Raw genomic sequence first — 60948 nt, 5'->3', positions numbered from 1 at the left:
TATTCAGCAAATGATTGAAAAATATGTGTGCAGGGAAATCAAAATAAATAAATGTGTTAATAATTTTGTCTATTGCAATATGCTGCGGTAAAATTACAAATAACAATATGGTTAACATGTTATATCATAGACATATAACGTTATATGTCTATGGTTATATCGAGGGTAGATAAACATGGCTGATGCACTAAAAAGCAATTATAATCTCAATTATAATAATTAAAATATTTGTTTATTCAGAATGCATAGTTAGAAAGGATTAATTGTATAATTAGTTTTTAAACTCAATAAATTATTCAAATTATCCTTCTGGGTGCTCTTAATTGATACACATGGACCATACATGTATGTGCACAGCAACGAACTGAATCGACACCGCTTCCTGTAAAAACATTGTCGACTCGAATTTACTCGGGAGTTTTTGACAACAACAATTGCAGCGATCATCAGTATTCTAGCTACAATCCACATGAAAAGTGTAAGTATTTTAACATCGATATTTTCTTAATTTAATTTGTCTATTTCTTATGAAGCTTATAGCTAGTAGGTTATTTTTTATAATGTAACAGGGGGTATATTTGTTGAATGTTGAAATAATCAAACAACGCCTGTTCGGGTTCTGGGCATCTCCAATATTTATTAAGATAGATGGTAAACAAACGAATAGCCCTACAATGAATAACAACAATATAAATATACGGCATAAAAATATTACAAGCGGAGCAAGTTGCGCTAAAGGGGTACAATTCTTTACATTAATCCATTACACATCTATGAATTACGTTATGTATTAATTCATGTATCTAAAAATAGGTTTACAATGATATTCACCTGTAATGTCTATAAACAGATAAAGACATCACTATATTATTCTAAATCATAAAACACAGTTAAACATACCATTCTATGGGAATGGGCTCTTGTACAGTATTACAACTCTATGGTATGTACAGTGTACTATCTGGTATGGCAACTACAAATTATTGTAAAGTTTACATTAATAAACTTGTACTTATGTTCACAATATAAAGGGATAAAAACAGTGAACATATTCATGTTATTCTTATCTATTAAAAAGTTGATATCTCACAAAATCATTCACTCTTACTGTGCATGAGCTATTGTTTTAATTTGGCAAAATTATAGAATTCACTGTTAATGAAATGTATAACTATTAATCAAATTATTAGAATTAGTAATGTTAACTTACCAAGAGGTAGAGTTTGTTATGTTTCAAAAGTCAGCTTTCAGATTACGAAAACACCTCCACTCTCTTTGATGTGACAAAGAAATATGACAAACCAGCTCCAAGAATTTGGAGGGAAATGTCAACAACCAATAAAATCAAAGAAGACAAAACTAAAAACCAATTGAATACCTAGATACATTATATATTTGGCCAGAACCTTAATTACAACCCTAAGGCAATTTATACCATGGTCAAGATAGCTGCCTGTTCTATTCAATTGACCATGACCAGAATTTTAAGTTTATTAAAGATTTTATTATATACTTTAGTATTAAGTTTTAAGTTTATTTGTAAAATAATTAAAACATAATTATATTAATTTAATTATCAATAAATTAATTACTTTTATTTATAGATTTATTAATTTCATAATTAATAAATCTGTAACTCCTACAATAAGCTTACTGATCAAGTCAGTCAGTGTCGATAAATAAAACAAAACATATGCTAATTCTTAATCATTATATTATCCATAACCCAGAAATAAAAATAACAACAATGATGTGTATTCAATTGATATAGATAATATTTGCGAGGAAAGATGAATAAATTAAATGCCAGTAGGTCATGGTTGATTATATAGCTTATGAAAATTAATTACAGGAGTAACAGGATATGTATGAACATGCATTTTTCCTGACATTACAGTTATTACAATTATATCTACAAAGTATTTGAGTAATAAAACATTAAATTGCTGCAGAAATAATACATTGAATCATTTACATATCAATTGTTTATGCATGATACAAGTGAAATTTAACTCTCTCTCACTCTCATCAATAAAATACTCTCTCTCTCTCTCTCTCTCTCTCTCTCTCTCTCTCTCTCTCTCTCTCATATATCAGTACAGATTAAAAAATGAAACAAAACATTAGTTTCTCAAAGTCAACATACAATGAAAAAAACCCAGAACTGTACACTCAGGTAAATGTACAACTTAAACTGGACATACTTGTCACACATCTATTCCTCTGGTCCACTATCATCACTTTCACTGGAGCTGTCAGAGTCATCCACCAATGTGGCATCATCAACAAACTCCCCCCAGTCTCGCACTCCCAGTTTCTCATCTCTTTGATGGCGAGCATGTCCCAGATACCAAAGGATGGCAGCAACATGGGAACACATACCCACAACACGAGCACCAGCCCTGCACTTGCAGTACCAAGCCTTGACTTCACCCTCACCATACTGTATCCACAATAGGTAGGATCTTGATGACACGTGACGACTCTGCAGTTTTACACGAAGAAGGCCTGGCTCCTCTCTGTGGACTTTGATGCTGCATTCTCCCTCTACATGTTCTTGGGCGTAGGATGGTGATAGACTCAATTGGTATACACCGCATGTGATGGCTCCAAGTTGTTCCTCATCCATGGTTGGAAAGTCCAGTAAGTCATCAATCTCCTTCCAGCATACTGATCGTCTGTCCAGATGGTTTTCTTCTACATGTATATGATACTGAAGGGTATTTACTTGCTTGGAGAGAAAAACCATTTTTGCACCAAGGACCTGGTCTTCTTCAGTGTCTCCACTAGCAAGGGGTTTTAGGTATCTGAATTAAAGTAAAATGGAAGTAAGTAATGAGTATATAAGTGTGTATTTTTTAACTAAACTGTATTTAAAAAAATACAAGGCTTAAAAGTTGTAAGAAGAAAAATCCCTGATCTATTTGATATAACTGTATTACATATTCATAGCAAAATAATAGAAATACTTGTATAATTGATATTCAATTTTTAAAAAAATATTTATTAAAAATTTATTAAAGTCTAGCAAGTTTTAGTTTTGATAAATTCATAAATAAAAGACCCTGTAGATTTTTATATATATTATCTTTATATATTTATATTATTTGGTAATAACTTGCTTATTGCAAATGACACATACAATACTGACAAAGTCACCAATGTAGGGAATTTGACTGGAAGGTAGGATGTGTCTTAGGTAACGCCATTGCTTGATCCTAGCGTTAGCAGACTCAACAACCCAACGTATCTGTGAAACATAATATGGAACATATAGTCATAATTATTAATAGGTTTTTCTTGTATTACTTAAACATGAATGGTACTTATATTTAGATTAGTAGGTTATTTACATGCATTAATTTATTTTACAAATATATCTTATATTAAAAGATATATTGATACTAATTATATTCCAAACCTTTGTCACTAATCGACTGGTGTTTGCATTTTCTGTCGACATCTGCTTATCTCCTTTGTTCAGGAATGAAGGCATTTTGGCATTAATCCCCATCTGCTCCAGACAGTCCAAGGAATCCCTAAATCCACTATCAACCACAAATATGTCCTCCTCCTGTACCCAGCTCCGAATGTCCTCAAGGTTGCTGTGCATTATGTGGTTAAGGATTGTAGCATCATTGTTTCTAGCAATGTAAGGACCCAGTACTGACACAAAGTAACCTGTTGTGGATACAATAATCATTGGCTTCACCAGTGGCCGTCCTTTGTGAAGACTGAATGACTGTCGTTGAAACTTGAAATTGCCACTTTTGTGTATATATATATAAGTACCATCAAGGACAAGTATTGCTGGCTGGGAAACTGTATCACCAAGAATCATCTGGGCCAGAGGTCTTGTGTGCTCCTGAATTATCTGTTCCCTGGTAACATGTCCAAATCCCAGATTTTCGGCTACAAATCCACCATTCATCAGTGCTGTCTGTATTGATTTCACACCTCTATGTACACTGGATTTGGATGTGTTGAATAGAGTGGACAGAATTCGATTTGACTCCCCTCCTCTTAATTTCATTAGAAATATGGCTAAGGTTGTCCGCACTGTTCTTACCGGAGTGACCTTCACTTTCCCCTCAACATACTTCAGTAAGTCCTCAAAGGCTGTTTTTGGATTTCCAAGCAGACATTGGTAATCTGTTGAAGCAAGATTCCCACGGCTATCAAAGTCTAATCTCATCCTCCCCTTCTTTAAAACCTCATTCCGCAAAAACTTAACTAGTTCTGTGATTCCTGTCTTATTAAACAAAGTAGAATCAGATAAAGGATTGAGATCGTCTATGTTCTGTTGTAGGTGGTTTGGACAGCAGCGAGCTCCAGCAGGGATGATGACCTCTTTAGTAATGAAGATGTGATGTCTTACACCTACTGGAACTACAACAAGCTTTGGACCTTGGCACTTGCACATGCAGCATGAAGCATGTCCTCTAGATGTGCTGGGAAATGGGAGAGGAATGAATGGATGACTGAATGGAGGAGCTTCAGTGGATTGACAAAATTATAATTTTCCCCTTGTTTCAATTTGTCAGGTATTTGTACCGGTAATAGAGAGGTTTAGCAAACCAACGTGTACGTGTACGTGTAGAACGGAAAATATGTGCATTACGTCATCAGTTTGTGTAATGACAAATTTCTACACGCATGTACCCGAATGAACATACGTGTAAATTGCAAAGTACCCGTAAGGTCGAACTTGTAGCCTCTGTTTCCCTGTTGTCTATTAATTTTAAAAAATATGTTAACTTTTCTTAAGCCTGAATATTCAATGCGAATACTGATATCTACCAACATAAATTTTCATTAGCGTTTAATATGTTATTGGAGTTTTATTTCACGCATCTCTTCCTCCAAAACATGCAATGGCTCCGTTATCTTATTAATTTGCGATGAATAAAAATGTGCATATATATAATAAATGATGTTTAATAAAATTAACACATGCAGAATTCGTACTTTTCGTTTATAGCCAACATTCTCAGCTTAGTAGGAGAGGATATCCATAATTACATTAAAACATTTAAACGTACAAGTACACGTTACAACTGCTAAACAAGAAAAGTAATTGAGCTGGTACGGGTAGTTCTAACTTGTAACCTACACGTACAAGTACATGTACACGTTGGTCTGCTAAACCTCTCTATTATCTTTAAAATTCATAAAAAATGGCTGGAAACTGTAACATGAGACAGACTATAAAATGTATACAAGAATATGCTGCAAATCATTTATTAATTTGCAAATTTTATGTAGCTTAACAATAACACCCAAAAAAAATGGGGGGGGGGATCACAATATGCTGATGTTTGGATATGCTGTTCATTTCCTTTTTTTAATTGATAAACATTTCCCTGTTGTCAAGTTCATTTTCACAATATTGAATAATAAAGGTAATTGTACATTGTAGTATAAAGAAATTCATTTTCATTGGTTTTTTAAAATAGTTAAAATTTTGGATCCGCACCTGTAACAGATTCTAGTTATTGCCCTTTATTGAAAAAAAAAATAAACAACAAAGGTATATATCACATAGAAAACAAGCTATGATTAAAATTAATAAACAACATTTATCTCTATGTGTTTTTTAACTGAAGAAGTCATTTGAATTTTTTTTTCTCGTCCTTCTGTATGAGTTTTATTGTCATTTACATGAACAAAAAGTGAAAGAATCTTGAATTAACGTTGCCCCCCCCCCCCACTTTTCTGTGACCCTGTAAAAATTGAATTGAAAATAAGGAAATAAACAGTGAAATTGAAGTGAAAAGTATATACCCCCCCCCCCCCCCCACAACGGATTAGGATCCCCCCTTTTTAAGCTCACCTGAACCGAAGGTTCAAGTGAGCTTTTCTGATCACCCGTTGTCCGTCGTCCGTCCGTCCGTCCGTCCGTCTGTCTGTCTGTCCGTCCATCTGTAAACTTTTCACATTTTCAACTTCTTCTCAAAAAACCACTGGGCCAAATTTAACCAAATTTGGTACAAAGCATCCTTATGGAAAGGGGGTTATAAATTGTAAAAATAAAGGGCACAGCCCTTTTCAAAAGGGAGATAATTGCGAAACAGTAAGTATAGGGTGCATGTCTTTAAAAATCTTCTTCTCAAGAACCACTGCACCAGAAATGCCAATATTTACACAAAAGCTTGTATATATAGTGAAGATTCTAAATTGTAAAAATCGTGACCCTCGGACCAAAACTGGGGCCCCAGGCGGGGTTCAAAGTTTAACATAGAAATACATAGGAAAATGTTTTAAAAATCTTCTTCTCAAGAACCACTGCACCAGAAATGCCAATATTTACACAAAAGCTTGTATATATAGTGAAGATTCTAAATTGTAAAAATCGTGACCCTCGGACCAAAACTGGGGCCCCAGGCGGGGTTCAAAGTTTAACATAGAAATACATAGGAAAATGTTTTAAAAATCTTCTTCTCAAGGACCACTGCACCAGAAATGCCAATATTTACACAAACGGTTGTATATATAGTGAAGATTCTAAATTGTAAAAATCGTGACCCTCGGACCAAAACTGGGGCCCCAGGCAGGGTTCAAAGTTTAACATAGAAATACATAGGAAAATTTTAAAAAAATCTTCTTCTCAAGAACCACTGCACCAGAAATGCCAATATTTACACATAAGCTTATATACATAGTGAAGATTCTAAATTGTAAAAATCGTGACCCTCGGACCAAAACTGGGGCCCCAGGCGGGGTTCAAATTTAACATAGATATACCTTAGGAAAATGTTTAAAAAATCTTCTTCTCAAGAACCACTGCACCAGAAATGCCAATATTTACACAAAAGCTTGTATATATAGTGAAGATTCTAAATTATAACAATCGTGACCCTCGGACCAAAACTGGGGCCCCAGGCGGGGTTCAAAGTTTAACATAGATATACCTTAGGAAAATGTTTAAAAAATCTTCTTCTTAAGAACCACTGCACCAGAAATGCCAATATTTACACAAAAGCTTGTATGTATAATGAAGATTCTAAATTGTAGAAATCGTGACCCTCAAATCAAAACTGCAGCCCCAGGCGGGGTTCAAAGTTTAACATAGAACTACATATGAAAAATGTTTAAAAATTTTCTTCTCAAAAACCACTTCACCAAAAATGCCAATACATACACAAACGGTTGTATATATAGTGAAGATTGTAAAAATCGTGACCTCTGAACAAAAAGTGGGGCCCCAGTAGGGGTTTAGATTTTAACATATATAGAAAAATGTTTTAAAATCTTCTTCTCAAGAACTAGAGTGCAACTGTTGGGAATATTACTATGCATACATGTACATCCTTAAATAATGTAGATTCAAAAAATTGTAACTCCCGGACAATTGATGGGCACCAAGAGGGGTTCAAAATTTAAACATTTTAAAAAACATAAAGGAAAAGTATAAAAATTTTCTTCTCAAGAACTACAATGTTTTAGTTTGTGGAATTTCTATGCCTTCGCTCATGTAGATTCCTAATTGGTAAAATCGTGACCCCCGGACCAATACTGGGGCCCCAAGATGGGGTCAAAGTTTATTATAGAAATATAAAGGTAACGTTAAAATATCTTCTTCTCGAGAACTACAATGCCTCAGTTTGTGAGATTACTATCATGCATACAACCTTGGATAATGAAGGTTCGACAGTTTTAAAATAGTGACCCCTGGACTAATACTAGGGACCCAAGATGGGTTTAAAGTTAAATGTAGAAGTACCGGTATATATGGAAAATGTTTAAAAATCTTCTTTTCGAGAACTACAATGCATCAATTTGTCAGATAACTACGTAAGCACCCTCAAATAGTGTAGATTCGAAATTATAAAAGCTGTGACCTCAATTTAATACTGGGGCCCCAAGAGGTGTTCAAAGTTTAGCATAGAAATATATAGGGAAAATGCTGAAAAATCTTTTTCTAGGGAACTATAATGCTTCATCTTGTGAGATAGCTATGCAAGCATCCTTAAATAATGTAGATTCCAAATAATTAAAACTTTAGCCTTGGACTAATACTGTGGCCCCAAGAGGGGTTCAAAGTTTAACATAGAAAGATATATTGAAAATGTTTTTAAAAAGTTTTTTCTCGAGAACTATAATGCTACAGTTTGTGAGATTATTATGCAAGGATCCTCAAATTGTGTAAACTCTAATGTAGTGGAACCAAGAGTTATCTTTCTTGATGTTCTGTACAGTCTGAGAGTTATTTCTCTTGAAGTGGAACTCTGCTACGTTCAGTTTTTCAGGTTGTGTACGTGCGGTCCTACCGCAGTGCTACACATTTTCATTCCTATGTTACTGTTTATGTTGTTCAAGCCAACCATAAACCTCGGACCATAACTGGGTCCCCAGAAAGGGGTTCAATGTTTAAAATAGAAAAAGCATATGCTACGAAATGTAATGTTACAAGGAACTGCTGTTCAGGTGAGCGATGTGGCCCATGGGCCTCTTGTTTTGCTTTTTTTTTGGATGAGTCTGCTCCCCCCCCCCCCCCCCCCCACACACACACTTTCAAAAACGATGCTACTTGCCTGCAATCAAATTAAAATTAGATCCTTCACGCTACCGTATTTGACGAGAGCGTGGAGGATCTAATTTTAATTTGATTGTGAATGCTCACTCGTAAGTTATTTCGTCAGTTAGTCTTTATATATATATTAGATCGTTAATCTTTCATGTGCTGATCAATCAACATCCTGACATGCTATAGGCAGACATTAAATGCGGTTAAAACCTCTCGGGGCACAATATTTATAAAAATGTGATTGAATTCTTTTACTTTTTACTTAATAAATCGTATAATGATATATTCTTTTTGTAGTTTATACTATATATTTTATAGTGGAGCATAAATTCTGCAATTCATGACTACCATCCCCAGGGGCCATAATGTTTTGGGGTAAAAATTTTACAATTCATATTTTTTTAACAAACTCTTCTTTGTCAACTGTTGGACAATCAGTGGATAAACAAACACATGCTGATGATAAATGAGGAGGCTTCTACCAAGTTATGGCTACAGGGTCGGTGATTCTGATGTTGGAGGCGAGCAGAGCTCCATTATAAGATAGTAATCGGTCAATAAATATTCAATATTATTCATATTCTCTATGTACCATTTGTTTTAGCAGACAAACGAAGCACAGGGTTATAATTTTTTTTTTTCGAGAGGTGGACAAGCATAGCCTACATTCTGTCTACTTAATTCCAAAAAGAGCAGGCACGTAGCATCTTTTTCTCGCACTGATTAATTTTCTTAAATTTACATAGTAAAAATTGAATAAGCATGGGGTTGCCCCCCCCCCCCCCACTTTTCTGGGAGTATGTATAAAAATTGGAATAGAAATGAGAGAAATCGAAGTAATAAGTAATAAGGAATCCTGATGCTACGTGCCTGAGCTGTACATACCTATAGAATATATAACTGGTGTACATACATGTATATATATATAAGTCCCCCCCCCCACTTTTTCTCGCAGCAACAAATTTTTTAAAATTTACGTATAAAAAAATGAATTATAATGGAGTTGCCCCCCCCCCCCACTTTTTTGGAAGTAAGTAAATAATTGAAATGAAAAAAAGGAAATGAGGAGTCAAATTGAAGTTATATACCTCCCCCCCACCCCCACGGATTAGGAATTTGATGATTTGGAGGGAAAATAATTTTGGTAGGGAAGAATTGTTTTTGTTTTTGTTTTTGTTTTTTGCTTGTCAAGATTTTTTGGATGGGTCTGCCCCCCCCCCCCCCCCCACTTTCATAAACGATGCTACGTGCCTGCAGCTTTACAATGCCCCTCTTGATGAGGCACTAAAAATCTACGGAGATAGAATTCTAAAACTAAGCTGATTAAATCATGATAAGGAAACCAGGGCCGGGATTTTCTTACACTTACATGTAAGTACTGTTTAAGTATCTTTATGAATCCCAACCCTGGGTTCTTATTAAGACGATCTTCAATGTATTTTAATGCACTCCGAAATGGTGGTTATATTTTATACGTTTCAATGAATTATTGCTTATCAAAGAGATATAACTCCTTTATTTGGATGAAAACTGTGTAAGTCAGAGTGTACGGTATTTTACATGTTATTTGTAACGATTAGGCCACTCTCGTTTTAAAATTCACATCCATCGCATTCAATCGAAAACAAATCTACAGCCAACAAGTATGACTGCTATTATTGATTTTTTCAGTATTCAATTCAATTAAATATTTATTTCATTACAATACAAAGATGTAGGGTACATTTAGCTTTATTCAAACCTTGAGCGACATCAACTGATAGAAGAATGTAACATATTTTGGTAAACAAGATTTTCTGTAACCTCACCGTTACTGAGATTGGTTCCTTGATATATTCAAAACTTTTTGGGTATCAGTCTTACAAACCATAGTTACATCTGACATGCAATTATGCGGATTTATGTTTAAAACAATATCCAGTCAAAATTCCATTTATTTTTTTACTTCAGTCCATTTAGTGTGTTATATCCCACACAGAATATAAGTATAAACAATCTGGGCAGATTGATTTAAAGGTAATGATTATTGAAACAATAAAATGCTTTCTTTTGGTGATTCATGAGGGATATGAACGTAGCGATATTACAGAAATAATAAGTAACCCGCGTTAGCGGGTCATTCAATTTTTTCTGCAATCATCGTTACCTTCATAGCCCGCATGAATCGTCAAAGAAAGCATTTTATTGTTTATATTTACCGAAAGCAACATTACCTTATTCAAGAATATCGCTAGATGTCCTTCAAAACAAATGGGTGATACATATCAATGCATATGTTAAAAAAAAATATGATAAGTCAATCATACACTAACATGTAAAAAAAACAACTTAACATGCCTTTGTCTGTGATAACATTACAAATCAATTAAAATAACATTATTCTTGGTATTCATAACATGCTATCAACAAAGTAAACTTTTAAAAATGTATTTTTTTGGGGTGCTTCAAAATTGTCAATTGAGTAATTTAAAAATCAGTTTTTTGTTAATTCATGACAAGGCTTTCATTGACCATTGTTTTTTTTTATTTATTTTTTGTCAGTGAGCAGCTAAACAAAGCAAGTCCTCTTGTACAGATGATGGCAGAGATAACAGTCTGACTTTGTCGTGTAAATTCTTCTGTAAAACTTTGCGAATAGTTAGAGCTGAAACTTTAAACAGCGAATGAGGGTTAGATGCTAGCGAACATAGCTGCCCTAGAGCTAGGGTATTTTGTTTGAGCGTCGCCGGAGTATCAATAGTGCCCATTGGATCAACTAGATAAGGGTACTTCGATAGGTTATAGCCATAATCATATAACAGTTCCACAACGTCAAAGACACCCAAGTGGATGGCCAGCTCACAGGGATCAAAGTAGAACTCCTCTCTCCGCCTGACGATACGGCCTGGAAGATTGATAGGACTGTTGTATTCAAGCAAAAGTCTGATTGTCTGGGTGTCGTGGTTACAAACGGCTGGCAAAATGGGAGTTATTCCACAGGCAACTAAAATTGACCAAAAATTGCTAGAACTTTATGCCTTAAATTTATCGTTAATCAGTTTCATTTCAATGGAAACAACAAGAATTGTTCTCATAAATATCCATTATCATATTGCCTCATGACGATATTATGTATATAAGTCTACGTGACATATTGGTTAGATACATTTAAAGGGTTCATATTTAATATGTTGAACTTTTCAAAATAAAATATATTAACTTAATTAAACTTATATATTAGAATTGTAAGCTATAAGGGTCATCTTTTAAAAAAAATTAACATGTAGCGGCTATTATAAGGATTCAAATAAAATCCAGTGACATTAAAGTCACTTTATTTTTGACGACGGTTTAAAAATTGTTTAATCATGAAAAAATGCATGTCCAACTTACATCGAATACCGGGATTCGCGCCATAATCCAAGAAAAACTTGACCAAAGTGGGGCATCTCAAAATCGAGGCCACCATGAGCGGACAGCATTCCTCACAGGTTGTCATGTTGACGTCACTTCCGGCGTGGAGTAGCATCAGGACAATGGTCAGACAGTCGTCGGTACGGATGGTCCCGTCAGCTCTCACACACTGGCGGATCACGTTAGTCATGGGGGTCCTCCCGGCCCCGTCCAGAGTATTGGGGTCACCGCCCGCCTCTAGCAGAATCTGGACCGCTTCAACTTTCAGCTTAAGAGCGGCATACTGAAAAATATGTGTTGTGTGAATCTTGGGGGCTGGATTGGGTGTTCATGACCGTTTAAATACTGTATAAATTTTCTTGGGCAGAGACCTCCAAGAAAATATTTAAAATTCTAAATATTAAATTTGAAAGTTAAATATTTTGGATTTATATCTATAGTAATTGTTTATGCCGGCCAAAATGTCATATTTGAAATCTGAAAGAAAATTGCCATTTTATTGACCATCCGGCTTCCTTAACGTTCTGTAAACCCCTTAAATAATTATATTACAACAGAAAATTGTGAAGTACGTTACATTTATAAAAATGAATGACGAATTAGCGTATGCCTTAAGTATATATATATACTTGTAAAGCACTGCGTTTGGCCGCCAAGTCCCTCAAGTTAACTAAGGCTCCGTGGTTTATCAGTAGACGCATCATCTCTGAGTCATTCTGTACATCAGATTTAGAACACAACAACATGAGAGGGGTAATTCCTTTCATTGTCCCAATGTTTACATCCGCGCCGTTACAAATCAACAAATTCACCATTGCCACACAGTCTGATTCAATGGCATAATGTAATGGAGCTTTACCAAATTTATCACACATATTGACAACATCCGGGCATCTTGTTACTAGGAATTCAACCACTTCCGTAAACTGGGGCATGATGGCGTGGATCAGTGGTGACATCCGCCATTTGTCACGTGACATAATGTCGGCCCCTCTGTCCACGAGGACCCGAATCGACTCGAGATGCCCTTTTCCACGACAGACATGGAGGATGGAGCTTGAACTGATGTTCTCCATGTCGTCATAATATTCATTCGGATTGGCCCCGCTGTCCAGAAGTTCTAGGATTTTGTCCCCATTATTTTCACACACAGCGTGGTAAAGCTCTGCTGCTTTGTCAACCATTGTATATGTGAGGAGTACTTGACCGAACCACCGTCTGTAAGCAGTCGGAGCTCCAAATAATGGTTGTGTTTATCGTCATCCTCAACATATTTCTATAAATAGCTCTCTGTATACAGGCTCTGCGTTATCATGGATCCAGGCATCTTCCCAAGGCAAGGGTTTCTGATCCGCTCCTCTCTACATAAAGCGGAGCGGATCAGAAACCCTTGATTTGGGAAGATGAGATTCAGGGGGCGTTTCCAAAGACAAAAAAACAACAACAACCCCCCCCCCCCAAAAAAAAAAAAAACAAAACAAAACAAAAAACAAACAACAACTTCTTTTCGAAGATAAATCGACAAAGCTTGTCTTGACTAACATTTTACTTAAAAAACCATAAGCTAACAAGACATATGCATGTGAGATATATGGAATGCATCAGTGTACTGGGGTTACTCGACCGATAATATACCGTAATCAAATGATTTCCTGAAATGTTGGCAAAGCTTGTGCGGTACTCAAAAAATGTCTTAAAACCTCAAGACACCGTAAATTACGAGTTAAATGTCGGCTATTTTTGGCATAGCACAACGGGTGAAAACATTATAGTACAGTATATATATTGCTTCCATCAATTAAAGATGATTTTTAATAAAAATACACATACCTGTGAATTAAAGAAATACATGTACACTTGAAATCGATGAAAGGGAATATATCCAAGATATCGTCATTGAACAATTATCCCTTTTCACTCATAAAATTTCACAGAAACGAAATCAATTTTCTTACGGAGATTTATAATGGGAAATGTTTACATCTTTTCTCCATTCGGAAGTACTCGGGATACCTCGCGCAATTTTTAACGTTATATTTATCGTGCTTATCAATGGCTGATGCAATGCAAACTCTCCGTGGAGTTTCAATTTTGGGATGTGTGTTGAAGCCTGAAACGGTAGAGGGGGCTTTTCAAAACAGATAATCTGGACATTTTCATAGTAGCAGATGAACGTTGTTTGAGCACAAAGGTATTTACTATTATTGAAACATCAAGCAAAAAGGGGTGGAAGCAAAAACTCGGGACAGAGTATAGATACAAATTAAGAGAAGACAAACAAAATTGTTTGATGAATCTGTAAGTTTAGCTCGTTCTTTTCCCCGCGCCCACTGGTTCTTAGAGCTCGCCGGCGCGCGCTGGCGAGCTGTGCTCGCTATTATGGTAAATGTACATGCATTGTATTTGTTACTTTTAGGCACGCATTTTATATGGAGTAAATATACGTTAATGAAATTCCGGATATATTAAGAAACTGGCGACACAATTAAAATGAAATAAATTATATTGAAGTGCGCTAGTTTTTTTCTGTTATATAGTTTTGAAGTTTTTAACGCTGTCAACAACACACATCAGTATTAGAACTATTGTAGTTTAATTCATTAATGTTATAAGATCTATTAAAGTTTGATTAATTATTGGATCTATTAAAGTTTGATTCATTATTGGATCTATTAAAGTTTGCTTAATTATTTTATCAAACGTTTATCGTAATATGCGCAGGATATCAATCAAGGGGTAAATGTTTGATATTCCACTGTGTGTTCTTACGCCAGGTGACGTCATAACTAAACATTACGTAGCTGCAGGCGAATTATTGAAGTTGAATGAAAAAGTAACAAAACAAATCATTTGAAAAGTGTAATAGTTATAAATGAGAAGCATTCAATGCTAATTTATTTTTTTTCTAAGAATTTATAAAAATATGCTCAAAAATGAAATGTTTGTTTATTAATCTTTAAGGAACTTTTTTCCGAGCGTAAAGTTGTTGATCTAAATATTTTTGATAACAAAAAGGGGGCTGGTTATTGGAAGCTTAACACGTCTCTTTTAGAAAATAAAGAATACAAAGAGCAAATTTCTGAAATCATAAAAAATATTTCCAACACGCATGAAACATTTATACAAAAATGGGAAATTTTGAAGGACGAGGTTAAAAAATTCTCTATAATTTTCTCCGTTAAACAATCAAACAGATTTAAAAAGAAAATATTAAATATAGAAAAAGAAATTGAATATATAGAATCTTTGCCTTACAATGAAATTGATATGATTAGGAAAAGAAACTTAGAGACTCAGTTAAACGAATTTTTTGATAAAAAGTCTAAAGGTGCTCAGATAAGATCACGTGCAAAATGGATTAATGAAGGTGAAAAGAACACGAAATATTTTTTATGTCTAGAAAAAAAAACATCAAACACAAAACGTAATTTACGAACTACAGAATGAAAAACAGGAAAACTTAACAACAGATGACGAAATTTTAGGTGAAATGTGTCATTTCTATGAAAATTTATACGATACAAAAAATGTAAACGACTTAGACATTGAAAATTATTTAGAAACTAGTAATATTAAAACGCTTTCTACTACAGCTAAAGAAAATTGTGATAAATTTCCAACCTTAGATGAATGTAAAGATACAGTAATGAGTATGAAAAGTAATAAAGCTCCCGGGCTTGATGGATTGCCAGCAGAATTCTATCAACGTTTTTGGGATCAACTATCTTCACTTTTTTTTAATATGTTGAAAGAAATTTTCCAGTTAAATGAAATGTCTTTCTCTCAACGCCTAGCAGTAATCTCTCTTATCCACAAAAAAGGTGAAAAATATCTATTGAAAAATTGCAGACCTATCAGCTTGACTAATACGGATTATAAAATCATTGCGTTTATATTTGCACGCAGATTGCAAAAAGTGATAGATGAATATATAAGTAATGAGCAAACAGCGTACATAAAGGGAAGATTTATAGGTACAAATGCTAGACTAATTCTAGACATTTTTGAATATTGCGAAAATAATAATCAAGAAGGGCTACTCCTCTTTTGGGATTTTGAAAAGGCTTTCGATTCTGTTGAATGGAATTTTTTATTCAAAACGTTAGAGACTTTTAATTTCGGATCCAATTTTATTCACTGGATTAAAATTTTATATAAAAACCCAATATTTCGATTAAAAAATAATGGATGGATTTCAAGAACATGTCAAATGCATAGAGGAATTAGACAAGGCTGTCCTATTTCAGCATTATTATATCTTTTCGTCGCTGAAATCTTATCCGATAAAATAAAAAACAATGGGTTAATAAACGGATTTACAGTTAAAAACTCAGAAAAAGAAATTAAAAACATCCAACATGCAGATGATATGACATTATCACTGAAGAATATAGATTCTCTCAAACAAGCCATTAAAACCATGGACATCTTTTGCAAACTCGCGGGATCAAAAATAAATTTATCTAAAACAGAATGCATCCTTCTTGGCACTCTTAAAAACCAATATAACAATGTTGAAGGAATACATGTAACGAACCAATCAGTGAAATGCTTAGGTATACACATTGGTCATGATAAGATTGAGTGTTACAATAAAAACTGGATGAAAATATATCATGAAATGGAAACGTTATTTGAATCTTGGAAAAAAAGAAAACTAACAATATTTGGAAAATGCACAATAATAAACACATTAGCAATCTCTAAACTTATATATGTAGCTAGCATTTTGGAAATACCCGACAATGATTTCATAAAAAATGTTAAAAGGCTTATATTTAATTTCATGTGGAATAAAACTGATAGGATCAAAAGAAATACCATCATAGGTGAAGTATATGAGGGAGGAATAGGTCTTGTTGATATGGAATCTAAATTTACGGCCCTAAAAGATATGTGGATTCCACGTTTACTTAGTACAGAACACAATATTAAATATTTTTTTAACAGTTTCTGTAAGGATACAAAAATTGATATTGAATATCTGATGAAAACAAATGAGACAGTTGCCAAAGACTATGGTATAATAAACAACTTCCCAGAGTTCTACAAGCAAGTTTTTGTATGCTATAATTTAAGTAAAGATGATACCCAAACCAAAATACCTGCCTTTTCTACCGAATCTTTTTTATTACAACCTATTTGGTCAAATAAAATATTCAATTTTAAAGGTAAGACAATCTGCTTTGAAAATTGGATTAAAAGCGGAATTCTATATGTAAAAGATATTTTTGAAGAGAATGGAACTTTAAAAAGTTCCTCGGATATATTCGATACATTACGCAAAAAACAAACTGGTTATGTGAATACAAAATAATAAAACAAATTTTTACCAAATTTGAACTCAAATACGATTTTTCAAAATTTCCATACTTACAAACAAAACAAATACAAATAATTTCCGATCAACACAACACCAAAACTTTTTATTCAAGATTAATAAAACATAAATTTCAAGCACCTTGTACACAATCTAAATTAGAAAAAGAATTTAAGAAAGCAAAAATGTATGGAAATCAATATACACACAGAAAATTTAAAATACCAAAGACAAAGCCCTAGCTGCGTTTAATTACAAACTACTGAACAATCTATTATGTAACAATCTTTTAGTGAGCAAATAGAATAAAAATATCACTGCTAAATGCAAACAATGTAACAAAATTGAAAATTCAAAATGTAATAATTCCGGATAATTTAGGTTCGGCCCGGACCGTTTTTTTTAGTTCCTTTGTTTATGTCACGTGATACAAGGGTATAAATACGACAGTGAATCAGCTGTCAGCTGCTTAGTTGGAAATCAGCCGCAGAGAGAGGAAGTTGGTGAAGTTTAATAAGTGGTATTGTGTCAATACAGAGCTTGCCCGTTCGTAACGGTGTTAAGTGTTTTTGATAGGCCATAGAGAGGTTGTCCTCTTGGTACTGTAGGCATTGCAGTCACTTTTGGCTTGTCAGTCTTTCACAGTAGGCTTTCCTCGGAGAGGCTAGCCATGGTTCCTTTCTCTAGTGGCTGATCAGACTGTCGCCCAGGCCGTTGTGCCCACTGTCCGTCCTGAATAAGGCAGCCTACAGTGTATGCGGTAATCTGAGGACGGTCAGTCATTTTAGCTGAGTGGTTGACCTCAGTGGATTGTCACTGTGGGTGTGTACTGTCCGACCTGAACATAGGCAGCACCAGTACATGACACACAGTGTCAATTATTTGTTTATTATACCCCTTGTTTTGTTTGTAAATATTCTAGATTCCCTGAAATTACTTGTTGATTATTAACCTAAGTAAGGTTAGGCTATACCAATCATTTTTGACAATCAATAGAAAATCATTATATTATAAGACTTTGTTAGTGTACACCCAAAACCCTGGAAAAAACCAGGCACGAACCCTTCCCCTGGCAGTACAAGTAGCTCGGTACGTTACAAAAACATCTTATTTTTGATTGTGTTAATGTAGTAAAAAAGAAAGCGGCCAGCGAGTGCTTAAATTTTGATATTAATTGGAAGCATATTGTTTTGGGGTTCTACCTGGAAGAAACACAAGTCACCAAATTATATAATTATTTTTTGTCATTTATTGCATATAGAATATACAAATGTAAAATGTATTGTAGACCTGAAAATTTACCCGAATCAATTTTATTGATAAAAAAACTCATTCAAAGAGTATATTACGACACACTGTGCAGTTCTGAAAATGCTAAAAAATACAAAAGAAAATGAGCTTTTTCAACTTTTGATATCTAAACTTTGATATTTGTTATTCTTTTCAGAACAATAATATACCCGATACACATAGGGACTGTCTATGTGTATTAACGCTTTACCCGGGGACGTAGTGATGGACTGTATGCATATGTATGTGTTATGTCCACCGGGTAAGCCAGGGGTTCAACTTATTTTTACTACGTATACCAAAGAATGTAACATTTCAATATATGCATGTATGATTATGTTTTCGTACGATACATTAGGTGTTAGTATGTATGTTTTATTATATTTATCACTGTGTGCATAATAATGAATAATGATTTCAATTGAAATTCGTATCTATGTATAAGCTATCTTTGACCACAATCTTGTAAATTGTTTTATATAAAATCAATAAAAGAATTTAAAAAAAAAAATATGTTGTGCGGCTAACAATTATAATTTTATAGAAAAAATTAAAATTAAACCAAAAAAATGAGGTGAAACATGTGATAAAAAGAATATCTCATGATTTGCGATTTTATATGATTTTTATCCAACTCGTTGTGTTTTCTATCCTCTTGCCAAGGCTCGGGGATAGAAAATACACAACTCGTTGGACAAAAATCATATACCATCGCAAATCATGAGATATCCTATATAGATCTATTAGAGGTTGATTCATTATCATGTATATATATCATGATATCATGATATATATTAGAGTTTTATTAACAAGGAAAACAAAAAAACCTATATACGACAAATATTTTAATTTCGCCGATATTACAGTTACCTAGATGCAAGATTATAATTATGATTCAAAGGCTCATACAAAATTTAGTTCAAAGGTTCATGGTTGGGTAACATATGTGTGAGAGGTCAACATTCTATGAAGCCAAATAAAAAAACCAACACAATAAACACGGTATGTTGTTATTTAAGTAATAAGGAATCATTCTTTGAATAATATGAGGTGATAATAACGATCGGGGTGTGGTCAAATCCAATAAAGCCCGATAGGCTTTATTATAGATTTGACAACGCTCCGACCGAAATTATCACCTCATAATATTCAAAGAACGATTCCTAATTACTTATATTCATATTATTTTCAAATCATACACTTTAAAACCCCTATTTTGTCACGTAGTACATGCTGTGTATTACTACGCGGTGCAGCCAATACCGTTTGGCGGTTATGGTATGAGACACGCCCATTTTGTGCCACTCATGTTTAATGGAGTTATTGGGTTCAAAATTGATTCGTAATGTAATCACAAACAAAAAGACAGTTGAAAATGTAAAGAAAAATATCCAAATGGAAATAAACACATTTTTGACATTCGCAAAGTGATTATAGAGTTATGGGTAATATTTAAGGCAACCCCACAAAATGTGTATCTACAGGTTCACGTAATGCTTAACGGCAAAAATACAATATATATAACATGTAAAGTACAATTGAAAAGACATGTGTACATAATGTAAGACATCTACACATTTGCGTAAATGTTACAGAGTTTTTACACGAATATATCTAAATTGAGAAAAAGAATCCTCAAGCAGCGATGTATTGAAATCGTCGCTAGAGTATAAACGTAACAATATGGTACAGTACATTAATGTAAGGATCCAACAAGAGTTGATTATCATTTTGATTTTATAAGCTTGTCTAAATATGATATCAACAAGAAAAATGCATATACATCCGCATATACATCCAAGTTGTTCAATAATGTCCTCTAGACATGGGGAGTATATAACATGCGAATTACTAAGGCTTATCCCCAAAGGTTTTCTCGACGGCTCGGGCGACCTGTAGAACCGTGAGGTCATCCAACATTCTGCCCACTATCATCATCCCACAGGGTAGACCCTCGCTGAGGCCGGCGTTGACACTGAGGGCGGGGTGCCCGGTGGCGTTGAACGGTGCAGTGTTCCTGATCATGTCCAACTCCAGTTTGAGAGTCTCTGCAACACACACATACATGACTGAGTAACAATATCATAATAACTCGAATTAAGCAACTCTGAAAGATAAATGGGATAATTTTTCAATAAGACTAAGCATAATATAACATAAGCCCTTTAACGACTTTGAGAAGATTGAATTTTTTCAGAACAAAAACGTTTCAAAAGTTGCAAGCTTGTATAATACACAAACATATTAAAACATGGCGAATGATTTTTGTTTCGTTCTTGTTAACAAAACAATTTCAAAACTTGTATTAAATTCTGACTAAAGTCTCTTTTTGAATATGGTAATTGGGCCGGGAGAGATAGTTCAGGTAGAAGAATAACGAACCGTATACGGAATGTCCTTTGGATGGAAGTTTGAATGCCTTGGCTGGAAGTGTGGGCATGACTATGACGTCATAATCCTTAAGAATTCTGTTATACTCCATCGTCAGATGCTGGACTAGATTCTGGGCTTTGCCGTAAAACTTGTTCTGGTAATTCCTCTGCATGTACTCAGCAAATATCATTACTATTTTGACCGGTAGGGGGCAGTCGAAAGGTCGAAGGTTATATGCCCCCGCCAAGGCCTCTTGCAGTGGGAGATCGTATGAACCCTTCCAGTTGTAACCATGTCCTTTAAAGAAATTCAATAAAGAATGTTCATGGATATTTACCAGCAATAAAGAAAAACGATATAATAGTCCTCAAAAATTAGATCACATGCCTTTAAAAATAAATGAATAAAAAACATATAACTCGATATTGATTAAACTGAAGAGACAATGGAATCGGACAAAGAGATTTCACGAGATTTAGGAATACGCACCGTTTCCTTTAATCATCATTTGATAGGTCCCCTCAAAGGCTACCGGTGTCCAAATGGCTAAACCTACATGATACACAGCAATGTTAATAACCGTAACCATGAAATCAAAATGACAGTGACTGTAGTACTTTTGACGAAAGTAACTTCTTTCGTTTTTATCTATCATATATGTATATGCAGTATCAAACACAATCTACTGGTGGGGTACACTTTGTACGTGTATGTAACAACATATTGGGACATTAATTACTACATTAATTTTACATTTTCGTTTCCTTTTGATTTGGTAATCACCGTACAATGTACATATCTATGAAATCTGACCAAAAGGTTGTAATTGTATTCTATATAAGCATCGTCGACCCACCGTCTATGTGGACAGGGAGGGAGACGTCAGACACCTCCGCCCCCGCCTCCTTCAGGGTCAAGGCCCTCTGTCTGACGACCCTCGCTAAGTCTTCTTCTACATCCACAAATCCCTCAGTCAGAATTCCGATCTTCTTTCCTTTGATCCCATCGTTTACCTGTGAAACGATATATGGAAAACACTATGGTACCTTTGTTACTGATACAGATATATATCGGATTGACCAATTTCATAGATGGCGAGGCGACTCTCGATCTGCTCGTGGATTTAACATACTTCATATTCCGAGGTCGGTTAGCGTGTTTGAGAGAAAGCTGGAGGCAAGTAAAGCAACGACATCACTAGTGAATTGTTTGAGGTGTGGTAGAGTCAGTAATGTAACATTCCTACTACATGTAGCTCTGGCTAGTGCGTTAACCCTTTAGCTGGATCGGTAGTGTGCTGGATGTGCATGCCAGAGGACCTCGGTTCAAAGGCCAGCTGAGGCAATAAGTGTTTTTGATATAGAAGAATTAGGCACAAATTGGTTATCACCCAGTCAGACCGTAGTGAGTTAACATGTACCTACCAGTTTAGAGTAGGGTGGGTGGGGTACTGCAGGGAACTGGCGAGGGTCATTCCCGTCATCGTAGCCAGCAATCACCTGTAACACAATGGGAGATCCATTTCACCGACAGAAAATACACAACAGCAGAATTAACCGAGGTAAGAAAAAACTCACATCACACAATTAGACAAAGGTAGAATGATCACCAAAATACATCATGGATCATGGACAATATTTTTCTTTTACAAATTAAAGACAATGGATACCTGTAAATAAGGACACTGGCATGTCGATCCTCTATTAGAGTATGAGTTTTGATGGACTACAATTACCCGCCAGTTGTACATTGAGGTTGAGCTTCATTGCATTGTTTGAAACAATTGTTATCAACGTATTCAAACTAATTACATTTCCTGTCACACTGACCGGTAAGATAGTTTAAAAGAACTTTTTGATGTAAATGAGGTAACTTCCTTAAAATGAATACGATTAATACTCTACACTTCTTTGGAGAAGTGTCTCTGAAAATCTCTTCTTCGGGGAGAAGAAATAAGGGAAGGGGGGTTTTATCACCAGGGGCTAGCTTAAAAAATCGCAACGTTGATGTATCAAGTTTTTCGTACGTGAATGAAAAAGCACTTCACATTTTACCTCTAGTAAAGCTGCACAGTCCTCCACAGTCCTGGCCATGGGACCGGCATGGTCGATCGTCTTCTCTATTGGCATAATGCCAGTGTATGGCACTAAACCATAGGTCGGCTTCAATCCCACAATTCCACACCAGCTGGCGGGAATACGTATGGATCCGCCTTGATCTCCTCCAATAGCAACATCTACTACTTTCCTTGCAACCTATAGAATAATAAAAAACATGTTCATGAGGTTTTTTTTGGTCTACTTTTTCCGAATTATCATAACCAATATGTGATTAATGGCGTTTGCTCACATGACATTGAACCTACATGTATAAAAAAACCCAAGAGCTCAAGGCCAGTAACTCACATCGCTCACCCGAACAACAGTTCTTTGTATCACTCTATTTTAATGCAGTTTTTAAATATTTTCCCCATATAATCTAAAGTTATTTTTAAAATCCCCCTTGGGGACCCAGCAATAGTCTTGCGTCACAATGTAAACTATTGAGAATCTTCTTTTTCTTAGAATTCTTGCATTGTGTTATATCACAAGTTGCAGCATTGTAGTTCTTGAGAAGAGGACTTTAAAAATTTTCCATATAGATTTTTGTTAAACTTTGAACACTTATTTGAGCCCCAGTATTAGTCAGTTGGTCACAGTTTTAATAATTTAGAATCTTCACTAAGAATACAAGCTTTGGTGTTAAAGTTGGCATTTCTGGTGTAGTGGCTCTTGGGAAGAAGATTTTTAAAGACACAAAGCCTAGTTTCACTGTTTCACAATTAGCTCCCTTTTAAAAAGGGTTCTGTCCTTAATTTCAACAATTTAGAATCCTCTTTCCACGAGGATTGTGTGTACTATGCTTGGTGAAACTTGGCCCAGGAGTTATAGAGAGGAAGTCAAAAAAAATGTTTACAGACGAATAGACACACGGGCGGACAGAAGGACGATGGGCAACGGTTGAGCAGAAAAGCTGAAAGCGGTGAACTAAAAAAAAATAAAAATCCCGTATTACCAGAGACCCCGAGCCCGAGCTAGAACCACCTGCGCTTCTTGTCGGATCGTGTGGATTTTTGACTGGACCGGTAGAGGAAGTGCAGCTATTTCCGGAGAAGCATAAGTCCTCGCACACAGATTTACCCAGAATGCGACCTCCTTGAAAAAAAAAAGGTTTATAAACGAATTAATTTCGAGGTCTCATGCATTGTACTCATGACAATTTTACATACATTTTCGCAGGTTCAAAATCAATCGACTCCCCCCCTCTCTATCTCTCTTACTTTTGTAACGGGATGGGAGACAAAATGACGGACCAGACTGGTATTCGAACCCGGGCCACCTGAATCTTTATTCATGTGATCTACCAACTGAACTATCTGGCACCGGTATTCACACAGGCCTGACCGTCACACCCCTCCCCCTTGGAGTGATCATCGAGAGGTGTGGTCCGTCATCATTTCTCCCATCCCTTTACACTCTCCTTTCTGTACGTCAGCAACGAATGCAAAGTTGACCCACACCCCCACACCCCCGGTAGTTACCTGCATCCAGTATCCTGGTTACTACAGTGGCGTCTCTGTCGGGAACGAACCCCTCCAGGAGCTTACTTCCGTTCATCATTGGGACCCCCGCCACAGTCACATTGTCTTTAATGGCCACAGTTTTTCCCGCCAAAAGTCCTTTCTCCGCTCCTTTAATGTCACATCGGTAATACCTAACAAAACAGGTAGTATTTCTTCAAAAACATTGAAAGCATAAATGTGAGAAAAAAGATCGTTGATTCTTAGCTATAAATATATACAAGTACTTTAACTTGGAAATAAATATTTAGTTTAAATAAAATTGTCAGAATTTAAATTCTTATTTATCTTCATTTTTTAGTGTCTTTGTTTGTGATAACACTACAAATTGTATTTACAGTCCTGACGTATTGTTGGGGTGCAAGCGGGTTTTGCACGACTAAAATAAAATTGAAATCAGAGATATATGTTAATATTCAAATATTTATTCGTACAAATGCTAAATATTATATAAATATTAATAATACAGAATCATTCTTTGAATATCATGAGGTGATAAATTCGGTCGGAGCGTGGTCAAATCTATCATAAAGCCCCTCGAGCTTTATTGCATTTAACCACGCCCCGACCAAAATTATCACCTCGTAATATTCAAAGAATATATGATCTCTTATTTCTTAAAGTAAGATTTAAATATTTAAGGTCTTGGTTTTTAACACGTATTTTTCCCGAAAAAATATGTTTGAATAAAAATAAAATCAAAGTAAAAAATTGATCTTCAAATGAGAGACAAACCAACAGCCTTAGATAGCAATACATGCCATATAGTTATACGTAATAATGCATCAGTCATCCAATACCAAACCTAGCTCTTTTTGTAAACATGTACATGTAATATGTATGTATATCATATACATATAGCAGGTATGATATTCATGTACGTACATGCACGGATCCAGAAACTGCAGGAGATCGAAGGGAGAGGGGGTCCGTGGCCTTTTTTGAGACCTTTACTATATGAATTTAATAAAATTGAATTTTCAAAGGGGGTGGGGGGGGGGGGGGGTCCGAAGTCACTTCCATCACTACCCCTAGATTCATGTATGTGATGTACTAGTACATGCAGATCAATATATAGATACACACCACGAGTCGTCCTGTGTGTCTCTATACCCGGGGGTTCTGGGGTATTTGACGGTGGGGGTCGGTGCCGTTAACTCGTAAACCCTCTGGTAGTCTTTACAGGTGCCATCACAGAACTCTACATACAATAATAAATCAAGAAGACAATACAATACACTGGACACTGTAATTATACAAAACACAGATACATGTATTTTATAAAACCAACTCAAGTCAAGGAACGGCCTGTGCATATATGTAGGTCTAAGATGAGAGAAGATAAAAATTATGTTACATTTTGCATCGTTGTCGTGCAAGAGGTTTTAATGAATGTCTTATATACTCTCTTGAAAGGGGAGTTTCTGTTGGCTTGTTTTCTAGATTTTTGTTGATGCATGAATAAAGAAAATATTTTCAACACCATTGTTCTGGGCTTTGATTACATAAATCTCCTATCCTAAAACTCAGCTGTCCCACCATTGACAACATTTTTCCTCGCTCTTGTTATGCACAGACGGCAATTTTGAACGCTACATGTATCAATCAAGTTATGATATCATATGTGTATCATTAAATTATTTTATCATTATGATAGTTAATTACCATAGATGGCGCTGGTCTCTTCCGGTGCGAGTTTCAGCCTTAGATCCTCTGATATCGATTTGATATCCTCCTCTGATATCCGTACAATGGCGGCACTCTTTTGAAGTTCTGCGGGAGAAAAAAATATAAAAACGCACAAACGTTCGCAAAATAAAATAAAATTATCAAAAAATGATATATCAGGGTGTCTCTAACTGTGTAACTGTGTTTGTTTAATTATTACTTTTAAAATATCAAACTACATGTATTACCCTTTAGTTATTTAAAAAAACCCAAAAACTTGCAATATTAAAATATTATTTCGTTATTCCTCAGACAATCATTAGCTACTGTATTACATAAAACTCAATGGACCGCATTTGTTACGGTCTGTATATTTTACAACTGTAATTGAATCTTCTGAAGTTTAGGATGAAGAGTTTTTGTTGTTCACGCTTCGTTATTTCACAAAATACACGCGCATGTACGCGTACATTTGTGTCCTCGTCGCAGATAACGGTCCCATTTTGTTTTTGACTGTACCAGGTTTCCATACATACTTTCCGATGTTTACACACGTTCGTTCACTTTCTACAGTTTTATTACTTTTACACAAGTGTGGTCTGTAACCGTTACAGAGATGTCAACGTTAACATTAATGGCTATTTTTTAAAATTCAAACTCGAAAAAGCATGATGTCGAACATTAAGGACATGAACGTGAGGTCGTGTAAAAAATGTATATATCTTTATATATATAAGGCCTACTATGTACACATAGGTCTATGCTCACAGAAACTTAACCTGCACACGCTTCACGCGCTGGAAGAGTGCATTTTTAAAGCCCTCACAGTATAAAGCAAGACGCATTTAAAGAAATTTAAAAAAAAAAGGACGGTGCTATGTTATTTGGAAGATTGCAATACTTTCAATCTGCTGATAAGGAATACATGACCTAATTTCAGTTAAAGGTCAGGGTTGATCTGGAAGTAAGATCACACGCTGCAGCTCGTCCTTATCACGGGCGACGTATTAGTTCAAATGCTATATCAACATTTGCCCTATCAAAATTTTAATTCGAATTCATATTTTGATCAAATTTCGTTGGCTATTTATAAAGACGCAAATTTGCATTTTGAATGTCCTGCAGAATTTAACGCAATTTTGCCCAAAAAAATCTTACTGAGCATTATCGTACACATAATTAATAGACTCTGTGCTTGGAAATATACAGATGTTTTCATCATGAAAAAATAGACGTTGCATATCAACTTAACTAAAGGTTATTTCATTATGAAATATTCACTACCTTGTTTTCCCGACATTTTTCATCAGCAGGGCAATTTGAAATGTATGGTGAGTCGTACAGGTAAATTGGATTTAAAGATGTCAGTTGATGCTTCATATATATATGCTACATAGTGATCTCATGCAAGTGTCATATTGTTAAATTTGTATTTACTGCCACCCGGGAAATTCAAAATTTACAACATGACAAAAGCGTAGAAATTATAAGATTTATAATCAGTAAAAATTAAATACTGTTATATGCCTACATGTAAATGCACAGACCCGGATATTTTTTTCGGGGGGGGGGGGGGGTCAGTTTTCCGGAGAGGGGTTGTTTTTCGCGGGGAGGGGGGGGGGGGGGGGGGTCCGAACCTCTCTTCAGATATTTTACTTTTAAAATGTTGTAAATTTTAAAAGAAATGAATTGTTCAGGTGTCCCTCTCCTAGATCTGCGTATGGACTTGCTATTATTGCTATCAAAAGCATATTTTGAAACCTATATTTAAAAACATTACTGGTTCGTTTTCTGTCAAATACGACATTACGAAACAAAAAAATCATGAAGTCTCTCTGTATTTTTTAAAAATATTTTTATTTTATAACTAGCAAATGTAACTGTGGTTGCTGTGTTTCAGAAATGGTGATCTTGGTTGTCTATCGTGTATAGAATTTATTTTATTTAAGAAATGAATTCAATATTTATTTGTTTTATAAATACGATATAAAATGGTTTGGGGCAGTTTACGCTTTATAAATCGCGAAGCGGTTTATAAAAAAGCGTAAACTGTTTCAAACCATTTTATATCGTATATCAAAACTAATAAATATTGAATTCATTGCTTATAATTTGATTTTTTTACTCTTCATTGTAGATAAAAACGGACCTTTAAAAATGACGTGAAATTGTACAAAATTCAAACATAATGTCAGGCGTATTGATACGTTCTTGACGTTAGTCTTACTATGACGTAGGCAACATTCTTTATACGATATAAAATAATTTTTTAGACAATCAGAAAGCGCGTTACAACCAGAATTAAATTATAACCATTTATAGGTATCAAATAGAGCACCGATTATTGTATATACTATTCTCTGTCCCGAGTTTTTGCTTCCACCACTTTTTGCTTGATATTTCAATAATAGTAAATACCTTTGTGCTCAAAGTACGTTCATCCAATAATATGAAAAATGTCCAGATTATCTGTTTTGAAACTCCCCCTCTACCGCTTCAGGTTTCAATACACATCCCAAAATTGAAAGTCTACGGAGATGTTGCATTGCATCAGCCATTAATAAGCCCGGATGATAACGTTAAAAAATTGCGCGATGTATTCCGAGTGTATTCCGAATGGAGAAAAGATGTAAACATTTCCCATTATAAATCTCTGTAAGAAAATTGTTTTCGTTCTTGTGAAATTTTATGAGTGAAAAGGGATAATTGTTCAATGAAGATATCTTGGATATATTCCCTTTCATCGATTTCAACTGTATTTCTTTCACAGGTATGTGTATTTTTATTAAAAATCATCAAAAATCGATGGAAGCAATATCTTGGGACAGACTATAGTATATACGACTTGCTTAAATTAACTTGATTTAACCCACTGCGTCCAGTGGGGGCATAGGACGCGGCTACAGTGGATTTCCGTATTCTATTGTCTTAATTTTAGTGGTTAGTTAGTGTTTTGCTTCTCTCAAACTTTGCCAATTTTCTTCAGGCTCGATTTTTGTAGACATATCCGATTATTAGATATAAAAACTTGAATTAATATATGAAAGATTTATCATCACAAAATAACAAGACTAGATATGGGTTGCCCAATATCCAAGACAATTAGTATTTGATTTCAAATTAAATGTTGAACTTATTAAGAAACGGGTGTACATGTATATAGTTCTTCATGTCAGTAGCAACTACTGTCAACAGTATTTCGTCACTAGCAAACAGTGCACACGCATGTGCATAAACAACTACACGAGTGCGATCAGAATTTATATGGTGCAGGTGTTGTATAAACGCACACACTCACACACAATAAATGAAGGAGACTGTGTGATAACTAACTGACATTGGTCATGGAAGTGTTATTATTATTGCAACAATGTAAGCAACATTTATTTATTTTTGTCAAAAAAGTTTTCAATCGAAGAATGATTTATATTTTCCTGATGAAGACTGAAGATGCCGCAAGTGTATGAATATGAATATTTTCATTTAAAGGTGGTTCAGATAAAAAACAAACATTAATTTTGTTTTGACCATCGTATTCGGGCATGGGGTGATCGTAATCAAGTTATCCTTATCGATTGTAATGATTACTGCTTTTCAAGTTCATAATAAAAATACCAATTTAACTCACAAGTTACTTGTAAATCAACTTGAAGAGGTCAAACAATTGTATCATATACATTTTAATGGAAAAAATATAAAGTAATCGATTATTAATCAATTACTTGTTATAAGGTAATCGATTACAATCGAAAATGAGTACCTATTATGAAAATCAAATTAGATATAATTTCCTTATTTAATCGATTACTAATCGAAAACATTTTAAGGAATCGTCCCCATGCCTGATCGTATTATACATTCGTCGATAGTCAAAACATTTATCGTGTTGTTATGTCTGCTGATCATGAATTAAACTACATACATATTTTAGCGCAATCGTGTAAACAGTACCTAACTGTATTAATTTATATCTTGAATAGATGGTTACTGTAAGTACTGATCAACTATTTTGAAAACACCACGGACTGATTTTCTCCGGTTTTTGGTGTTATTTGTCTCGACCGGACGTTATTTATGTAAAAAAAAATTTTTAATCTTAATGTACACATGTGCATATTACATCTAATTCAAAAAAATGTTCAACGAAGAATTTGATTTCCTATTGAAAATGAAAAAAAAAATCCCAGCCGATAACAGGATTTATTAATGGCGGCATGTCTTGAGATTCGCTGTAAGTCACTTGTTCCGGTTTTTGATACTTGTACAACTACGTTGATGCAGACTTTTATTATGATACACGAGAAGAATAAGTTCACATTTCTCGGAGACCTGCTGATTTGAATCTAACATTTGCTTTCATAAACCCTTTTTGAGACCATTATTGCTTCTGACAAACACTAGACTTTAGATTGACATTATGATCTGTCACGCCAACATTTCAGGTTTAACTCATTATCTTGATCAACCGTACACAGTCTATTTACCCAAACGGTTGTGAAATCACGCACACATTTTGAAATACAAGAATTCATTTAAATAGATTGCTGTATGCTTGTTTTTTAATTGTTACCCATCCTTATACCTTTCAATGTTATTCAGATAACAGTTGCTCTATGTGTACATGATTATAATAAAAGAAAACTGTTATTCCGAATTCAGGTGTATAACGTGAAGTTATTTATCTTTTAATGATTTAAGAAATGAAGATAATAATTTTTCTATTGATCGACGTATCAAAGAAAAAATTGACCGGGAAACTTTATCAATGTGAAGTGTCATTGATAAAAAATGTAAATACTGTAAATGAAGCGGCGCGTATGAATACAAAACAACAACAGCAATACTGTTCAAAATGGATGCGCCTTCAGCTGATGCAGAGCTATTGAGTTGAATTTAACGGATTAAACACAAATAGTGAGTTAAAATCTGAACCGGCTGAATTGAAAACGAAAGGAAAATACATATACATGCGATAGCTTGTAATATTATTCACTGTGCAAAAAGATTCGTTTAAATTGGTTTTCATATGAGATCACGTGAATATGCAACTGGACATAACCATGCAAGGAGAGGCGATAGTGGACACAAATAGTTGATATAGGACATAACCATGCAAGGAGAGGCGATAGTGGACACAAATAGTTGATATAGGACATAACCATCCAAGGAGAGGCGATAGTGGACACACATAGTTGATATAGGACATAACCATGCAAGGAGAGGCGATAGTGGACACAAATAGTTGATATAGGACATAACCATCCAAGGAGAGGCGATAGTGGACACAAATAATTGATATAGGACATAACCATGCAAGGAGAGGCGATAGTGGACACATATAGTTGATATAGGACATAACCATGCAAGGAGAGGCGATAGTGGACACACATAGTTGATATAGGACATAACCATGCAAGGAGAGGCGAAAGTGGACAAAAATAGTTGATATAGGACATAACCATGCACGGAGAGGCGATAGTGGACACAAATAGTTGATATAGGACATAACCATGCAAGGAGAGGCGATAGTGGACACACATAGTTGATATAGGACATAACCATGCAAGGAGAGGCGATAGTGGACACACATAGTTGATATAGGACATAACCATGCAAGGAGAGGCGATAGTGGACACAAATAGTTGATATAGGACATAACCATGCAAGGAGAGGCGATAGTGGACACACATAGTTGATATAGGACATAACCATGCAAGGAGAGGCGATAGTGGACACACATAGTTGATATAGGACATAACCATGCAAGGAGAGGCGATAGTGGACACAAATAATTGATATAGGACATAACCATGCAAGGAGAGGCGATAGTGGACACAAATAGTTGATATAGGACATAACCATGCACGGAGAGGCGATAGTGGACACAAATAGTTGATATAGGACATAACCATGCAAGGAGAGGCGATAGTGGACACAAATAGTTGATATAGGACATAACCATGCAAGGAGAGGCGATAGTGGACACACATAGTTGATATAGGACATAACCATGCACGGAGAGGCGATAGTGGACACAAATAGTTGATATAGGACATAACCATGCAAGGAGAGGCGATAGTGGACACACATAGTTGATATAGGACATAACCATGCAAGGAGAGGCGATAGTGGACACACATAGTTGATATAGGACATAACCATGCAAGGAGAGGCGATAGTGGACACACATAGTTGATATAGGACATAACCATGCAAGGAGAGGCGATAGTGGACACACATAGTTGATATAGGACATAACCATGCAAGGAGAGGCGATAGTGGACACAAATAGTTGATATAGGACATAACCATGCAAGGAGAGGCGATAGTGGACACACATAGTTGATATAGGACATAACCATGCACGGAGAGGCGATAGTGGACACAAATAGTTGATATAGGACATAACCATGCAAGGAGAGGCGATAGTGGACACACATAGTTGATATAGGACATAACCATGCAAGGAGAGGCGATAGTGGACACACATAGTTGATATAGGACATAACCATGCAAGGAGAGGCGATAGTGGACACACATAGTTGATATAGGACATAACCATGCAAGGAGAGGCGATAGTGGACACAAATAGTTGATATACAATTATGCGCACTGAAGTGGTAAAAATGTTCGATTGAATGGAATATTGTGTATATTTTGAACAATATCACTGTTTCTGAACATAGTTGGAAAGAAAGAAAAGAAAGAAAGTTGGTGTTTTTGTTTTTGTGTATAATGTACGTGTGTGAAATTCCTGCTTGTGTTGTTTAGAAGAGGGGCGGTTCCGAAAGCATTGTGACGAATACTATTTTCCTCGTTTCAAAAGAAATGGGTGTGTCTTATGTAACAATTGACGTTCGATACACAGTTTAGAATATTCCATTCAAACGAACATTTTTACCACTTCAATGCGCTTCATTGTATGTCGACAAAGAATAGCATGTATAAGCGACTTTTGTAAACGTTGTGGTAACTAGATAGCCAGTAATGTACTTAATGGTAAAGCATATCTGCCGCTTGGAATGCGCCGAAAGAGTTCACTTGATGCACTACCATAGCTTTGTATTATGATGACCGATCACGTAATTGTGTTAATTTAAAACTCGTCGTTACCAAATTTGAATAGCAGTGTGAAAGTGTATAGTGTATATGCCTATCATTCCTGGAATTGGAAGTCTCAGAAACAGCCAGCTTCGCCGTAAATGTTGATCGTTGATCTCAAGCAGACGAAATCATGAAAAGACGCTTAATTTTCTATTTCGTAAATTAATAATGTTTACTGTTTATTTTTGAAGGTTAAATTTTTAGACTTTTTTTTATCAAAAACATTTTTCGACCAATCAGAAGCACCGATATCTCATCAAACGAATAAATATTAAATGATTTTTTTAAAATTATAAAATTAAAGGTAGAACACATTTACAAAAACAGCTGAGTTTCATTATTATTGAGTACTATTTATTATCATAAGCGAAACCAATTTGTCTCGATTTTTATGATTTTACAATCTTGCGCATGCGCATTACATTCACGCTAAAACACGGGAGGCTCTTTAGTTTCTGTTTCCACAATATCACATTTGCATAGATAAACTCAGACACAATATCAATCGCAACTTCTCGGGCCTTTCCGACAAGCTCGGAAAAACACCTCGAATGTATATACATCACCGGGTGTTAGAATTTTATACAAAATTCGCTTCCCATTAAGTTAGGTATCCGTTAGACAGTCTTGTATATCGTGTCTGTGTTATATTTTAATGTATATCGTTTACTTTAATGAAGTATAGCTCACATCTCAACAGATCGTAAAATGTGTTCTATTTATATCAAGATTTACAAAAAGGGGGGTTGTAATAGGTAATACACTCGAGGTGATTTTCCTAGCTTGCCGGAAAGGCCCGAGAAGTTGCGATTGACACAATATTACAAATACATGTAAAGGAGGAGTGCACTTATGGGCCCCGGTAAAAAGTGAAAAAATGAAGATTCAAATTAAGCATATTTTTTCCCTAACATTATCTATTGATATTTATTCTATAAGAATTAACAAGTTTTAGCGCTGAATTTATTGTTTATGAAAAGCATGAAGCTTTACAACATAGCAGGGGTCAGACGACATTCGTGATTTTGTATAGGAAATCGAGGACGGGCATTCGGTTCAAAGCCTTTGTTTACTGTCAGCGTAACCGAGTACAAACTTGAGGAAAAGGCAAAATACGCATTATACATTTAGAAAACTCCTGTGAAAGTAAGAAGTTTGTACTTCACTAGACTGGTACCTAAAAAATGAAAAACGTATGAAAATGTCAAGGTTTTTCCTATAGTAAGCGAAAGCTATTACCTGCATGACCCATCTTTGAACCCACGCATGGAATAAATTATTTCAAACAATCACGTGGGTTCTATCCAGGTAAACGTTTGTGAATGTGCTCACTGTAAAACATTGACACGTTTTAAATCGCTTTCCATTATCTTTGTATGGTCAGGGATGTTTGTTTGGTCACTATGGTATAATTATGCAACTTCAAATCTTTATTCGATTTTATTTTCAGACGTAAAATAATGCATTAAGTATAATTCAGCAAACGCGCCAATCGATCCATTAACAGAGCAATGTTGATTTAAATGTCTCCTCCCTCTGATATAAATAGACACAATTCAAGTCGGTTCGGTTCGATTTTTCCGGATTTAGATTATTTATAGGCATTTAAAAATCCTCAATTTTTTAGACTGTATCCTAATTTTGGTAAATTTAAGCGTGCATATAAATCAGAAGTATCCAGCAGTGCTTAACTATTACGAGAAACAAGCAATTTGTTGATATTTTCTACATAAAAACGGCACTGAGAAAGATATATTCTGTTCCAATCGCAACTTCTCGGGCCTTTCCGGCAGGCTCGGAAAAACACCTCGAATGTATTACCTATGCGTCCATGACAGACCCCCTTTTTATAAAACTTGATATATATTCAACACATTTTACGATCTGTTTAGATGTAAGCTATACTTCATTAAACTAAACGATATACACTAAAATATAACACAGAAGCGACATACAGGGCTGTCTAGCCTATACTTAATTTAATGGGAAGCGACTCCATTTTGTATAAAATTCTTACATCCTGTGATGTTAATACATTCGAGGTGTTTTTCCGTGCCTGCCGGAAAGGCCCGAGAAGTTGCGATTGATTCTGTTCATCAAAGGAAATACGGGAGATAACTCTAACTCAGTGCATCTAATATGAAAAATCCCGAGAATGTCAATATGGTGTGTAAATTCGAAGCGAGTAAACACGTTTATGAAAAAGTGTTCTTCATTAATATGAATTAAATTTTTTGATGAAAGATATTTACAGCCTCAAAATGGTTTGTTATGAATAGTTTAACTCTTATTTTCAATGCAATTTCGGAGCGATTCAGACAATCTGCAATTTTTTGCTACATTACGGGTATATGGGAGGCATTTTAACTGTGGCGATGACCTGTCCCGAGACACAATTAGATTATTCAAACTAAGCAGAGTGCAGTGAAATAATTAGCATTATTGTAGGCTTAAAGCTTGGTTATGTAAATGCCAACAATACGGTGTGCTGATGTATCTATTTCGTAAATATCCGATATCATATGCAATGTCAACCCGTGCACGCACGGGTCAAAGTCTAATATATATTTCTTGAATATGCAAATATTCGATAATCAATTGTTAATTAACGTCAACTTACTCTATAGTATGTTTTTCTGGCATAGTCGCTATATATTTGTCTTTATTAAATATCTAAATCTCCTTTTTTATACATTAACATCAAGACATTGAATACATTTGAACAAAAAATCTCATATTAGTGAAGCATCAGTTAGCACCATCCCGAATTTTCTCGAAGGCTCGGGCGACCTGTAGAACCGTGAGGTCATCAAACATGCTGCCCACTATCATCATCCCACAGGGCAATGAGGGCAGACCCTCGCTGAGGCCGGCGTTGACACTGAGGGCCGGATGTCCGGTGGCGTTGAACGGTGCAGTGTTTTTAATCATCCCAAGCACAAGTTTCAGGGTCTCTGTAAATATCATTGCATTAGGCTAGTACTCAAACCAGAATATGTTTATGACACTGTTAATCTTGGATGTCATATTGATTCTTGTCGATCACAAGAACCTTGGAAATGTAATAAAAATCAAAAATATATTAATCAGTTTTCAGATCTTCTCTCTAGAGGAAGAAGCACGTTACAACAGTGTAAATGTCCAGTTAGAAATGATGACGGAGTGCCGACTTTCTAATTAAGAGATGATTTTTGGTTTTATTTTGAAATAAATTTTATTCTTAGAATGAGACACAAACAAAAAAGATTCCTCAGTTTCCCCACATGTTTTTTTAAAAAGAAACGTTGATTTTATGACTGCTTTGCAGTAACCATAACACCAAATTTTAAGTAGTTATAACACCAAATTGTATTTGTAGGAAGAAAACATGCCTTTCATATACTTTGTGACCTACTAGAGCTGTCATAGGTGTTGGATCAATTACATCGACAGAAAAAATACATAGTCAAATAGAGATTGGATGCAGAGATAGAAGCACATATATATGATAAACAAGTCACATTACCGCCTATAGAATCGGCTCTGGTAGGCAGTTTGATAAGTTTTCCAGAAGAAGTGGGCATGAACAATTTACAGCTTAATGACCCGTGCGTAAAAGTGTATGAACAGTTTACAGCTTAATGACCCGTACGTACACGTGTGTGAATGTTTACAGCTAGACGACCCGTACGTATATGTGTATGAATGTTTATGCTGTTATCAATGGATATTGTACAATCATTATTATCTTGCAGCAAAAAAAATCATGTAATACTATATTATTACTATTATTCATTTCTAGACATTCGACCTTAGAAGTCTTAGTCTAGCAGATAAACATTTATTACCGTTTCCTTTAATCGTCATCTGATATGTTCCTTCAAAATCCACAGGAGTCCATATAGCCACACCTACAAATAGGCAAATCCTATTACCAACTAACTACATTTAATTCAATACATGTATATGAATTTGTGTTTATCCGTTTTAAACTTCGGCATATTGATATATTCAATTTATATTGATAAATATTGATCAAATTGAGTCAGCTTGATTGTCACTGGTTTATTGTGAAAGTACGACCAGGCAATTAACTTAATTTATCAAGTGTATATCTGTATCATAAAGTCATATAATATTGAAAGCGATGGAACGATACACAGGGTTAAAAGACACTTGTCGATGATCACATCGTTGGTTCATGTAACCGACCCAGTTAACCTTCAAATATTTTAGCACGATTTTAGCTCAAAAATTGTTTTTCACACATATTTCTTATGTCAAGTACGGATCACTTTGACATTCATTGAAAAAAAATCTGAAAAACAGAACCCATTTTAATTAGCTCCAAATGCGATAATGTACCGCGTTATTTAAGCACAAACGTCAGCTACATTCTATTACGTCATGAAATCGTCCTACACAGCTAATTGTGCCACATACGTTTCACATATGTTTGAACTTAACACACGTACAACATACGTTAAACATACGTTACACACATGTGAAATCAAACCGTACGTTAAACATATGTTGAGAAACGCATGGTTAACATACGTGTGATAACATACGTTCAACATCACATATGTTTAACATACGTTAGATTTTACATATGTTAAACATATGTGAATCACATCTGTTTTACATATGTAGATCTCAACCACATGTTACACATATGTTAATAAACACATGGTTAACATGAGTTCTAAAAACCATGTTACACGTGCGTTAATAATATATATGTTTTACATATGTGTGAACTGAAGGCATGCATTTGAATAACTTTACATTAAAATTATCTGCATGCGCGGATCTAATGGGCGGGGGGGGGGGGGGGGGGGGGGGGGTCGGAGGGATCCCCCCCCCCCCACCCGGAAAATGAAAGTTAATGAAATTTACACAGTAAAATCATCGCAAATATATCTCGGACCCCCCCCCCCCCCCGGCAAACACAATTATCCTTCGGACCCCCCCCCCCCCCCCCCCCCCGGTAAAAAAATTCTGGATCCGCGCATGATCTGCATGTACATGTCTGATGTTGCTTTATCACTCATGTCTCTGAAATGAATGCATGTGAACATGTGTGAAGAAAAGCCTTGCTACTGTGCGTGTTTATTGGTTTAAACTCTGCATAAATAAAGTTGTTTCATTAACAGAAGCCACGTGTCTTCTTAAAATCAATTCGATAACGAATCCGGAATTTTAAAATACGAAATCGGTTTTAGTTTTGTCGATGACAAAATATACGTCACATTTTTACGTCACGGAGGCAGAAGATCGAACTGCAGGATTTAGCAGAGGTAATGATTGTCAAGCATTCGTTTTTATTTACTTGCATTTGAAAATTATACCGTACAATTACCGATGTCAAAAGAGTAAACATGTAGCACGGAGCTGTAACTGTGTTCTCCGGGAAAATTCGGGTTGAATAAATGACGATAAAAATGATGTTTCCCCAGAGAGCTACAACTAAGCAGCTATTTGGTTTAGTTAATATAGAAGAACCAATACTTATTAAAACTCATAAAATATATGTCGATCTTGGATAAGACGCATTTGAAAACTGAAATATTTGAAAGTAGAGAAAAACTAGAGCAAAGCCTATGCAAAGTAACGAGTAGGTCTTCCATTGCAACTAAGTGAAATGATTATTGAATTGCCTCTATTAAGTTGTATTCTTATTGCATGGTAATTGAAATTTTTTATAGGCATGCACTGGCTGCTTGACATATCCCTGGAAGAGGACACCAACTAGCTAACACAGTCAATGACAGATGCCTCTTTGAATTGATAAAATTATAATGTAAGTACACATACCATTGCATTTCACAATTTAAACATTTTTCATCAACACCGCTAGGAAATTTTTTTCCATACAAATCCAACCTAATAAATAACTCAAAGGTATGGATTTCTATGACATAGTTCATTAAAAGTAGAAGTCACTGGGTGTTCAGGATCATTAATGATAATCTGTTGCATGACACCTACATGTACATTTGTATTTCTTAGTAAGTAAGTGTAAAATTTTGACATATCTAATTATCTAATGCATGTATTATATTTTGTAGCAAATGGATATAATACAAAAATTTCAAAGATCTGTTTTGATGTAGCCTGAAGATTTTGTAATGAATGATCCAGGATCCAAAAGTTCTTCGCGGAGTTCAAAGACAGTTGCAATGTGGTTGCTAATTTAGTGACAGATTAAGGTAATTCAATTTAGATAAGAATTAATACAGGCATGTATCCAGTTACCCCCTATTTTTGTTGCAGCAAAGATTTTACTTAAATTTTCATATAAAAAGTGAATTATCAAGGAGTTGCCCCCCCCCCTCAATGCATGCACACACACACACTTTTCTGGGGACTATGTGAAACTATGTGCAAGTGTACTTTAGAATATCATTTCACCCAAATGATTCAAGCTTATTTGCATAAAAAATATTTACCTGTATACGTTGTTTTCCGCTTACATGTATAAATTATATTTTTTATCGTGTATTTAAAAACTCTAATGATTGTATGTACTTAAGTTTGCATTAATATTTTAGAAAGAAGTTCAAACAAGCATTGTCATGGGAAAACATGAAAAAGGAAGAAGTTGGAGGTGGACAAAAATCAGGATGAATATATTAGAGGTAAAAATTGTTTTGTCAAATTAATACTTGTGATTGACCTTCTATTTTGCCCCCCCCCCTCTCTCTCTCTCTCTCTCTTTCTGAGAGCTTGCAAATAAAAGAAAAAATGATTAATTGTAAACTTTCTTCATGTTGTATTTGCAATAAAATCTAAATGGATCCTGTTATTCTTCAACAATATTGTTGAATAAAAATGCAACTGAGGCATTGACAAATTTTACTTTATCATAAAATGAAAATTAATGTAAAATTCTTTGTTTTTTTTCCAGAAACTATTAAAGCACAGAAGAATGACAACAATATAAATCTAAATGTAATCATTCAAGGAATTAAAATTCATTTTTAATCTCGAAATTGTCTTTTTTCTGTAACTCTAGTTTTAGATTAACAAGAAGCTGGAAATGCAAAATGAATATTTCCAAAGATCCACTGAAGTAACTGAGTAATCAATTGAAGTGATTCAAGCAGCAAGATGAAGTATATCAAGAATGAACTGAAAAATTAAAAATATTCAAGTAATTCAATTTTAAGCAATTTACATGTGATACGTGTGTAATTCATGTAAAAAACGTACGTTGGATCCACATACGTAAAACGTATGGAATGTATCACGTATGTCTAACACACGTGTAACATACGTTTCACATATGTTCATTAACGTACGTTAAACACACGTGGTACCTAAATCACGTTAAACGTACGTGAGGTCACATACGTATCACACATGTTTAACGTATGTGAAACGTATGTGGCACATTTTGCTGTGTAGTACCCACCATCGTTGTGGATAGGGAGGGACACGTCATGGACACCTCCGCCCCGCCTCCTTCAGGGTCAAGGCCGCCTGTCTCACAATCCCCGCTAGGTCCTCCTCCACGCCTATAAACCCCTCAGTCAGGAATCCAATCTTCTTACCTTTAATCCCGTCATTTACCTTAAAAATATGTACTGTTTTATACAATCACTGATACGAAAAATGGGCGACACAACTCTTCTTCATCCTCAATAAACGAAACACATTACTCAATGATAAGGTCGCTTCAAAATGACTTAATAATTCTACATTGATAAATTCTAGAGAATTAAAGGATTTAAAACGATATTTAGAACAGAGCATTAAATACAATTTGCATGGTGGTTTTAGCGTCTAATGAAATAGCATTAACTCCTACATGTCGTTTGTATCTTTCGGTAATTAACATAAAGACTGTTGCTATTGTTCATATTCCGTTTATTACACGTACATGTATACCATCATTACATTATGATTTGCAAGTATTGGATGTTGAAACATGCACATGTATGGATCGATTGACTTACCAGTTGTGAATATGGTGGGTGGGTTATGACGGGAAACTGGCGGGGTCGTTCCCGCTATCATACCCAACAATTACCTTGAACAAAAGCATTTACTTGAAAAAATCAGACGAGTGTGTCAGGATTACTTAAAAATCTATTTCCAAACATGACATTAATTCATGGTATCATTTTCACTATATTTTTTTAAAAGAAGATCCAAACATGACATACTTCTGTATTTGCATTGCATAAATCTTTAGAAAAGCTAAGACTATTTCATTTATTATGATATCAACCGAAGATAATATCCAGAACAATACTTTCGATAAGAGGGGAAACACTTATAATAAAGTGCTCATCTTAATGTCCGTATTTCTCAGCTTAACATACTAGATTCAATGCAAAAATCAATCCGTATATATATATATTTTATATATAGTGCCTATTTACTTAAACACATCTTATCCATTATGATATCTACCATAATCAAGTAATTTTCTGCTGATTTTAGAAAATTATTCACTGTGTAGTGATCCACTTTAAGTTCTGTTTTACGCCAAACTAAGTAACTTTAACTGCGTAAAACATTGCTATATAAACACGTGTATATATTTATAGATTCTTCTTCCTATATTTTAGTCCCATTCCGATACTCTTTGTACAAAAGCGTGTTTACGGTTAAAATCGCTTTGGCCTTTAAAAGCATGGAATACCTACCCGCAGAAGTTATTTGTTTACGCCAAACTTAGCAATATTAACTGCGTAAATTCTGTTATAAATGCAGGGGAGTGCGTGTCTATATTCTTCTTTCAATAGGTTTAACACAATTTCGGTAACCTTTGTACAAAACTCGTTCCTATGAAGGTAAGAAGGTAAACTAGGGTCAGCGACGGAGAGAGATGTTATCAGTTTGAATCTAACTATGTCGGATATAACAACAGGTAAGTTTCAATTATAATTTATTATAAAAGATTGGTTTCGATGTTTATACTTGCAATCTAGATGTAATGTTTTTTGTTTCTTTCGTTGAAAGTACCATAAAGTTTAATAAGCGCATTGGAGACGACCGTCAAGACGGAATATTCTTGTTTTGCACAAAATGATGAATCGTAACATTTGATTTCATACTACTAAATCTGGTCATGAATTTAAAAAAGTCCCAAGTTTCTGCTTCCACCATTTTTGGGCATTATCTCGTTAATCATATAAATACTTTTGTGTTTAAACTCTATTCATTCACTACAATAAAAAAAAAACATGAAAATACCCTTGATGATAAGGATGAAAAATTATGCTACGTTTCTTTAATGCTTCCGATTTGAATTTTTCCCGTTTTATCGATTTGAATGATACTCCATTGACAGTTATGTTTATTTAAATTAAAAACTCATCAAAAATTTATGAAAGAAAATTACTTAAGACATATTATATTACATTCCCTTCATGCAAATCCATTCCTTGAATTTTTTGTGTTTTATCTGCTTTAACGAAGATGTTTTAAACATTCCTCGTTTTAACGAGGCCGGGTCTAATTTGTTTTGCCCTAGATTTTTGAATGAAACTTTTTACATGAATTTCTACTGATATAATTATTATTTTAAGATTAAAAAATAAGACATTTACCACACCGTTTGTTGAGGGGGTCATCTCAAAATTTGTTAATCTTTAACATAGGACCATATGGGATTTTGCTTGAAATGTATCAATTTTGCATATATTTTACATTTTTTCAAAACTTCTGCCCTAGAGATTTCTTTTTCTGTTCTACATATTAAAGTTATTGCTAAAAGGCATCAAATGGTCAAATAAAAAAAACCTTTTACCTCCTGGTTTGTTCCAGGGGTCTTATCAAAGTTTATTTTTGTATGCCCAATTTCCCAGATTCGTCAGATAATGGCTATTTTTTATTTGACAAAGGCGGAAAGGGTGATCTATATAGTATTATTAAAATATTCAGACATATTTAAGTAATGAAAAAATATAGAGCATCACAAATTAAGGGTCATTTCTATAAAATACATGGTTACTGTCTTGAAATATATGAATTAAGCTATATTTAGGCGGGTTAAGAAAACGTGACAGAGGGCTAGGCTTGCTGAACCCTCTTCACGTTTTCGACCCGAGCCCAAATATAGCTTATACTTCGAGACATTTATGTTGATTCCACAATATAACATTATTTTTACGCATCAAACGAGATATTTTCAACAATTTTCGCTGAATATCTGCAGTTGAAACTATCACGCCATGGCGTCAACCAAGCAAAAAGATGACGTCACAATACAAATGAAACGCTGCGCGAAAGCGTGCGTACTCGTTCTGTACTCGGCCTCGTTAAATATTTGTGTGATAAAAATGCATATAATTTAATTCAAAATTTTTATTTCAATATACCAAAAGATTCTAATTTGATGTTGCTTATTTTCTTTTTTTTGTTTTTTGTAGCTCCGTCATTTATATTATATATTAGCCGATTTCCCTACGTAACTTTGAGCAAAATCCGGCTTTACATATATATATTTTTACAATTTGATATTCACAGTCATACTTTGTACGTGTAAATTATTACATAGCCTCATTTACTGTTAGAAATGGGGACGTTTGGTGTAAATTCTTACTCGTTTTCAGTGATAATTCATTCATTCAGATCGTTGTGGTATGATTTTGTCTGTCTTTGGGTTCTATAAACCCGTATATTTGAATTTGTTAGAACAATACGATATTTTGCTAGATTAACAGATTTCAATATTTATATCTATTCTTTTTGATAAACAAGAATGATATTATGTTATAATATTATGATTAATTATTTTGAAACTATTTTTCCATCAATTGTAGAGTTGCAAAAAAGTGCCGCCATCGTACGGATATCGGAAGAGGATATCAGATCGATATCAGAGGAAATGAGACTGAAACTCACACCGGAAGAGACTAGCGCCATCTATGGTACTTATATAAATCTATAGCTAATTCCATAGTTATCTTTATTCACTGACGTATCTAAAATAACTTAATGTTTCTTTCAATAGAAGCGATCCATTCAGTTTGACCAAAACATTAAGGTTGATTTTTAGTATGAAGCCATGGTTAAGTTGCTGTTATTCATATTAAGCACATTGTAGCAAACGATTTTCTCTAAATATTACCTTATAATTGATATGCATACAAAGAAGTTTTAAGGCAAAAACGTACGGTACATTGAAAATATAGAAATATATGAAAACTAGTCAAAGATTGGCTACATGTTATTGTTAATGTGCTATGTGTTTAATTCAATTAAGATAGGTTTTTTAGGTATTAATATACTTATAACAATACAATGTAAGTATGATAACAGAGTGGTGTGGAGAGACCTGTAGAAGTTACCAGAGAGTGTACGAGCTGATCCCGCCCACTCCTTTAGTGCGGTATCCAAGGACGCCGGGTTACAGGGAACAGGAAGATGATTCTTGGTTAGTCTTAGTCACGTGGTATTGCACATATCAATACACAGCATGCAATTTGAGTACTAATATAGTATTGTATACTTTTACATTCATTGTTTATATGTTAAGACGAATCGCAACTATACTCTGTACTTTCATAGTGTATAACACTACATGTACAAATTACCTGTCATATCTCACTTCGTAGTTTACAATGTATGTTTATTATATCTAATTAATTTAATAGTGATAAATGCTTAACCTTTAATTGTAGTGGGTAATTTACATGTATATTTTGGCAAATCAACATCAAACACGCAATCCTGTCCTGTGTTATTCTGTCATTGAACAAAATAGAATATATGTATTTGAAAGTATTATTGATGACTTTAAGGTATTACCGATGTGACATCAAAGGTGCAGAAGAAGGACTTTTGGCGGGAAAAACAGTTGCCATCAAAGACAATGTGAGTGTGGCGGGGGTCCCGATGATGAACGGAAGTAAGCTCCTGGAGGGGTTCGTGCCCGACAGAGACGCCACTGTAGTGACCAGGATACTGAATGCAGGTATGGGATTCACTCGTGTATTGAACAATTATTGCAATAACTGAAGATACTCAATAGAAATACTCATGCTTATTGCTATGCAACAAACATTATTGAATTTCCAGGCAATGTAGTTTTCAGTTTATATGTGAAGAAAACATTTTTGTGATAAAGACTGTATTGCTGGATTTTTCTTTTATATCAGGGGGTCGGATTCTAGGTAAAGCTGTGTGCGAGGACTTATGCTGTTCCGCGAGTAGCTTTACTTCCGCTTCCGGACCCGTCAAAAACCCGTATGATCCAACAAGAAGTACAGGTGGTTCGAGTTCCGGCTCGGCGTCTCTGGTAATAAAATTTAACGATATTTATTTCATAATACTAATGGTAGATAAATTAAAAAGTTTTATACAATGTGATACTAAACTTGATAAACTGAAAACCTCTTCGTTTAATTTAGCAATGTTAATAACCTTTGCATTTATTAATTTTAACACATATATTGTTATTAAATGGCTTATTAGGCAAGTTATGATCATGTAGAAATAGATACATTTCATTATTTCCAGATGTATATGTGATATTACATGAAACATCTTCATTTTGCGCAAACTAAATCAACTTCCTTCACAAAACAAGGAAAACCATGTAAAAAGTAAAGAGAATATTTAAATGGAAAAATCTCTTTATTGATTGTGAAGGTTGCAAGAAAAGTAGTAGATGTTGCTATTGGAGGAGATCAAGGCGGATCCATACGTATTCCCGCCAGCTGGTGTGGAATTGTGGGATTGAAGCCGACCTATGGCTTGGTGCCATACACCGGTGTGATGCCAGTCGAAAAAACTCTAGATCACGTTGGGCCCATGACAAGAACTGTGGAGGACTGTGCGTCTCTGCTTGAAGTATAAATATAAGTACACTTAGTTTCATAATAGCATTGAAATATCTCATCAAAAACTTACAATCAATTTCATATCAAATTTTTAAACACACAAGAGGTGCTTATGATTTTAGCCTATGTATACAACTAAGAAGACAGTTTTTTTTAAATACATGTATGCAAACTTTCGCTAATCATTACGTGTCATTATAATTCAACATGATCGATATTTGCATTTTTCCTTTTTAGATTTGATTATAAATTTCCAATTGTGTTACAGGTGATTGCTGGCTACGATGATGGAAATGACCCCCGCCAGTTTCCTGCCCTACCCCACCCACCGTACTCTAATCTGGTAGGTATATTATAACCGAATACTGGTATCTGCTCATAGCTTTCTTTCCTGTTTTGTAAGTACATTAACTGCACTCAACTGCTGGTGTTTGCAAGACAATCTCTCTCTCTCTCTCTCTCTCTCTCTCTCTCTCTCTCTCTCTCTCTCTCTCTCTCTCTCTCGTAATGTGAATGGTGGTCTGTTGGCAAAGAACGATATTGGAGCTCTACCTTCGCATCGGCTGAGGCTTGAACTTTGTTTGTGCTTACTATATGCAATGTGAATTGTTCCGATCCGCTCAAATTGTCGTTTAATTGTATTTCACCTGCATGCTAGGAGAGTGGGTTCCAGAGGTGATGAGTTCAAGTCCCAGCCGGGGCGGATGTGGAGCTCCAAATTTCCCTGTTCTTTATGTATATATCTATAAATCAATATCATTCATTAAGGCAGGTATATTTAATCTATGTATCTATCTATCTATCTATCGATCTATTTATCGATCTATCTAGTTCTATAAACTGACGAATTACTATCACATTGTTCATAACCTTTTTGGGAGTTGATTTTAATCAACTCTCCTATGCAGTTACTCAGGCAAACCGAAAGTGAAACGGTGTTTGACCTATGCACAAATCATCACCGCTGACATGACTTAGTTCTTGAAGATTCTTGATAAATTCGTTGTAATATATGCTGAAGGATTGTTTTTTCAAGGAAACTTATTTATAAATACCCTGAAACAAGTCAGATTTTATATAGTACGAACATTTTATTATTTTGTAGTCGTATGTATTCCTACGCCAGTGTTCAATGTAGTCTCGATCAGCCAGACGCTCGGTTGTCTCCGTAAATCTTCGACAAACTCTCTCTTGCTTGTCGGAGATTAACAGAGACAGTCGAGCGTCTGGTTTAACGAGCCTAGAGTTCAATATTGATTGGATCCTTACAATTTCTTTTAGAAATATTTCGATTATTGATACATAGTTTGATGGAATACATTCTATCTTTAAATGTTACACAACATATGATTCATATAGGGTTTTCTCGAAATTCTTGTCGGAAAAATCGAGAATTCATTATTCTCATAAATATGTGCATTATTAAAATAACATTCGATGAAATCAAATCTCGTCAGTACTTCGGTTCTTGATTTTAAAAGGTATGTGCTGTGAAAGAAAAAAAATTGTTCTAATTTTTACCGTGAAATGCAAATACTTAAGAATAATTCCTGACTCAAGGCTGATAAGTTATTGATAAGAGTTATCATGTGACATTCCCTTGACAATGAACTACAAGTGCATTATAGCATTTGTCCTTAAAAGAATGATATTCAAAACAAAACAACTTGATTTATTATTAACGTCAAAGAAAAAAAATGACCATCAATATCGTATAGGTTAACTATGGGATAAAAGGAAAGAAGATTGGTCTCCTTAAAGAAGGATTCAAAGACATGGATGAAGAGGTGGCGAGGGTCGTCAGACAGGCGGCCTTGACCCTGGAGGAGGCGGGGGCGGAGGTGTCTGACGTGTCCCTCCCTATCCACAACGACGGTGAGTTTTTTTTATATTATCTGATTGGCTGTATAGTATTCTTTCTTGACTGGTAGGTTAATACATACGCAATCAAGGCAAAACAATGATCACTTTGAAAATTAAAATAAAGAAATTCAAACATACACTGTTACTCAAATATAGGAAATGAAAGCATACATTGTTATTCAAATATAGGTACAACAATTCTAAATGCAACCAAAGCCAAAAAAGTACATAACCGATTTCATGCAACTGTTGAAAAACATTATGTACCGGGATATACTAGTACTTATTCGATTGAAAAACATTTTATATAATGATAGTACACTTCCATGTCAAGACGACGTTGACATTCATTAAAATTAGTTAATGTTAGTAGTTTCAAATTTCCTTGATTTAAAAATACATTGAACAATGGATATAATTAAATAAAAGATCATTAACTCAAAAAAGTCTTATTAAAGAATATATTTCAAATTTTTAATTTCCCTATATGTTGGAGACAATGTCTATTATTTTCAAGCAAGCCGAAATTAATACGATTTTCTGAATGTAATGCAATAGCGTTTTGCAAGAATTCCAGTTTGATATGGCAGTGAAGACTTTTACATAACATACTAGATGTCTGTTTATCGTGAACCATAAACAGCCAATGCACACATAAAGTGGCATGGAATCTTCTATGATGGGAATTTGATTGCTCTTCTGTAGGAAATTGAGATTATACAGTTCAGCGGTTCACCTTGAGTAACAATTGAATTATTTATTTTAACACAGGCAAAGCCATATGGTCTCCAATAACCTTCGAAGGAACATATCAAATGATGGTTAAAGGAAATGGTAGGAGAAATAAAAAAAAATTATATTAATCTGTTAAGACTTTAAACGTTCAAAATAATAAGCATTTTTAAATATTATTGTTTTATCTTATATCAAAACCAACATAATAAAATTATTTTGATGCTGTATCATTATAACCGTTTAGGATGAGTGTATGTTGATTTTAGAGTTGTTGTTGACTTGATCCACAGAATCAAAATCTTGTCAATGCTCAACAACGTGTCAGAGATGTAACTATTTAAAACAATTGAATTAGCGACAAATATACTTTAACTTTGAACTGTGAATTTAACTTTTATCCACAAAAATTCTAATTCTATTACTGTAAGGTAATTAGAATTATTTTATATATTTTTTTACGTTTTAATCATGATGATTGATTTGTGAAGGTCACGGATATGGTTGGAAAGGGACGTACGATCTTCAGTTACAAGAGGCTTTAGCAAAAGCCTACAACCTTCGACCGTTTGACTGCCCAATGACGCTTAAAATCGCAATGATATTTTCTGAATACATTCAGAGGAATTACCAAAGCAAATTTTACAGCAAAGCCCAGAATCTAGTCCAACACTTGACAAAGGAGTACAATCGTATTCTAAAGGATTATGACGTCATGGTCATGCCAACATTACCATCCATAGCTTATAAGCTGCCAACCAGTAACAATACCTTACGCGGTAAATGTTATTATATCAAAATCTATGTTTAGACTTTAAATGTTAAATAAAAATGCTAAGTTATTATTAACTGAAAATATCCTATGACGTTCTTTTAAGTTTCGGTGTAATAGTTTGAATATACATGTATTTTGTATATTTAAATTTTCATACATTTATCTGTAATAGAGACACTGAAACTTGCGCAAGGCATGGTTAAAAACACAAAGCCTTTCAATCTTACTGGACATCCCGCCCTCACAATCAATGCAGGTTTCATCGAGGGTCTGCCTTGTGGGATGATGATAGTGGGCAGAATGTTTGATGACCTCACGGTTCTACAGGTCGCGCGAGCCTTCGAGAAATTGCGAGACTGCTAATGAACAACCACATCAGTTTTTTGTTAGCCTTACATGTTTTATTTATATTGAACCACCTGTTTTTAACAACGCAAGATGTTAAAACCTGTGAGTCCATAAACAGGACAGCTGTGATTCTGAACTTATGTATGCCGGTGTGCAACTATCAAATATATATATATATATATATATAGTTGATAATTGTTGTCTATGTTTATGTGGTTAACATTGAATGTCCATGTTATACATGTTTAATGTTCCTGATCATGTGCTTTAATGTTTTAACGCATTATTTACCCAATCTAGATTAAGAAAATGATCTAAGAAAATAAAGAAAAAATTGTTCATTGTACTCGACAAAAAAGGACAGAATACGGGAATGACAAATGAGTTTGAGTAATCTAGTATCGCTCTTAATTAATTCTTTTTTAAATCAAGAGTTATGACAATTGTTTTGCATTAAGACATTGTTTTGCTTTAATTTTAATTATTTCTGAAGAAACAAATAATGCAATTCAGAGTTAATGTTCGTTGTATCAATGTCTTATCTTAGAAAAGGTCATCCATTGTATAAGATATTGGAGTAGTATTCGAATTGTGTTAATAAGTAGACACACATCACAAATTTAATTTAAAATGACCTGGGTAAAGCTTCTTAAATTACAGATTCATAAGAATTATGAGCTCAACAAAAAGAAAGAACTGACTTATTTGAATAAATATACATTGTTTTGGTTAGTATTAAAAAGAATTCTAATGCCGTTTTAAATCAGTTCATGTCAAATTAAAGATTCATTGAAATGTCGGATTACCATATAACTGCATATTTTGTATACGTGTGTATTTCCTACATAGGCTTCAGATTAAAACCACTAAAAAATTGACCTTTTTTTTTAAATTATTAAAAGTGTTTAGATTGTGATGTCTAACTTGATTAAAAAATATGCTAAATCAGAAGTCGGTAATTATTGAGATCTCGAGATCTCGATTCACCCCTTTTAAAACTCCCCATAACCATATTTAAAACCAGCAATTGATTAAAAATGAGTTTTATACATGTATTGCCTAAAACTGAAAGGTATCTTAGCTATCATAATTAAGCCTACTCCTAACGACTCAAAAAAAATGCTTTGGTTGTGTTTCTCTATAAATATCTCACTAAAAAAACTGCCTCTAAATACTTTTATTTCACCATTAGTGAGCATCCTTATTCAATATTCTAACTTGTATTTAATATTTGTCATCTATAAAATAACAATTACTTTTTCTGTCCGTATCCATTCAAAATTACGAGCATTCGTAACTTTGTTCATGGCAACACAACTATTTCAAATCTTTGATATTTTAGTTTTGAAAAAATAGCACTCCGTATCATTTAAATAAGATGTTTGTAATTGTTTTTCCAAGTAAGCGGAAATGAACTAAACAAACGTCTGGACGAGGCAGACTAATTGATAAGTCTAAATGATGAGAGTAATTAATTCTGTAAGTTAATTCACTGTACTTGGAATATCATGAACTTAACGTTGAAAGAGATTTTTGCAAAAAAAATTTACTATTACTACTGATAAGAAAACAGATAATGATATCAGAATTCTTTATTTCATATGTAAACAAGTAGTACAATGTCCCAAAAAGAAGTGCATAATTATCATTTTCTCGGCCACTCGGATATGAAATACGGGTCATTGTTTCCCTGTTCCTGTTTAATTGTATTTCAACTGATCGATTTATTAGATTGTCTATATATACAAATTTATACAACTGAGATGGTGCTGTCATTGCAATCATCCGTTGCTGGTAGGTTTGTTTTTGTAAAAGCAGTTGACAAACAATGCATCTATATATTTGTTTTTGTTCATTACCTAAGTGTACTTTTACATTATGTGGTGTCTTTCTGACAGGGGCAATTTATGATGACTTATGTAAAACAATATACTTTGCTAGAACTAGTGATGTTGAATTACTTAATACAAATGGATATTAATCAGTTTAAAAACATTCAACAGTTTTTAGTTATTGTAGCTTGGTATGTTGCTATACTTTATCAGTAATTCTTTAAAAGTATTTAGTCTATGAAAAGTATCTAGTTTGTGAAAAAAGCATAATAGTTTTTAGATAAACCTTTATTTTTCAGATTAATGTTTATAATACGTTTTTGATTATGAGTGATCAATACGATCTTCAAGATATCACGCGGTGCTTTTTGTGTGAAACTCCGACTCCTTGTTCATACTGTAGATTTTGTGAAAAAAATCTATGTAAAGACTGTCAGAAAGAGCATGTATTAGATGCTTCAAAAAAGCATAAAGTCGATCGTGCCGTTTGAAAGAAGGAAATCTCTTACCTACTGTAAAAGACACTCCTCAAATCTAAATGATCATTACTGTGAACCTTGCCATAATCCCATTTGTGAACTGTGTGTTTCCTCCAAGGAACATGAAGGTCATAATGTTGTTGACATATTGGTAAAATTTAAAAACCAAGAAGTAGCCATTTATGATGATATTCAAGAATTACAAAGATTAGACAAGGAATATAAACGGAGTACTTTTCTAATTTCACATCTAAAAGATAAGTTAAATAAAAACTCAGAAGAAATGATTCAAAGTCTCCGAGAGCATGGGGAAGACTGGCACAGAGAAATAAACACCATTGTTAATAATTTGCAAGTCGAACTAAAGTTTAAGGTCTCCAGTCAACAGTCTTTTCTCGATGATAAAGAAGATGCAGTAAAGAGCACAAGAACTCAAATAAAACAGAGAGTAGTTGTTCTGAAAAAAAATATTGGATACAAAAGACGACAAAAGTGTACTTGCGTATGAATCAGCAAATTATGAATTCAAAAAATGTCCTCCTTAAGTGAAAGTTCCCTTTCCAAGGTTTTGCAAGCAAAAGATTGGCGGAGAACAGCTAAATAAACATTTTGGATACTTAAAGGAGATAAATGCCACAATGAAAGAAAAGGAAAGAAACACAACGGAAGATGTGAATCACTATGATAATCCTGAATATCAATTTCTTATTGATGATCCGCAGATAAAAACAAGCATAGACATCAATACTCAATTTAGAGATCTTTGTAGTATTTCTTGTTTGAGTGACGAAAATGTATGGGTGAGTGAATGTAATGAGAGCACGATAAAACTCGTCAATTTTCAGGGAGAATTAGTCAAATCAATTCCCACTAAGACAAGAAACATGCCATGGGACAACGAAGCGGTAACGAAGAGTGGTGATCTAGTTTATACAGATTACGCTGATCACACTGTGAATATTGTTAAAGGTAAAAACATAGATGTACAAGAATTAATCCGACTGCAGCAATGGAAACCTGTAAGTGTCTTTTTTCCATCTTCCGGCGACCTTTTGTTAATTATGGACAGTGATGATAATAGCAAACAAAACTATTGCGTTACTCAGATTATAAAGAAAACCAGAGTATTCAATTCAATGAAAAAGGTCAGCCTCTCTATTCATCCGATAGTAATGTTAAATACATCGCTGAGAACAGAAATCAAGATATATGTGTATCAGATTGTGCAGCTCATTCAGTTGTGGTTGTCAGTGAATCTGGATCTTTGCGTTTTATATATCCTCAGGATGGCTATTCTACAACGGAGCAAATTTTTTACCCATACGGTATTACTACAGACAGCCAGGGTCGGATTCTGACAGCAGACTATAACAACGACTGTATCCACATCCTGGATCAGGACGAACAGTTCCTCCGCTACATTGACAACTGTGATATTAAAAACCCTTGGGGTTTATGTCTAGACACAAAAGGCAATCTTATTGTAGCCGAGAACAAATCAAGTAAAATAAAGAAAATCGGGTACTGTAAAACCAAATAAATTCAAGGTTCGGATTTATATGTTGTTGAAACTGTCGGTATAATTTCGCTGTTCAGTTTTATATATACAATGTAAAGAGGTTTCTTTACAGCATTTTGTGAATTTTATTTCGCAGAAAAGAGGAACCGACTAATTTAAAATCACCCCCTTCCAAACGTGATACTATTTAATGCTGTTATTAACTGTATATTTAATCATTTAAAAACGTAAGATAGATAGATAGATAGATAGAAAGATAGATAGATAGATAGATAGATAGATAGATAGGTTTTCTTATGTTGTAAATAAAGACACGTATATGTTGTTCCATTATTTATTAGTATTAATTTTCAATCGTTATGACATTATTATTTATTTTCTGAATTTTAAATGTTTCCTTATGCACACTGTGTTAATGTTGTACAGGTATATTTCCGTGTGTTTATGAAAAATAGGAAGAACATGCTTGAAAAGGAAATTTTAAAATTTGACAAGTAAAATTACATAGATGTTTGTGTTCATAGTGATATAAATTGTTTGTAAATATTGTAATTAATACAAAGTGTAGGCTTTGAAAGTATTTTTTTTCTAATTGTATACCATTAGACCTTGTCGTCACTCGTCTTTACTTTGTGTGAGTTGTGTGGTTGTACATGGACACGACATGACATTCGTTTTTAGGGTAGGCACGAATTTGTTGTACAAGTGATGATTTTTTAAAAAAATGAATGATAGCCACAATAAATTGAAAACAAAACATATATGTAATGTATTCAATAAGGAGATGTACTCTTTCAAAGTATGTTATTTAGTGGGCGTTAAAAACATGATGCGATACAAACATATGAGCATGATATCATAAATGTATAAATTTTACTTTTTTAGACAAAATTGAAAAAAAAAATTACAATGTTATATAAATGGAATTGAACATTTTTGTTTAATGTACTTCAAAACTAAAAAGGTAATTTTATATTGAAAAATTGCATATATCATTTGATATTTATTACCTTGATAATACATGTATAATGGCGTTTGTGATTGGTCGAAAAATGTTTTTGATAGTTTTGTTAATAAAACTTTGCCGGATTTACTTTTCACAACTTTGTTGATTTAACACTATTTTTAGAACGGGTATATCCAAGATAAACAATGTCCAAAAAATGTAAAGCTGTGCCTGTTTGATTTTCAGCAAACAAAATACAAATTATAAAAATAAAAATATATAAGTTTAGCCTTCAAAAGTAAACAATACACATTGAATTATTCACTAAATGGAAAATCAATCGTCTTTTCATGATTCCTTCTGCTTGAGATCAATGATCACATTTACAGTGAGGCTGGTTCAATTCCAGAAATAATTATAACGAACATATAGTCTTACACACTTTCACTGTAACACTGCTGTTTACATTTTGTAACGATTATTTTCAACGTAACACACGGACTTGATCGGTCATCAGAATAAGTATCGTAAAGCAAAGCTAGGAGTAGTGCATCAACTCCTTTGGCCTATTCCAAGTGGCTGATGAATCATTCAATCTAGTTACCATAACATTTACAAAATGTGCAGAATTGGTTAGATTAGATAATGATTACAACAAAAGTATTAGCCTAATTTCACATCTAAAAAATAAGTTAAAGGAAAAATTGCAATCTTTAAAAGGTAGCATAAGCGATATTAAATGTCACAATCGAGACACTTGTCGGTACACTTTAACAATGTACAATTCATAGAGTGTTCTGTGTGCATTTTTCATGTTCATTGGTTCAATAAAATAATATACAAGGAAGAATATACCCTCGAACCTCCAAAATACCATTTCAAGGAGGCAAGGTTTGTAAATTGTTTTTAGTGTTCAGAAACATAGTATTAAAAGTTCCATGTTTTATGTTTATCAACTCTTTTATCTTACGTATTGTAAACAACACGTGGTGACTCTCTCATGATAAGCGTGGCATAAACATAAAGGACAAAACCTAATTATGAAACCGACTTTTGATATCATTTGTAAATTGCAAATGTCAGAACTGTCTTGCATTGTACTTAAAAATGCATGACTGCTCGATTTTATAACGTTAATTCATTGTATTACTTTAAGTATTGTATCGTTTGACCATTTCTTTGCCACTATTTAATACAAACTATGAACAATATAAAATATAGCATATCTAGTTAAAAAATTCATAGGTGCTTGAGGACAGGACCGACCCCTCCCCCTCTCCATCCCCAGGTATATACCCCCCCCCCCTCACTTCACTTTTTTCCTTTTAATTATCCTTTTATGGCATATATATAATCTAATGCTTACATCTTTGCACAAAATTACTTAAAACAAATATTATGAAAAAAACTCAGCTCCTTAATATATCATACAACAAGGTTGCTAACTTCGTCTGCCAGCCGAGAGGTACTGCCGATGAATATTTGTTAAAAGGTTCTATCAAACCACATCTACCGGTAAAAACGGTGACCAATATAGTACGTAGACAGTCAATATTTGACTTATATTGACATATAGGCTCAAAACAGGTGTATGTTTTTCCAATTATATAATAAAACTATTAAGATATAATAGAAACGTAAAATTTACGGAAGATTTAATGGACTCTTATTATCTCTTAACAGCTTCCAAGACTTCAAAAATACATTTGAAATTGCAGGAATTACATGATGTTCTGTATAAGAAGTTACAAGAAATCATAATGACGCAAGCGTCAAAAGGGCCGCAAAAATATCATTGTTGTATGAATCATCATTGGTTGTTTACATAAAAAAAAACACACCACAAAGAAAATAACGAGTTGGTAATACTAGTTTTAATTATAGATTTTGATTTTAATTACTATATTTTCAGCAACTCGTTTTGAATTTTAACATTTTACTATTATTATTAAGAATAGAGTTCGATAATTTTTTCCTAAATAAAATTATAAATCTAATTTACACTACTGTTTATGAAGATAATCATTGTTATTTCAACAATTAAAAATAAATCAGGTTAGCCCAAATTTTGTCCATACAAATTTTCATTTTTGTTTTCATATTTTTGCGCAAGAAATGCTTTGGATGTCATTTCATGATAATTTTCTACCACAAAGCACATGGCAATACGATAAATTCACACACAGTCATTTCATTTGACGAAGCACAGAGAAATTCAAATACATCATTTATATAAAAGTTCATGTCATTCAGGTCTTTAGTATGTCCCGTATACAGATCCCGATACAATGAAAAACTCCGAAATTTTCCGAATATATTATAGTCTCGATAAAAATGAGTCTAACACGACAGTCTTTAACACGACCAACTTTTCATTTACGAGCAGAAGAAAAAATATGTAATATTTTTAAAAGGCATGAAACATATTGCTACATGCAAATTTACTTTAAATTGATAAAAATGAGCATACTATTAATAAATTTAAAAAAAAAAAAAACTATCCCACAGAAACGCAGTTACAATATTTAAATGTGTATCAAATAACGGACCACATCCTGGCGTTCCGTAACAATGGGAATAACTCAGTGAGGAAAATCTTTTATTCCTGGTTATTCAAATTTTAGTAAGAAAACTTCATATACATAATTAAAGACTGCTTCGTCATGATATATGTCATGCTGTGTTATATATAGAGAATATCTATATTGTGAAAAAAAACCGTCAACCATCTCAAAGATCGAGAAAACGAAATACAAATTCAAAGCAGATCAACACGGAACTCCAAAAAGATAGAGGTAGGATCAGGTGCCATGAAGGAGTGAGCATCCTCTGCCGACCAGTTACATCAGGGAAAAAATCGGTAAAGTCAGTACACAGTTAGGTGATTAATTAAGTTTAACAATAAGTACGAAAAACGTCAGTCAGCATGCGACCCAGTAAAGGATTGTGTTTGTTGACAAGGTCGTTGTATCGACCATAGAGCTTACTAAAAGATGACTTCAAGCGAGACTGTTGATAGTCCTGTTTTATTAACTTGTTTGTCTTTAGCTTGCTTCATCTAAGAAACTGTTCATACGAAGAGCATGCACTTGCGTATCGAATCAACTGAAAGACAAAAACACCATATGCAGGTGACGAAGGTATATTGCTACATGTCACAGCTTGACATGTCATACTAGAGGTAAATGTCAAAATCGGAAAAAATGTCATTATGATAATAGGGAGAAACGAAACGTTGATAATTTGGTTTGTTTGTGATGGTTAAAATACAACCTTGAGCCATCATGGACCTCTATTACAATGTGTAAATTTATTTTTGCTTAACGAGTTAAAATGGTGTATATATTCTTGAGACTTTCCGAGCGAATATAACCATTTCAACGAGTTAAATAAAGCAAATATAAAATCACACAATTATAGATTCTATATTTATCTCATACAATTTAATTAATATTATGAGGCTTTTGAGACATCCCCTTAAAAGTCCGATATTTTTCAAAGATTTAAAACTGATAATTTAACCTTGTGTTATGCGGTTGCTGTGACCTTGTGCGATACAATTTAGAACGTCATTTCGGAGATAATTCTAACTGTTTTAATGTAAAATTTAACTGCAATGAATCTTGAAATAAGTTCTTAGCTCTACATATTTTTTCTTAGAGCTTAATCACCTGATGAAATAAAAATACTGATTAGAAGACTTGAATAATAATGTTTGTCGACAAATTGTGAATGCAGATTGGTTTGAATTGACTCGAACAAGGAACAATTGTTGATGCTTTATAAAATAATTACTAGTCTTAGACTATTGATTGGAAATTAAAACTATTAAATAGGGATGCTTACTGGTGGTGGAATAAAAATCGAAACAAACATCATTTTGGTAGGTTCTTGTATTTAAACACAACATACGGTCGGTTCAAGCATATCTTTTACAACATACACCATAGCATAGCATAGCATTGAAATCTCATAGCATAGCATTGAACTCTCATAGCATAGCATTGGAATCTCATACCATAGCATACAATCTCATAGAATCGCATTCGTCATATCATACCATAGCATAGCATACAACATTCTTTTAACTCGGTTTTAAATGTTTTTATTTGAAAAAATAAATGTTTACATTATAGATTTGTGGTAAACTTTGGCTTTTTATTATTTTACTTCGAAATGTGTGGAACTCTTTTGTGTATGGATGCGTTTTTGTTCAAATCTCATAGCATACCATACCATAGCATAGCATACCATATCATTAAGCACTTAATTTCAATTTCTCATAGCATAGCATACAAATCTCATAGCATAGCATACAAATCTCATAGCATATCATTAAAATCGCATACCATAGCATAGCATACATTTGTAAAAGATATGCATGAAATGACTGTAAGCGTTCTGTTTTCATCGCGTCGTCAGAATTAACTCCTTGATAGCTATTTATAACGTGATTTGCAGTTTTATCAAGTACAAAGTGGCGTCGGAAGCAAATTGATACCGAGCGGGGGGGGGGGGGGGGGGGGGGGGGCTAAATTTATCGAAAATCTTGACAAACCAAAAAGGTCTTTGTATAATTTTGCAATAAAAAAGGGGAAGGGGCTAAGCCCCAACACTCCCGGTTCCAACGCCATACGCCTGTGCTATATAGTTATTTGGTTATGTCCTTCATATTTGAAATTTAAATCTTTGAAAAAATCTATTTTTTATCAATTTTTGTTAGGAGATAAAGGTATGTTGAAAGTACTAGCAGATCTTCGAAAATAAGTCACTGATGCGTTGAAGCGAGGGGCTGTTTGGACTGGAAGTATTTGACGAAGCATCATCCATTTGATGAAGCAAAGTTTAATCACATGGGTAGTATACATCACATGAGATAAACAATCCTCTGCGCTTGCGTGATTATGAATCGGGAAGGAAAACTTTTCCGTCTTGTGTTTAGTCAGAAAATAACTCAGTTTCGCCTTTTTAGATTTCAAGATTGTGATTTTTCATCAGTTCATATTTTTACTGTGATATTAATTATGGAAATATATATGATTCAATTTTTAATAGATATGCAATCTTTCACTATGCGGTAACAAAATATATTACATGTACGTATTGATATATAATTAAAAGTTTGTATAAATGCATTGTAGTTTCTTTTTGACACTTAAAAAATGAATTTGTTAATACTGTGAAATAAGTTTGCAAATAATTAAGGTCTTCCGTTTCCAACGGAAGACCTTATAGTTTTCGTACGATTTCTTATTATTATTAAGGTTTTCCGCTCTCAGCGGAAAACCTTACTATTATTCTGAAAATTTTTCAAATTTCTTATTATTTTTTTTTCTTCTAGACGCCAACTTTGATCCTTAATATCTCGCTCGTTTGTTCACCGATTGCTTTGAAATTTTCAGGACTGATAACATGCCGCGTGATGTTGTCGTTGCATATTTTAGTTGAGGAAAATCCCTATCCGGTTTTGAGTTATTCCCCTTTTAGTAAAATTTAACGACTTCTTTTGTCCAGGGGGTTTAGCTTTAACGATGACTGGCAGAGTCTCAAAGATGGGCTGGTTTGGAAGCTAATTCATTGAATTTGTGCGAGATATATTTTATTTATTATTTAAATGCAAATAAAAGGGGTGGTATAGATGTTGAAACAAAGGTAAGAAAAAAAATCAAAAAAATTCGCGTATTTTCCGTGTTAGTTTTCTACCTGATAAAAATATGTTATAACATGTATTTTAAAAGTTCTTGGTCTTACCCAGACCTTTCATTTGGTATACCGAAAAAGGGGCTGGCCCTTATAATTAGGGAGTTAGAGGCGTCCAAAGTTTCTTGTCAATAACTTAAAAAGGAATAAATATTTCTAATGCATTATTGAAGCAAAGTTGTAAAGAAATTAATTTTGAATCCTTCTATAGAATTCAATTTAATGTTTTCGTAATTTATAGTCAGTATTTGCAGAAACAATTGTTCTCAGTTTTGGTCCATTTTTGTGGGGGTGCGCACGTTTATGAGGTTATGAAAGGGCTTCTTGTAATGCACTAACTGATACATGTAGCGCGCAAAAATAATTCCACATAAAATTCCCAAATGTTTTTATACATATGTACATTTTCATTTCATATAGATAAACCTCTTTGACCTTATTTTTGTTGTTTGTTTCATAACTGTGCCCCTGTCTATATTTAGATGCATTACGAGACTCAGGTAACCGATCGATAGGAGAGTCGCTAGCTGTATTCAGGCCGTCGCCTAGACGACAGTGCATGTGCTTGTAGAGCTGGACGTACACGATTAACGCCCCACTGTGTTACTGTAACAGAGACATTTTGAATTGTTTCAGTACTGGGAGATGTGTTAATAAAATGGTTCCAATGCATGGTAATTA

The 60948-nt window shown here is 34.2% G+C and overlaps 4 protein-coding genes and 2 long non-coding RNA genes across 11 annotated transcripts; 3 read left to right on the top strand and 3 right to left on the bottom strand.

The window, feature by feature from the left end:
- The first annotated feature begins 327 nt into the window (after positions 1–327).
- On the top strand, positions 328–11206 carry LOC136269653 (uncharacterized). 2 transcript variants are annotated; one of them, XR_010713443.1, is made up of 4 exons: positions 328–478; positions 4310–4544; positions 8846–8902; positions 11069–11206. It is a non-coding gene; the product is annotated as an uncharacterized lncRNA (long non-coding RNA). The 2 variants fall into 2 exon arrangements; XR_010713442.1 differs by lacking the exon at positions 8846–8902 and having other exon boundaries at positions 11069–11197.
- Positions 1645–4423, bottom strand: LOC117686937 (uncharacterized). 2 transcript variants are annotated; one of them, XM_066083111.1, is made up of 4 exons: positions 3793–4423; positions 3422–3681; positions 3143–3250; positions 1645–2807 (listed from the first exon to the last, which is right to left on the bottom strand). In XM_066083111.1, the coding sequence occupies exons 1-4, from the start codon at positions 4421–4423 to the stop codon at positions 2787–2789; spliced, it is 1020 nt and encodes a 339-aa protein (XP_065939183.1). In that variant the 3' UTR covers positions 1645–2786. The 2 variants fall into 2 exon arrangements, with proteins under 2 accessions (XP_065939183.1, XP_065939182.1); XM_066083110.1 differs by having other exon boundaries at positions 3422–4423.
- LOC117680594 (ankyrin repeat and SOCS box protein 2-like) lies at positions 9935–13276 on the bottom strand. The gene is made up of 3 exons (XM_066083109.1): positions 12550–13276; positions 11900–12203; positions 9935–11510 (listed from the first exon to the last, which is right to left on the bottom strand). The coding sequence occupies exons 1-3, from the start codon at positions 13102–13104 to the stop codon at positions 11065–11067; spliced, it is 1305 nt and encodes a 434-aa protein (XP_065939181.1). The 5' UTR covers positions 13105–13276; the 3' UTR covers positions 9935–11064.
- Positions 13277–19899: 6623 nt separating this feature from the next.
- On the bottom strand, positions 19900–27608 carry LOC105322977 (amidase). Its single transcript, XM_066083108.1, has 11 exons — positions 27475–27608; positions 26188–26295; positions 25609–25723; positions 24484–24656; positions 23958–24097; positions 22958–23158; positions 22328–22402; positions 21760–21916; positions 21393–21455; positions 20913–21200; positions 19900–20578 (listed from the first exon to the last, which is right to left on the bottom strand). Exons 1-11 carry the CDS (start codon positions 27488–27490, stop codon positions 20382–20384), a joined length of 1533 nt encoding a protein of 510 aa, XP_065939180.1. The 5' UTR covers positions 27491–27608; the 3' UTR covers positions 19900–20381.
- Positions 27609–38433: 10825 nt separating this feature from the next.
- On the top strand, positions 38434–40268 carry LOC117686716 (uncharacterized). Its single transcript, XR_010713414.1, has 5 exons — positions 38434–38573; positions 38982–39076; positions 39345–39485; positions 39828–39914; positions 40184–40268. It is a non-coding gene; the product is annotated as an uncharacterized lncRNA (long non-coding RNA).
- A 1619-nt stretch (positions 40269–41887) lies between these two features.
- Positions 41888–50669, top strand: LOC117683202 (amidase). Of its 4 annotated transcripts, none has more exons than XM_034452220.2 (11): positions 41888–42154; positions 44052–44159; positions 44551–44665; positions 45033–45205; positions 45390–45529; positions 45883–46083; positions 46342–46416; positions 47792–47948; positions 48708–48770; positions 49160–49447; positions 49616–50669. In XM_034452220.2, the coding sequence occupies exons 1-11, from the start codon at positions 42136–42138 to the stop codon at positions 49804–49806; spliced, it is 1530 nt and encodes a 509-aa protein (XP_034308111.2). In that variant the 5' UTR covers positions 41888–42135; the 3' UTR covers positions 49807–50669. The 4 variants fall into 4 exon arrangements, with proteins under 4 accessions (XP_034308111.2, XP_065939118.1, XP_065939117.1 ...); XM_066083046.1 differs by having other exon boundaries at positions 42129–42154; positions 44540–44665; XM_066083045.1 differs by lacking the exon at positions 41888–42154 and adding an exon at positions 43773–43869.
- The last annotated feature ends 10279 nt before the right edge of the window (positions 50670–60948 follow it).

Source organism: Magallana gigas, chromosome 4, assembly GCF_963853765.1.
Source record: "Magallana gigas chromosome 4, xbMagGiga1.1, whole genome shotgun sequence".
Taxonomy (NCBI): Eukaryota; Metazoa; Mollusca; class Bivalvia; order Ostreida; family Ostreidae; genus Magallana; species Magallana gigas.
Note: the sequence above shows the minus strand (reverse complement) of the source record. Positions and strands in the feature narration are given on the sequence as shown.

Bases quoted from the DNA above. Each gene is read 5' to 3' on its own strand.
- LOC117683202 (XM_034452220.2), top strand. The intron at 48,771-49,159 runs GTAGGAGAAATA...TGATTTGTGAAG, and splicing joins AATGATGGTTAAAGGAAATG to GTCACGGATATGGTTGGAAA. The intron at 49,448-49,615 runs GTAAATGTTATT...TATCTGTAATAG, and splicing joins CAGTAACAATACCTTACGCG to AGACACTGAAACTTGCGCAA.
- LOC117686937 (XM_066083110.1), bottom strand. From the start codon at position 4,423: ATGTGCAAGTGCCAAGGTCCAAAGCTTGTTGTAGTTCCAGTAGGTGTA. The intron at 3,251-3,421 runs GTTTGGAATATA...TATGTTTCACAG, and splicing joins CCAGTCGATTAGTGACAAAG to ATACGTTGGGTTGTTGAGTC. The intron at 2,808-3,142 runs GTATGTGTCATT...ACTTTAATTCAG, and splicing joins TTGGTGACTTTGTCAGTATT to ATACCTAAAACCCCTTGCTA.
- LOC105322977 (XM_066083108.1), bottom strand. The intron at 21,917-22,327 runs GTAGGTACATGT...ATCGTTTCACAG, and splicing joins ACCCACCCTACTCTAAACTG to GTAAACGATGGGATCAAAGG. The intron at 21,456-21,759 runs GTGGGTCGACGA...TGTATCATGTAG, and splicing joins CCTCCCTGTCCACATAGACG to GTTTAGCCATTTGGACACCG.
- LOC117680594 (XM_066083109.1), bottom strand. From the start codon at position 13,104: ATGGTTGACAAAGCAGCAGAGCTTTACCACGCTGTGTGTGAAAATAAT. The intron at 12,204-12,549 runs GTATATATATAT...CATATTTTTCAG, and splicing joins CCAAACGCAGTGCTTTACAA to TATGCCGCTCTTAAGCTGAA. The intron at 11,511-11,899 runs GTAAGTTGGACA...GGTCAATTTTAG, and splicing joins CGCGAATCCCGGTATTCGAT to TTGCCTGTGGAATAACTCCC.